Below are 72,089 nucleotides of genomic sequence, written 5' to 3'. Positions count from 1 at the left end.
CGTGGCAGCACGCCCGTGCCCGCACACACGATGCACCGCAGGATGGGCGACACGACGGTGTCCCCCCTGTAGCACCCGACGACCTACAAGACCTCCCTCATCGCCCTGTGAACCCTAGATCGGCATTTTCCTCCTCACAACCTCGCTCTCTTTGAATTGTTCGACGACTGACGCCGCCATCGCCATGGCCGCTCCCGTTCGCGCGGCCATCGCCCTCCCTGCCGATTGAGGCCTCGCCAGGCGCATCTCCTGCCTCGCTCACCGGTTTGAGCCCCCTTGGTTACATCCCCGGATCGAGCCTTCTTCCTCACCACGGTCAGCGGAGCTCCGCCGCTCGATCCACAGCCATCTTAGCATCCCCGGCCTCGCCGTCTTCTCCAGAAGGATCACTGTGAGCATACACATCTTTCCCCTCCCCTAGTTCTCTCAATTTTGTACTCTAGTTAGCACCGCTACCATGGCCGGAGTTCTGCTCCCGCACCCGCTAGCCGCTCCTATTGTCTGCGCCGGCGCCCGAAGCCTCGCTCCCCCACGCGCGCTCGCCGTTCCCTGCCTCGCGCCCTGGCTACGACCTGCGCGCGCCAGGCTGCGCGTGCCTACGCCCCGCCCCTACCCTGACCGCCGCACTCCGCCCCGCGCCCGTACGCGCTCGCGCCCGCTGTCGTTACTCTGTTGCTCTGCCTGTACTTCTTCTACTGCCACCGTCGCTCATGCACTGCTGCTGCGCTGCCGCCATTGCTGCTTTGCTCTGCTGCTACGTAGCCAGCCGCCGCGCCCTGGGCAGCCCCAACTACGCCCCCGACTCGCCTCCTGCCCTTGGCCTCGCGTGGCCGTGCCTGCCTACGCGTGGCCGCACCCGTCGTCTCCTGCGGCCGGCCACCACCGCCGCTGCCTGCCGCCCGAGTACCGCCGGCACCAGTGCCTCTGTGCGTGCGTGCACAGCCACGGTCAGAGTCGGCTGTGTCACCGCCACATGGGGCCGGCCCTAATTAGTTTAGGGGCTAATCCCCCCTTTTTAAAAAAGGAAACAAAACCCCCTTGAGTATGACTAGTGGGCCCCGCCCTATAAAAGAATAAAAAAAGGGATTAAAAAAATAATTATTTAATTAACTAATTAATTAAGTAATTAGTTAGTAGTTTAATTAAGTTAACTTAATTGACTAACAAGTTAGATTAATTAGTCCATGACACTGGGCCCTACTGCCAGCTTTGACTAGTCAACAGTCAACACTTTGACTGTTGACTGCTGAGTCAGCACCCCTCTAGTCCACATGTCATGGACTCTGGCTAGAGTAGTAATAGGTGACAAAAGTATTTTGTTTTTATTTCGAATTGTAATAATTCTATAAATTCAATAAAACTTTGACAAATCATAGAAAATAAACCGTAGCTCGGATGGAAAAACTTTGTACATGAAAGTTGCTCAGAACGACAAGACGAACCCGGATACGCAGCCCGTTCGTCCGCCAAGCATCCCTAGCATAGTTAACATGCAACTTCCCCCCTCCGGTTCCTCTATCCAGAAACGCAAAACACCGGGGATATTTTCCCGGATGTTTCCCCCCTTCATCGGTACCACCTCATACCGCGTTAGGGCACACCTAGCATCATGCCTTGCTTTGTCATGCATCGTTACGCATCTGTTTGCATTGTATTCATTGTTTCTTCCCCCTCTTCTCTTGCTAGACACCGAGACCGACGCCGCTGCTACCCAGTACGACTACGGTGTTGACGACCCCTCTCTCTTGCTAGAGCAACCAGGCAAGCCCCCCTTTGATCACCAGATATCGCCTACTCTTCTCTACTGCTTGCATTAGAGTAGTGTAGCATGTTACTGCTTTCCATTAATCCTATCCTGATGCATAGCCTATCCTTGCTACTACTGTTATTACCTTTACCTGCAATCCTAATGCTTAGTATAGATGCTATCATCAGTGGCCCTACACTCTTGTCCATCCGCCATGCTATACTACTGGGCCGTGATCACTTCGGGAGGTGATCACGGGCATATACTATATACTTTACACTGTTACATTACCGGTGATACTGTTTGGAGATGGGGGATGAAGGGGTAGGTGGCTCCATCCAGGTAGTGGTGGGCCTGAGTTCCCGACGGCCCCCGACTGTTACTTTGAGGCGGAGCGACAGGGCAGGTTGATACCACCTAGGAGAGAGGTGGGCCTGGCCCTGGTCGGCGTTCGCGGATACTTAACACGCTTAACGAGATCTTGGTATTTGATCTGAGTCTGGCTACTGGCCTATATGCACTAACCATCTACGTGGGGACAGTTATGGGCACTCGACGTCATGGTATCAGCCGAAGCCTTCGTGACGTCAGCGACTGAGCGGCGCGCACCGGGTTGGACTGGAACACCTACTCTTGTATAAGGGAGGCTAGGTATGCTCACCGGCCGCATACGCAACGTGCAGGTGTGCAATGGGCGATGGGCCCAGACCCCTGCGCCATAGGATTTAGACCGGCGTGCTGACCTCTCTGTTGTGCCTAGGTAGGGCTGCGACGTGTTGATCTTCCAAGGCCGGGCATGACCCAGAAAAGTGTGTTCGGACAAAGGGGATCGAGCATGTTGGGAAATGTGGTGCACCCCTGCAGGGAAGTTTATCTATTCGAATAGCCGTGATCTTCGGTAACAGGACGACTTGGAGTTGTACCTTGACCTTATGACAACTAGAACCGGATACTTAATGAAACACACCTTTCCAAGTGCCAGATACAACTAGTGATCGCTCTCTCATAGGGCGACGAAGGGAGGATCGTCGGTTAGGATTATTGCTATGCGATGTTACTTGGTGAACTTACCATCTGCTCTCTCCTACATGCTGCAAGATGGAGGTTACCAGAAGCGTAGTCTTCGAAAGGACTAGCTATGCCCCTCTTATTCCGGCATCCTGCAGTTCAGTCCACATATGATACCCTTATTCCATTTGATACCAATGCATACATATGTACTGTAGCTCCTTGCTTGCGAGTACTTTGGATGAGTACTCACGGTTGCTTTGTTCCCCCTTTTCCCCCTTCCTATACCCGATTGCTGTGACCAGACGATGGAGCCCAAGAGCCAGACGCCACCGTCGATGACGACTCCTACTACACTGGGGGGTGCCTACTATTACGTGCAGCCCGCTGATGACGACCAGTAGTAGTTTAGGAGGATCCCAGGCAGGAGGCCTGCGCCTCTTTCAATCTGTATCCCAGTTTGTACTAGCCTTCTTAAGGCAACTTGTTTAACTTATGTCTGTACTCAGATATTGTTGCTTCCGCTGACTCGTCTATGATCGAGTTCTTGTATTCGAGCCTTCGAGGCCCCTGGCTTGTAATATGATGCTTGTATGACTTATTTTTATTTGTAGAGTTGTGTTGTGATATCTTCCCGTGAGTCCCTGATCTTGATCATACACGTTTGCGTGTATGATTAGTGTACGGTCAAATCAGGGGCGTCACACCCCAGCCGGGGGAGACAAGAGAAGGAAGGCCGCCCCGTCAGGGGAAGCCGAAGGGTACAAGAAGGGAAGGACTCTCCTTCCGGACTGCTCCACAGCGGCCACTTTTAGCGACGAGGAGTGGTTACCTAGAGACAAGCCCCTGGCGAATTCGTAAGTATCCGGATACCGTAATAATTCTTGGTATGTTTTATTTTATTACTTCTTATCATGCCGAACATGATTATGCAGCCCCTCCAAAGCCCGTATCGACGTATCCTATTTGGATGAGTCTTTGGGCCCGTCGAAGATGAACAGCGATTCTCTCCCGACCGCCTCCTCCCCCCGCCCTACGGACGACGCCGAGGTGCTGTCTCAAAGGGTACCGAACCAAGGGGAGACAATTCCAGAAGGGCCCCAAGGCGACATTCTGGATGCTGGGCGCACGAGGGGCAAGACTCCCATGGGCTCTAATGTCGGGGGCAGCAAGTCTGTGCCGATGGCCTCTGTCCATCCAGGGGCATCGGACAATTTGCTGGAAGCGCTTCGCGGCGCTTCCATTGACGAAGAGCACCGCAATATCATGAGTGCGGTGGTCAAGAAGATTCAGTCCACCAAAAGCGGACTGACTGAAGCCTGTGCCAGCCTCCTAACAGGCTTTGAGGTAAGTAAACAAATTATGAGAAAATGTTACAGCATAGACAGTAGCCCCTGATGCTCTGTTTGGTGTTCGGAAGAAAGGACGAATAGAGGATGAAATAATAATCACAGGAGTCTAATCAGAATATTTCTATGTGAATAAGCAGGCTTCACTGCTGGCCGCTGCCGCTCACACGCGGAGGTCTCTGCACTGAAGCGGGACCTTGAGTGGTCCAAGGAAGAGCTCAGCCTTACCAAGAGGCAGCTCGAAGAGAACAAAGGTAAATGATACCTCGTCTGTTTATTGAGAAAAAAGGAAACTAGTTATTAGATCACAGGATTGTCATGAATTTTGCTAGGGGCCACGACCGAAGTGGCGACCCTGAAGAAGGCGTGTCCGAGGCCGAAGGCAAAGTGGTCGAGGAGCGCGCCGAGCACAAGAAGCAAGAGGCCCGAGTCGGCGAGGTTCAGCAAGAGCTCCAGGAGTTTGTCAAGAAGTATGAGTCCTTGGAGTGTGTCTCTAGGACACAAGAGTCTGAGCTTGCGAAGGCCCTCGAGAACTCACAAAATGCCAAGGCCAAAGCCCAAAAGGCCCTCCAGGAAATTGAGGCGGTCAGGAAGATAGCGGCGGGTAAGGCATTCATTATGCAAAGCAAGCATGTGAAGGAACTTTCCTTTTACTTACCCGAATTCGGAGCTCTCCAGGAGCGTTCGCAGATCTACCCAGCAGTGTGTCGGATGCCGCGGAGTTCTACCGGGCCGAGGAAGGGAGCTCGACGAAGAGGTTGTTCTGTTCTTAGTATACTGGGACCGAACATCCAATTCCCTTGAGCGACCAGTTGAAGCAACTGGTTGAGCTTCACAAGGCGTCTGAACTGGCCATGAAGGGCCTCATAGTCCGGATGTGGCCTGGCGAGCCCCTGCCTGGCAGCTATTTTGGCCTGGTAAGGCGGCTTGTGAACGCCTGCCCAAGGTTTGAAGTCATAAAGCGGTCCATCTGCATTGAGGGTGCGCGCATGGCTTATGCCCGGGCAAAAGTGCACTGGGCGAAGATGGACGCCGAAAAGCTGGTGAAGGAGGGGCCACCGGAGCACAAGGAGCATCGCCAACCCGAAAAGTATTATGACAGTGTCCTGAAGGGTGCTCGCCTTGTGGCAGAGGAATGTGCTAAGGATGTAATATTTGAATGAATGTACTCATGTGATTCTATAATGTGAAACAAGTTCATGTGCGCTATGTAACACGTGTTGATTTAAAATATTACCTTCTGTGCAGCCATTTATAAAATTTGAGAGTTGGCCAGTCGTCGGCTTCTGCCCCCATGTAACTAGTACTGAGGTGTTCGGGATAAACCTGATCACGCTTTATCCCAGCTTTGGGTCCTTCGAAGGAGGTGTTTAGCACAACGAACTAGGCAATCAGATTATAGAGCTTTATCACTCTCACTTAGCCATAGAAGTCTACAATTTTAAATTTTGGTGAAGCCCCTAGTATTCAGAAGGCCGAACTTGGGGTGCTATGTACGCCTAAATCGGACAAGGCCGACTCCTCGCCCGAAGCGGAAAAAATCTTTAAGGATTTGAGACCTCTCGAACAGCGACGAACTCTCGCCGCATCATGACAGTCAGTTTTCGGCTTTCTCTACTGAGGTGCTCATCTGGAAGAACCGGGACACAATCACAGTAGTTCTCCCAGTGCTACCTTAGCCGATATAGCGGAACGTAAGGTACCAAAACATGGGAGCCGGGCAAACCCAACAATTGACCCAAGACATGATTGGAGCTGATGCATATAATGCTATAAGTTCGGGGTGCCACACTATTGAAAGTGTTTGGACTTTTCATGCCGTGTTATGGGGTATGCTGAAGCCCCGGCGCACTGGTCGTATCAGAATGTACGGGTGCGACTTGTCATAAGTAAGCAGAAAGGAAAAAAGATAAAGGAATGCAATAATGAGCTGATGCTGTACATGGTTATTTAAATGATACGTCAAAGCGTATGCATACATGTAGTTTAATAAGTAAAAAATAGGACTATTTGACATGTCCTATCCAAGGTCAAGCTGCGTGTGGGTATGCAAAACAGGTATATCGATCGTTATCAGAGACCACCTGAGGATTCCCTTGTACGTCAAAGCTTCTTGCTTCCTTGGTGTTTCCTTCCCGTGACGGGTCCGATAATCAGATGATCGGAGAGGGCCTTCAGAGAATAGGGGCCTGAAAGGAAGGAAATGTTAAAGGTATACGGGCCTTGAAGTAGTTGATCCGCATTGTGGGTCGTGCGATGGTCGTGCCTCCGCCTATGCCCATGGTATCTTCAGTGCGTAATTATGTACGCGCGACGCAAATTTCGCCGCTTGACTGGGACTAGGACGAAGGCCGAATTGCTAGGCGAGCTCTAAACGTGCCTGGCGATCCTCTTGCAGGGTACTCCGGACTCGCTTGAAGGTGTCCGGGGTCTTTTTCGCCGAATTGGCGGTTTGCCTCATAAGGCTGCTTTTGGCTTCTGCTGCGAGGGCCGCAGTGTGCTCCTCCGTGCGGAGCAAGCGTTATGTGTTTCCATTAACTGTTATAACCCCGCGAGGTCCTGGCATTTTGAGCTTGAGGTATGCATATGCGGTACCACATTGAATCTAGCAAATGCAGTTCGTTCGAGCAGTGCATGATAGCCACTGCGGAAGGGGACGATATCGAAGATTAACTCCTCGCTTTGGAAGTTGTCAGGAGATCCGAAGACTACTTCCAGTGTTATTGAGCCCGTGCAACAGGCCTCTACACCTGGGATGACAACTTTAAAGGTGGTTTTGGTGGGTTTGATCCTCGAGGGGTCTATACCCATTTTGCGCACTGTATCCTGATAAAGCAAGTTCAGGTTGCTGCCACCGTCCATAAGAACTCGAGTGAGGTGAAATCCGTCAATGATGGGGTCAAGGACCAATGCGGCAGAACCGCCATGACGGATACTGGTGGGGTGGTCCCTATGATCAAAGGTGATCGGATAAGAAGACCATGGGTTGAACTTTGGGGCGACAGGCTCCATCGCGTAGAAGTCCCTCAGTGCACGCTTCCGTTCCCGCTTGGGAATATGGGTTGTGTATATCATGTTTACCGTTTTCACTTGGGGAGGAAATTTCTTTTGTCCTCCTTTGTTCGGCGGCCGGGGCTCCTCCTCATCGTCACTATGCAGCCCCTTTTCCTTGTTTTTGGCATTCAACTTCCCGGCCTATTTGAACACCCAGTATTCTCTATTGGTGTGGTTGGCTGGTTTATCGGGGGTGCCGTGAATTTGACATGAACGATCGAGTATGCGGTCCAAGCTGGACGGGCCCGGATTGCTTCTTTTGAACGCCTTTTTCCGTTGATGGATTTAGAGCCACTGAATCCGGCATTAACTGTCGTGTCTTCGGCGTTGTCGCCGTTGTTACGGTGTTTGTGTCTGTTGCAACGTGGCCTGCCGTTGCTATCTTTGCCATCTGAATTGCGAGGGTTTCTTGATGTGTTGTTGCTGCGAGCCAGTCAGCTATCCTCGCCCGCACAAAAGCGGGTCATGAGTGTCGTGAGGGCTGCCATGGGCTTCGGCTTTTATTGGCCAAGGTGTCGGGCGAGCCAGTCGTCGCGGATGTTATGCTTAAATGCCACTAAGGCCTCGTCATCCGGACAGTCGATGATTTGGTTCTTTTTAGTTAGGAACTGAGTCCAGAATTTCCTGGCTGATTCCCCTGGCTGTTGGGTTATGTGACTCAAGTCATCGGCATCCGGTAGTCGCACATAAGTGCCCTAGAAGTTGTCAAGGAATGCGTCCTCCAAGTTCTCCCAACTGCCAATGGAGTTTGCCGTCAGGCTATTGAGCCAATGCCGAGCAGGTCCTTTGAGTTTTAATGGGAGGTACTTGATGGCATGTAGATCGTCACCGCGGGCCATGTGGATGTGGATGAGGAAATCTTCGCTCCATACCGCAGGGTCTGTTGTGCCATCATATGATTCAATATTCACGGGTTTAAAACCTTCTTGGAATTCATGATCCATTACTTCATTAGTGAAGCATAGGGGGTGTGCGGCGCCTCTGTGCCGGGCTATATCACGGCGCAGTTCATATGAGTCTTGTCTGCTATATTCGGCCCAGCCGGATTTGCTTTTAGTATATCTGGCGTGATGGTCGTCGTCATGTGTTGGGGCGCGCCCCTGTGATCCGTAGATCGATCTTGTATGTCCTGCTTTGTTTTCCAATATGTCTCGCAGGTCCTGTGTGTTGCCCCGAGACTTTGTGTTTTTGTTTGACTGGCGACGGGGTGCGGGCTGGACTTCGGGCTGATACACCGCTTTGTCTCGGCCACGAGGTGGCCGGTCAACCGCATCATACACTGGAAGTGTAGGCTTTAATGCTTCCTCCTCGAGTTGAGGTAGCAACCTGTGCTTTTGGTAACTTTTGGTTGGGCGCTCGAGTTCGTATTCCTCGGCTGCCAGCACCTCGGTCCATTTATTCGCTAGCAGATGTTGATCAGCTTGAAGCTGTTGTTGCTTTTTCTTCTGGATTTTTGCTGTGACTATAAGCCGGCGCTTGAAGCGCTCCTGCTCGACGGGATCCTCAGGCATGATAAATTCTTCGTCGCGGAGGCTCACCTCGTCATCGGAGTGGGGCATGTAATTGTCATCCTCTGATTCTCTGTCTACTGCCCGCTCCTTAGGGTTAGCTTGCCCATCCTCCCACTCGAAGCCTGGCTGGAGGGGATTGTCTTCGTCTTCGGCACTGTCCGCAGAGTTATTGTCTCTTGTGTCGGTATCGCTGCTTTTGCTATGGCGGGGCTTAGAGCGGCGCCGATGACGCCGGTGCTTAAATTGCTTCTCGGGGGGATTATCCTTCATTGCCTTATTGCCATCGCTTTCTTTGGGGGTGTCCACCATGTATATATCATATGATGAGGTGGATGTCCAGCGCCCTGTGGGCGGTGGTTCTTGTTCTTCTCCTGCATCGTCGTCCATACCGTCGATGTCTTCAGAGCCGAAATCAAGCATGTCAGTTAAGTCGTCGACAGTGGCTATTAAGTGGGTGGCGGGTGGAGAATGAATTTCTTCGTCGTCCACTTCCCACTCAAGCCGGACATTGTTCGGCCAAGGGTCTCCTGACAAGGAGAGAGACCTCAATGAATTTAGCACGTCGCCCAAGGGCGAGTGCTGAAAGATATCCGCGGAGGTAAAATCCATGATCGGTGCCCAATCCGATTTGATAGGCACGGACGCAGGCGGTTCGGAGCCTGTGGCTGGGGATGAATCCAAGGGTCCGGCAGCACAGGTCTCATAGGAGGTGAAGTCAGTATTCAGCTCTATCGCCGCTGGGTGTGCGGCCTCCGTGGCCGGGTCCATCCACCCGTCCTCAGACGGCACGATCTGCTCCGGATTGAGGGTCGGAGTTGCCACAGGTGTGGTCTCCCGAACATCATCCGGTGGCAGAGCTAAGTCATGCTCGTCATGACTGTGCGGCGCACCTGACATGGGCTCGAATCCGTCGAAGATCAAGTCTCCGCAAACGTCGGTAGTCTAGTTCAAGCTTCCAAACCTGACCTGATGGCCAGCGGCGTAGCTCTCAATCTGCTCCAGATGGCCAAGCGAGTTGTCCCGTAGTACGAAGCCGCCGAATACAAAGATCTGTCCGGGGAGAAAAACCTCACCCAGGATCGCATCGTTGCCAATGATCGAAAGAGCCATCAAACCTTATGGTGACGACATAGTGGAACTCTTAATGAAAGCACCAATGTCAGTGTCGAAACCGGCGGATCTCGGGTAGGGGGTCCCGAACTGTGCGTCTAAGGCGGATGGTAACAGGAGACAGGGGACACAATGTTTACCCAGGTTCGGGCCCTCTCGATGGAGGTAATACCCTACTATCTGCTTGATTGATCTTGATGGTATGAGTATTACAAGAGTTGATCTACCACGAGATCGTAGAGGCTAAACCCTAGAGGCTAGCCTATGATTCTGATTGTTGTTGTCCTTTAGACTAAACCCTCTGGTTTATATAGACACCGGAGGGGGTTAGGGTTACACAGAGTCGGTTACAAGGGAGAAGATCTACCTATACGAATTGCCAAGCTTGCCTTCCACGCAAAGGAGAGTCCCACCCGGACACCGGACGAAGTCTTCAATCTTGTATCTTCATAATCCAACAGTTCGGCCGAAGGATATAGTCCAGCTGTCCGAGGACCCCCTAATCCAGGACTCCCTCACTCCTCCATTTGTTTCCTAGTAGTAGTACATACCTCTATAGTAGTAGTACCAGTACTAGTAAACTTTGCACTTGGCTGTTCACCTCTTCGGGAAGTCGAACAATAATAGTACTAGTATAGTGTATGGTTCTGGCAATCTGACACCGAATTAACTGTTGCACGTCCGCCGCCTGAGGGAGGGAGAGCTTGCATTAGTAAAAAGTTTCTCCTTGTCCCGCGAGCCACTGCGCGCAAGCTTCTCCCGTCCTGTAAGCTTCTCCTCGTTCGGCAAGTTGACGGGACACATGAAAGTAATGCTAGTCCATACTGCCTCCTTTCTGGTTAATATGGCTTAATTTCAAACGAGATAAATACATTGTCTGTCACTGTATATTTGTAAAAATACAATCAGTGCACTTCGTAATACGCTCATTGTGCTCAATATATACATTTTCTGGTGTCTATACGGTCACTAGCTCACCCTGGCTGAGTATGTGTGTGCATGCACGTGTAGGTTGAGCACTTGAGCGTGACCGTGTGTGTTCCGTCGTGTGCTCAGACATGCATGCATTAGGGCGCCGCGCGCATTTTTGCGTCCATGTGTACATGTGACTGTTGCATGCATGCACGAGGTTGTAGTCCCTCACATTCACATGTTCATAAGTCAATGCTTTGTCAAAACATTGCATGCAAGGTTTAATCATTTGTTGTTCACGCATGCATTCCCGATATTAATACGTTGGTAAAGACAATTTCTTGAGGAAAACGAGCCCATGAATTGAGTACAAAGGGGACCAATAAGCAAGGACGGAGGGAGTACCAGTAGTGAACGGGAAGGAGGGAGTAGGTACTAGTAGTACTGCATAACAACATGCAGTAACAAAATTCCTCTATGCGCATCCTGTCTACGTGTCATGCAAGAAAATAGAGATAAGTACAAGTGAGACTCAAGAACGGTCATACACATAGGGGGAGTACGTGTAGGGGCCACTAAGGAGCAGTCAAATCACACAGTAAGTTAGTCGGAAGAAGCAACCATCATTTCACTCTTCAATGACACGTACACAATATAAAATGGTTGATATGGAGAGAAAAAGAAAACCACTATATATACACTAGCAGGAGCCTAAGCTACAAGCCTGCTTGCTTGGGTTACTCTCTTCACAAGCATAGAATGACGGTGGCCACACCGCTAGTCACATATCCGGTCTGATCCCGCCGCTTGGGGAAGGGAACGCTGTTCTGCGTAGACGCGGTCGACATCGGCGAGGGAGAAAACCCACAATCGGTGCGTCCCCATCGGGGGTCCCCGTGGTATGGGCTGATGCCGCACCCCAATTGCCCTTCTAGCTACAGCCCAACGTCCCAGGTACATCTTCCTTTTGAAGCCGGCTTGCTCCACTGCCGCAAGTCCCCACATAGCTTCATCTCCATGTCGATCTTTCTCTACTTCTATGGGCTTCTATTTGTGATGAATTTATGTCTCATGAACTAGTGCTAGTCCTATTATTCTAATCACACTTCTTCAATATCTTTGCCATAAGGGATGCTCAGCTCGATTTTAGTGGAACTACACAAAAGCATCGTATGATCCGAGGGTGCCAGCCGTCTTTCATTCGACAGGTTCTACCTAGCCAGGAAATTAAATCCTGTTTAGGGTTTAGGGTTTAAGTTGTAGTGACCCCATCAGTAGTCTTTTGTACACTCTCTCACAAGTTTTGTCTATTTTTGTGAAGTAAATATTGGCTATGATCTGTGAATCATTGAGATGCATCAGCATGCCTGTTAGTTTTCCTTCGTATTTGATGGAATGTTGCAATGGGGAAACCTTGGAGTAGGAATGAAAATGGAGTGGAAAGTTTCCGTTTTTGTGGAGAAAAAATGGAAACGGAGAGAAATCAACATTTCGTTTCATTGGATCGCGCCATCGAGCAAAACCAACATTTAAATCACGTCTATCGCGTCCGTGTCTCACCCTCCTCCATGGCTCCACCCCACACGGTCGCTCGGCATGCCACTCACTGCAAACCGAGTATACGATAACTTTCCCGCCTGCTTGTCGATGGATCGCGCCATGGAGTACTAGCACTACTGGAAGAGAATGGAAACTTGGGGGAGGACAACTAGCTGTAGCATGGACTCCCAAGAACTTTTTACATGCATGTTGTGGATGGCTATTGTGACCTTTGAACGCGAAGCAGTCACGTGCACTGGGAAGCGGTGCGGGCGACACTCTCTTGGCCGGTGCGCCGCTTCAATGTCGGCGCTAGTGAGAGGTCGTGTCCGCTCTGGCTGGGCATGAATGCGGCACTGACCGTTTCGGGCGGGAAGCACGCGCGGGGGATGAAGAGGGTTCAGGTTGGTCAGGAGCGGGCGTGGCAGCGGTCCGGACGCCCGCAAACAAGAGATGTTGTATGTTAATATTGCTGCGTATATAATTAACAACGTAAATAATGTGCCAGTCAGAAAAATATGATTGGAGATGGAATTTTACGTAAACACGGATATGCATGTGTATGTCTATGTGTGTGTGCGCAATGACTCTCGTGACCTGGAAGTGGGGGCGTGTTTTTGATCGAGTTTTCTTTCTTGGTATGTTAAAAAATTGTCCGCCAGTTTTCGTTTCTTTTTTCCAGGAACGCGCGTATTCTATTTAAAACCATTGCTATGGAGATATTTTTTTACTCCATTGTATATAAAGCCTCTTGTTTGATAGGGTTTCTCACGTCTCGCTCTCTCATCCTCTCCATATCAAAACAAGATGACAGTGTCCACTCTATCTCTCTCCTCACCGGTGGTCATATATCCGGCCGAATCCCGTCCGCTGCGGGAGGTGAGGAGGTGCAACGTTGACATTGTCGCCGTCGACGATGGAGGAAGCCGATGCGCACCTTTCTCTCGGAGCTGGAGTTGGCGCGGAAGAAGGTCCTCTGCGCCCTTGTTTGCTGCCGTCGTGTGGGCAGATCCCGCTTGCCCGCCTAAGCGACATCTCGCCCACCTGAGGTATAACTTCTTGTATTGGTCCAACTCCCCAGGTCGCTGCATGCGGGTTTTCTTCTATGCGACTACTCCCTAGCTCCCCATGTACAGTAGCTAGGGTTCGTCGGCCGGTCCAACATCACCTACTATTATAGAGGAAATACCACTCAAAAAGTTGTCCTGGTTTATGCCTCGGTGGAGGTATAGATGTTGTTTCGACAAAAAGTACACGGTGGTTGTGTGGTCATTGTCCATATGCTCCTATTGTTGCTGCTAATCTAATACTATCACTGGTTAAATAAAGAAATGTTTTTTTCTCGGGTATCCTGGTTTAGTTCCCATCAAGATAATCATGATGCTTCTGTTTGTTGGTGTACTTGTCATTAATTCTTATTGACAATTGAGATGTCGCTATTAATCTTGTACCACTGCCAAAACAAAGTAACAACACTATATCCTTTTTTTTATATTTTTGCAAACAACGATGTGTATCTCCATACCCGGGCATGTCTTCCTCAATTTTAGTGGAACTACATAAAATTGGATGGCCATTGTTGTTCCGCCTCATTGTCCTCTAACACGTGGTTCTTCCTTCCTCGAGCTTGATTACTGAGAACAAACAGACCACAGTGAGGATTTGTCGAACTTCATAGGTGCCTCACCCAAACTTGATGCCAAATGGATGATGCATCACCACGATGACCTATCGATGCTCATGGTTGCGCCTCATGGTTGCATCGGCTGGTGAAGCTGATCGATTTTCAATGAAAAACAAGCTGTCTTCCATCAGTGCTCTTTGCTTGCTACCCATAAAGATGATATCCTTCATCAGTTCACCTTGGTTGCGTTGGAGACGTAGTCGTCTTTCACGTTGGTGCAATTTTATCACACAATTGGCTATGAACCAAATGTTTCCTCGAAGAAGGATCGACGTTGGTACTAAGAGCATAAGTTTTGTATTGATTTCTAAGCCTTCTCACAACTTTGTCTTCAGCTCCCCTATAATTTTATTTGTCCAACTATTAACTTTGATAAAAAAATGGTGTGGACAAAAAACCCAGATGGACATAGTAGCCCTCCATTTTTATTTACTCCGCATATTACATTTGACTGAAGTCAAACTTTGTAAAGTTTGACCAAGTTTAGGCCGAACACAACAAACCATAATTATTGAGAGAGGGCAAACTATACATACTCTCAAACCTTTCCAATAATTGAAATTAAAATTCTTTATTTGTACACACTCTCACACGTTTCGATAATTTGGCGCATGTGTGGTTGTTCACTTAAGGGAGGGTAGTGTACCGCACGTGAAGGAGATGAAGTGCGACCAGGACACGTGGATCGTTAGTTCATCGGAAGTAGTAGTTTTCTTCACTGGTATGTTAAATAAAGAGTGTCGTTTCATACTTACACAATTTAAAACGATTGTTATGGAGAGAATAAGAAAACCACTACACTGTATATTAGTGGTATACACGAGAACTATATGGACGCAACTTCATTAACTTAGTGCACCTGCCTTTGGGTGTATAATAGGTGGGCCCAAAATGTGGTTGGCCCACCGGTCATACAGCCAAAGGCAGGTGCAGTTAAGGCACCGGAGCGCAGTCCGTACTACAGTTGTAGCGACCCGACCTCAGACGGTCAAGTCTCTGTGCTTTAGTGTCATCCCTGGATCGGTAATGCTGACACACATAGTACTTGAAGGATTTATAACAGAGTAGCAATCGCACACTTATTACATCGAATGTCTCAAGAGAAAACTTATTACAATAAATATGGCTTAAGGCCATCTAATATGATAACAGCAGAAGGCTTGTAAGATAAAGTGAGTCCATCAACTCCAACGGCATAACTGAGTGCATGACAACGGCCTAACGAACCTTACTCCTCGTCTAAAAAGTATGCAACATGATACGTTGCAGCCCGAAAATGGGTCAGCACATGGAATATGTTGGCCATGTAACACAGTAGAGTAATGAACAAATAAATGCTATCACTACATGCATATATGGCTGGTGGAGGCTGTATGGTTAATATGTTTTGCGAAAAGCCAATTTTTCCCTACAACAAAGGAATATATTTTTATTTAACTATCATGGTAGTTGAACAACATGAGAAGGTTCCTCCAACTCAATCCCAATTAAAATTAATTATCATCCCAACAAAATTAATTTAGAGTGATGAGATCCATATGATAATCCATGAACCAGATACTCAAGATGTCCATAACCGGGGACATGGCTAACCATGATTAGTTTGTACACTCTGCAGAGGTTTGCACACTTTTCCGCACAAGACTCGATCTCCTCCGTTGGATTTCTCGCACTACATGGTGTTTGAGAAACGGATGACCGAGACACAGTCTTTCAGAAGCACTAACTCTTTACTCTGGGTGGATAGTTACACCTACTTTCCCCTACATCTGCTATCCCACCACTGAAAGAGGTCATGCAACATACTCAACTATGCTAGAGCCCATAATAGCTTGTGGCTGCACACGGAAGTTTCTAGCATGAATAATCTTATGATCCCTTTGAGCCTGGGTGGCGGGCCATAGGATGATCACACGGGTACTCCAGGATATCCTAGGACACCACTGTATTCTCCAGGTTCCCACAAGAAATCCACCCAGATGTGTATTAAAGTTGCCACCTTAAGTTGAACCATTAATTAACAACTCACATCTGTCATGGATATACTCAAACCCAATCGACGTCTACAAGCATAACATGGCAATATAAGCGTAACGTAGAAGTAGCTCCCAAGGGTTTGATAATAACCAGGTAATAGGTTCTACCTCATCATCTACTTCCCAATACCCACATGTTAAGAGATCCTACTCATGCAATGTATGAGGGTTGAAACTAATGCATAAAAACTGGGTGATAAAGGGGTATGATCAAAGTGTTACTTCCCTTGCTGACGATCCGCAAAACTAGTGACTCGTAGTAGCACGCTTCACACTCCGGGTGTTCTATCGCAAACAAAGAATAGCATACATAAGCAATCAAGCAAAGATGCACGGGTAAAACTAAAATAAAAAGATCTAACCAGAAAGTTCAACTGAAGAACTCCGGTTTGCAAAAAGAATCAAATCAAATGGAGCAACGAAACTCAAACCACGAAAGAAACAAGATCTGATTACTAATCTGAACTAAAGTCAAATTTTACAGTATCAAAATTTTGTCCAAGTTGCTTAAACAGAAAGAGGACTTCGAGACGAAGATCTAGGCGCTTGTTTCACCTGATTTGGGTAAACGAGCGAAAAGTTATACTAGATTGAAGATTAGGGCAGAAATCGCAATCGAAAATAATCGCAAAAAACCCTGGAAAAAGGAAAACTGACGAACAGGCTAACGAACGAATGTTCGTTGTCTGCGGCTAACGGATGAACGGCGTTCGTTAAAACGAACGTACGGATGAACGTCCGCTAACTAAATAAACCGACGGAAAACCGAACGAACCGATCTATTAAAAAAACTAGATCTAGGGTTTCTAAAAAAACGGACGGTTAATCGAAAAAAAATGACAACAGCGGCGGCGGCGTTGGCTACCTCCGGCGAGGCGGCGGGGCATCAGGCTTGTGGCGGGGGGGGGGGGGCGTCGACGAGCTGCGGGGCGACGACGGCTTGCGGCGGCGGGGCGCGCAGGCGGCGGTGGTGTTGGGTGGCGGGGGTGGTGGGTGGCGGGGTAGGGCGGCGGCAGGGGGGGGGGGGGGAGGGGGGTTAAGAGGGCGGGTCGGGGTCGAGGCCGACTTGGAGGAGGGGGCGGCGTGGCGCAGGCGGACTCCGGCGAGTCCTTCTCGCGCACGGGAGGGAGGCGGCGGCGCTGGCTGGGCCAGCTTGGCCTCAGCCCGGTCCGGTCTGACGAGATTTTTTTACAAGAATTCGCCCGAAAAATCGTAGAAAATAAAATAAAAATCTAAAAATACCGAAACAAATTTCCACCATCTAAATAAAATATTTAGATCAAGATGAACATTTTCTTGGCCCTAAAATGCAATTTTTAAAAAATGCATATTTTTCTAATTCAAATAAAATCGCAAATAAAATTATTTATTTGATTTTAATATTTTTCCTCCAATTTCTCATTTATTTTGGAGAAGTCAAATTATCTCCTCTCATATATTTTAATAAGAAATATTTTCGAAGAGAAATTTTTTTAAAACCAAAATGATCCCTGTTTCAATATTTGATAAAATTCAAATATGAAAAATGTGAAATACCCAACTCTCTCCGTGGGTCCTTGAGTTGCTTAGAATTTTGAGGATCGCAAAACGAAAATGCAATAAACTATGATATGCATGAATGATCTATGTATAACATTCCAAATTGAAAATTTGGGATGTTACAAACCTACCCCCCTTAAGATGAATCTCGCCCTCGAGATTCATGTTGGCTAGAAAATAGGTGTGGGTGGTCTTTGCGTAGATCATCCTCTCTTTCCCAGTTGGCTTCATCCTCGATATGGTGGCTCCATTGAACTATGCAAAACTTAATAACTTTGCTGCGATTAACTCGGCTGGCAAACTCGAGAATCTTGACAGGTTTCTCCTCATATGTCAAATCACTGTCCAACTGAATTGCTTCCAGGGGCACTGTATCTCTTAGAGGAATATCGACCATCTCTGCATGACACTTCTTCAACTGGGAAACGTGAAACACATCATGTACTCCTGACAGTCCTTCGAGTAACTCCAACTTGTAAGCAACCTCTCCCATGCGTTCCAAAACTCGGTATGGTCCTACAAATATCGGGGCTAACTTTCCCTTAACTCCAAAACGCTTAACTCCTCGCAGAGGTGACACTCGCAGATATGCTCTGTCTCTGATTTCACAGACTACCTCCTTGTGTTTCGAGTCTGCATAACTCTTCTGTCTGGACTGAGCTACCTTCAGTCTATCTCGAATTAGCTTAACCTTCTCTTCGGACTCCTTAATCAAATCCGGTCCAAACAACTAGCGGTCTCCCACTTCATCCCACATCAACGGTGTTTGGCATCTTCTTCCATACAGGGCTTCAAACGGTGCCATCTTCAAACTGGCCTGGTAGCTGTTGTTGTACGAGAACTCCGCGTAGGGCAAATTATCATCCCAACTAGATCCATAGTCTAGCGCATAAGCTCTCAACATGTCCTCCAGAATCTGATTGACTCTCTCGGTCTATCCATCTGTCTGTGGGTGAAAAGTTGTACTGAACTCCAGCCTGGTTCCCAAAGTCTGGTGCAGTTGGTGCCAAAACTTTGAAGTAAACCGTGTTCCCCTATCTGATACGATGGTCCTCGGAACTCCATGTAGACATACGATCCTGGTCATGTATATCCTGGCCAACTTCGCACTTGTATAAGTGGTTTTCACTGGGATAAAGTGAGCTACTTTGGTCAAGCGATCCACTACTACCCAGATAGAATCATATCCCGATCGGGTCCTGGGTAATTCGGTGATAAAATCCATGCCAGGGTTATCCCACTTCCATTCGGGTACCGGCATAGGCTGCAATAATCCTGCTGGTTTCTGATGTTCTGCCTTCACTCTCTGACATACATGACATACGGCTACATACTCGGCAATATCCTTCTTCACTCAAGTCCACCAGAAACGCTCCTTCAAATCCAAATACATCTTGGTGTTTCCGGGGTGTATTGAGTATGGTGAGTCATGAGCTTCCTGTAATATCAACTTCCTGATCTCTGGATTGTTGGGCACAAATATACGGTCCTCAAACCACAGGGTGTCATGCTCATCCTCACGAAAACCTTTGGCTTTGCCTTCACTCATCTTCTCCTTTATCTCGGCAATTTCTTTGTCATCCTTATGGGCTTCTCGAATATTTCCCAACAATGTCGACTGATCTTCCATGGTTGTAACAAAACCTCTAGGAACAATCTCTAAACGTAGCTCCCTGAAATCTTCTCCTAACTCCCTTGGCAAACCTCTTGTTACTAAGGTGTTGGCATAACTCTTCCGGCTCAAAGCGTCTGCTACAACATTGGCCTTCCCTGGATGATAATGCAGTCTCATATCATAATCCTTTATAAGCTCCAACCATCTCCTTTGCCTAAGGTTCAACTCCTTCTGTGTGAAAATGTACTTCAAACTCTTATGATCCGTCTACACATCACAATGGTTCCCAATAAGAAAATGTCTCTATGTCTTGAGTGCATGCACTACTGCTGCTAACTCCAAGTCATGCGTGGCATAATTCAACTCATGCAGTCGAAGTTGTCGTGAGGCATACGAAACAACTCTTCTGTCTTGCATAAGTACTCCTCCAAGTCCTAAGCGAGAGGCGTCACAATACACTTGGAAATCCTTGCGTATATCCGGCAGAATCAAAACTGGGGTTGTAGTCAAACGTTTCTTCAACTCCTGGAAACTCCTTAGGTTCCTCGTCTTCTCCTCCTGGCGTGGGGTCTCCCATGAAAACTCCTAGCTTCCTTGTCATGTTGTCATTCCTCTCCACAAGTATCATCATTTCCTCCTCATATCCACCGCGTGTAGACTTGAGTTCTTCGTCCAGCTACGTGATCCTGGTCATTACCTTCTTCAGGTCTATCATGCTTGTGCACATCTGGTTCTCCTGGCGACGAATGTGATGGTTTAATTCCTGGATGAAAGCTGCAATGGACATGTCCTTCCTGGTGCTGATCATCTCCCATTGCTCATCTTGGTGCCCACATATCTGGTAGATAGTGTCTTTAAGCTCCTTGTGGTAAATTTGCCGATGCGTCCTATAGCAATGTGGGCTGCCATACTCTTGCCTAGACTCCAGGTTGGTGCATCAAAGGAAAACTCTATGGGTTTAGTGACTGGCGTGAATGTCCTTCCTGGAAATTGAACTTGAATCATCCAATGCTCCTCTTCTGGTAATGTGGCGGTGTACGTCCCGGTGAAGCTTGGTATTCCAATGTTCAGGTACGTAGTGACTTTCTTCAAGTGTCGTACAAAAGGTGTGTCTTCACCCGGTTGTGCAAACTTGTTCCTCGAGTCCGCCATCCTAAAGAGTAGAAAATGGAGAGGAGTCAGAAATGAGTAGAGAAGAGTGGCCCATGGCTTTTCTTAGTGGTCGTGTCCTACATTCATTGTGTGCTCTGATACCATCTTGTAGCGACCCGACCTCAGACGGTTAAGTCTCTGTGCTTCAGTGTCATCCCTGGATCAGTAATGCTAACACACACAGTACTTAAAGGATTTATAACAGAGTAGCAATCACACACTTATTACATCGAATGTCTCAAGAGAGAACTTATTACAATAAATATGGCTTAAGGCCATCTAATACGATAACAGCGGAAGGCTTGGAAGATAAAGTGAGTCCATCAACTCCAACGACATAGCTGAGTGCATGACAACGGCCTAACGAACCTTACTCCTCGCCTGAAAATCTGCAACATGATAGATTGCAGCCCGAAAACGGGTCAACACATGGAATATGATGGCCATGTAACACAGTAGAGTAATGAACAAATAAATGCTATCACTACATGCATATATGGCTGGTGGAGGCTGCATGGTTAATATGTTTTGCGAAAAGCCAAATTTTCCCTACAACAAAGGAATATATTTTTATTTAGCTATCATGGTAGTTGAACAACATTGAGAAGGTTCCTCCAACTCAATCCCAATTAAAACTAATTATCAAGCCAACAAAATTAATTTAGAGTGATGAGATCCATATGATAATCCAAGAACCAGATACTCAAGATGTCCATAACCGGGGACACGACTAACCATGATTAGTTTGTACACTCTGCAGATGTTTGCACACTTTTCCCAACAAGACTCGATTTCCTACATTGGATTTCTCGCACTACATGGTGTTTGAGAAACAGATGACCGAGACACAGTCTTTCAGAAGCACCAACTCTTTACTCTGGGTGGACAGTTACACCTACTTTCCCCTACATCTGCTATCCCACCACTGAAAGAGGTCATGCAACATACTAAACTATGCTAGAGCCCATAATAGCTTGTGGCTGCACACGGAAGTTTCTAGCATGAATAACCTTATGATCCCTTTGAGCCGGGGTGGCGGACCGTAGGATGATCACACGGGTACTCCAGGATATCCTAGGGCAACACTGAATTCTCCAGGTGCCCACAAGCAATCCACCCAGATGTGTATTAAAGTTGCCACCTTAAGTTGAACCATTAATTAACAACTGACATCTGTCATGGATACACTCAAACCCAATCCACGTCTACGAGCATAGCATGGCAATATAAGCGTAACGTAGAAGTAAATCCCAAGGGTTTGATAATAAATAGGTAATAGGTTCCACCTCATCATCTACTTCCCAATACCCACATGTTAAGAGATCCTACTCATGCAACGTGTGAGGGTTGAAACTAATGCATAAAAACTGGGTGATAAAGGGGTATGATCAAAGTGTTACTTGCCTTGCTGACGATCTGCAAAACCTAGTGACTCGTAGTAGCACGCTTCGCACTCCGGGTGTTCTATCGCAAACAAACAATAGCATACATAAGCAATCAAGCAAAGATGCACGTGTAAAACTCAAATAAGAAGATCCAACCGTAAATTTCAACTGAAGAACTCTAGTTTGCAAAAAGAATCAAATCAAACGGAGCAACGAAACTCAAACCATGAAGGAAACAAGATCCGATTACTAATCTGAACTAAAGTCAAATTTTACAGTACCAAAATCTTGTTCAGGTTGGTTAAACAGAAAGAGGACTCCGAGACGAAGATCTAGGCGCTTGTTTCACCTGATTTGGATAAACGAGCGAAAATTTATGCTAGATCGAAAATTAGGGCAGAAATTGCAATCGAAAATAATTGCGAAAAAACCCTGGAAAAAGAAAAACCGACGAACAGGCTAACGAAAGAATGTTCGTTGTCTACGGCTAACGGATGAACGGCATTCGTTAAAATGAACGTACGGACGAACGTCTGCTAAATAAATAAACCGACGGAAAATCGAACGAACCGATCTATTAAAAAACTTGATCTAGGGTTTCTAAAAAAACCGAACGGTTAACCGAAAAAAATGACAACAGTGGCGGCGGCGGTGGTGTTGGGTGGCGGGGGTGGTGGGTGGCGGGGTAGGGCGGCGGGGTATTTAAGAGGGGGGGTCCGGGTCGAGGCCGACTTGGAGGAGGGGGCGGCGTGGTGGTTTGGTGCAGTCGGACTCCGACGAGTCTGTCTCGCGCACGGGTGGGAGGCGGCGGCACTGGCTGGGCCAGCTGGGCCTCGGCCCAGTCCGGTCCGGCGGGATTTTTTTTACCAGAATTCGCCCGAAAAAATTCTAGAAAATAAAATAAAAATCTAGAAGTACCAAAGAAAATTTTCACCGTCTAAATAAAATATTTAGAACAAGATGAACATTTTCTTGGCCCTAAATGCAATTTTTAAAAATGCATATTTTTTCTAATTCAAATAAAATCGCAAATAAAATTATTTATTTGATTTTAATATTTTTCCTCCAATATCTCATTTATTTTGGAGAAGTCATACTCCCTCCGTTCCTTGATATAAGGTGTATAGTTTTTGAGAAAAACAACCAAAAGATAAGGTGTATTGCGTTGCACCACTCATTTGGATATTTTTTTAGGGATTTGATTACATTTCCTTATATCAAGCAATATCCTCTATTTTCTCATGTCAATTAGTCAGGTGAAATCTCGCCCAAAACTTGTGAAATTTTCCCTCCATGTGCGTTCTTTAATTTCCGTGCCAAAAACTATACACCCTATATTTAGGAATGGAGGGAGTGTTATCTTCTCTCATATATGTTAATAAGAAATATTTTAACCAAAATGATCCCTGTTTCAATATTTGATAAAATTCAAATATGAAAAATGTGAAATCCCCAACTCTCTCCATGGGTCCTTGAGTTGCTTAGAATTTCGAGGATCGCAAAATGAAAATGCAATAAAATATGATATGCATGAATGATCTATGTATAACATTCCAAATTGAAAATTTGGGATGTTACAACAGTATATATGTAGTACTATATAAGTTAGAGCCTCAGCGCTTGTTCGCTGGGGTTTGCACTCTCCACACTCTCGCCGCACTACATATATATACACGCTGGAGGCTCAGCGTTCCTTTGCTAGGGTTTGTTATATTCACAGTCTCTCGCCCTCTTCACCAGATCTAAACAAGACTGCGTTGGCCTCTATCCCTCTCTCCCTTCTCATAGCTGGTGAAGGAGGCATTCGGATCCCGTCGCACGGGAAAGGGGAGGAGGTGCAACGTTCACTCTATCGCCTTCGGCGAGGGAGGCAATCCACTACCGGCTGCGCTGTTCTCTTTCACCCAGCGCCTGTGCGGGAGGTCCCCCGACCCCTTCTTCCTCGCCGTTGTACGTAGTGTGGGTAGATCCGGCCTCTCGCCTCCCGCCTTGCCACATCTCGATGACCCTAAGGTATACGTTTCTTTGAAACCGTCATTGCTCTAGCTACACGCGGATCTTTTTGATTCTGTAGTCGAATCTAGGTCTTGGTTCAAAGAGGAAAAAGGGTGCGGTGGGGGTGGAGAATGAATCTAGGACGTGGTTCAATGAGGAAAGGAGGGAGGGAAAGTAGTATAGACTGGCTATCCAGCCGCTTTGTTGGTCAAAAAGGGAAAAAGGGGATAACCCAGTACACACATCTGTAAGGAACCAATCTCTTTGTTGAAAAAGGAAAGAAACCAGGGGGTAGGGTAGTTTGTGCAGGACTAGATTTGCTGCCCTTACATAGGAAAAAGTTCAAAGAGAACAAATATGGGACCAACGCGGATATGCTGCCTGGCTACATACTCTGCATCACCCATTTATACGTGTGGACGCACATGGTGCTGGCATGTCCCATGTCCCATGTCCCATACAACTATTTTGCTGTTGTTAATCTAAGAATTCCGCTGGAAAATTGAAGCAATGCCACTTCTAAAAGTAAATTACATTTTTAACGAATGTTGTTTTAAGAGAATGTCTCTGTTAATATGGATCAATGCAACCGTTTTAGGAATGCTACTGTCCTACTTTGTTTTCCATCAAGATAAGTTAGATGCTTCTTTTTGTCGCCGTTTGTTTCATCCTCCTTTATTGGCCAGTAATTGTTTCCTTTTTTGCCTCTATTAAAACAGGGATATCTATTCAATTTGTTGCTATAGCGAACTTAAATGTCACACCGGCAACTTTGCTTGATTTCAATGCAACTGCACAAAATGAGATTGGATTTCCTATTCGTGTTGGTAGATTCGTAGATCTTGGTTGTCTCATGAAAGGTCAGTACAGGCCTTCATCCACATGATTGTGCAGTGTGCTTTGAGATGCTGTGCTACTTTTATTGGTACTGTTTAAATAATGTTGAATTGAAGCTATTGTATTGCTGTCTTTTCCCATTAAGTAGTGAACAAAAATGGGACCAACCCAGACATGATGCTTGTTGCCTTGTTTCAACAAACTCTGCATCACCCCCTTTATAAGTAGATGGAAGCACATGTTGTTGTTGCGCCTACTCTCCCCTAGAATTGTTTATGCTTTTTGTTGATCTAATTCCGCTGGTAAAATTAAGCAATGCCACTCTCAGAATTAACTACCGAATCTTAGTTCAAAACTGCAACACTTGTTAGGGATTGGCGGGATTACCATTTTTGTGGCTGCCTATTTCATCCTCCTTTATTGGCCAGTAATTGATTCATTTTTGGCCTATGTTAAAACAAGGATATCTATTCTACTCGTTGCTATTGCGAAATTTTGCTTCGCTACGTGAAACACTTATGTTTTAAGAGTGTTTTGTGCAGTTCAAGTTGAATGTCACACCGGCGACTTTGCTTAATTTTGGTGGAACTGCACAAAAGGAGATCGGATTTTCATATATGTGTTGGGATTTCTTTCAAGTCCTCTTCGCGAGTTGTTTCAAATCTTGGTCAAGAAAGGTCAACACCGAATTTCATCCACATGATGCTACAGTGTGCTCTGAGATGTTGTGCTACTTGTATTGGTACTGTTTTGGATAAATGTTGAACTGAAGCTATTGAACTGTTGTCTTTTACCATTAAGTGAGCAAAAATTGTTCCAACCCAGACATGATGCTTGTTTCTTTGTTACAACAAAACTCTGCATCACCCCATTTATAAGTAGATGGAAGCACATGCTGTTGTTGCACCCACTCTCCCCTGGAACTATTTATGCCTTTTGTTAATCTAATGCCGCTGGTAAAATTATGAAATGCCACTCTCAGAATTAACTAATGAATCTTAGTTCAAAACTGCGACAGTTGTTAGAGATTGGCGGGATTACCATTTTTGTGGCCGCATGTTTCATCCTCCATTATTGGCCAGTGTCGGTGTCAAAACCGGCGGATCTCGGGTAGGGGGTCCCGAACTGTGTGTCTAGGCCGGATGGTAACAGGAGACAGGGAACACTTTGTTTTACCCAGGTTCGGGCCCTCTCGATGGAGGTAATACCCTACTCCTGCTTGATTAATATTGATGATATGGGTAGTACAAGAGTAGATCTACAACAAGATCAAGGAGGCTAAACCCTAGAAGCTAGCCTATGGTATGATTGTTGTGTATGGAGTTGATTGCCTACGGACTACAACCCTCCGGTTTATATAGACATCGGATAGGGTTAGGGTTACACAGAGTCGGTTACAATGGTAGGAGATCTTGAATATCCGCATCGCCTAGCTTGCCTTCCACGCCAAGGAAAGTCCCATCCGGACACGGGACGAAGTCTTCAATCTTGTATCTTCATAGTCCAGGAGTCCGGCTGAAGGTATAGTCCGGCTACCCGAACACCCCCTAATCCAGGACTCCCTCAGTAGCCCCTGAACCAGGCTTCAATGACGACGAGTCCGGCGTGCAAATTGTCTTCGGCATTGCAAGGTGGGTTCCTCCTCCAAGTCCTTCATAGAAGATTTGTAAACACCAAGAGTAGTGTCCAGTTCTGCAAAATAAGTTTCCACATATTGCCATAGAGAGAATAATATTGACACAAATCAAATCTGCTGACGTATTCCGCAGTGCGCTATCACACCACGGCCAAGTCCTTTACTCGAATCGTTTTTACTTTTCCACCTCAGCATGTTTTGCGAGGCGGTTTCCTTGGCATGCCTTGTCAAAGCAGAGATCGTGTGCCCCCCTTTACGGGATTTCATCAATACGGACGTGGGTAACCCAATCATCCCCGTCAGCATGTTTTCTCGATTAAAGGCGAGTCCCAAAGGAAGTGAGAGCGTAGGTTGCCCGGTGAGAGCGTAGTGTTCATGTGTCACTTCCTTCGGGGGTTAGGCTTCCCAATGGATCCCTTCGTGAGGGGGCTGCTGTTTTATTACGGGCTGGAATTTCATGACTTAGCTCCGGAGTCCATCCTCCACATTTCCTCATCCATCGTTGTGTGCGAATCGTTCCTCCGTGTTACTCCTCACTTTGGTTTATGGCTCAAGACTTTTGGAGTGGAGCCAAAGATGATGGAGGGACGGCACGCAGAGTGCGGAGGCGCTGTCATAAGCAAGAATGCCGATGCTCCATGGCCCAAGGGCTCCTTTCGAGAGGAGCTCAGCTTGTGGCAACGAGAATGGTTCTATATCACCGCTCCCAAGAGCGCCAAGTGGGCGGCGCCTCCTGCCTTTCGCTCGGGTCCCCCATCACGGCTAGCGTCATGGGTCAACAAAGGATTAGATTGGGGTTTGCCCAAAGACGTGCCCCTGTTACAGGGCCGAATCAAGGATCTCTTGGAAGGAGACCTCAGCTTGGTCAAGGTGACGCAGGTCATGCTGATTCGCCAAATAATGCCCGGCAAACGTCGCCCCCTTCGCCTGTGGGGGTTTAATGCAGAGGGACCGCGAGCTCTCCAGAATTTGATGGGCGCAACGCCCGTGGAGATGTACAGACTGTTCTTCGGATCACAAGAGACATGTCCGGATTTAACCGAGGACGCAGGCCTAAGCTGCAATCGCCCGGATACTCAAGTAAGCAACCTTGTGCCCGGACCTTCTATCCGTATAATTGTCATAAACTTGCCCCTAAAAGAGTCGTACTTTTAAACAGGAGTGGATAGCGAAGGAAAAGCTGATCAGGTGTCCGGCTCCCCTTCCTGAAACCAGGCCGGATCCCGTGCTGGTCAGGATGCTGGAGATAATGCCTTTGGAGGGGGAGGACAAGGAAGCGATGGCCTCCTCGAAGGAGGCTGCTCCGAAGGGAGGAACCGATAATTCCTCTCCTAAGGGGAAGAAGAGAGATGCCTCTGACGACCCGGAAACCATGGGCTCGAAATGGGGGAGAAAATCCTCGTAAGAGGGTCCGGCGCTGGGGAGTTCCTCGGCCGGACTACGCCCTCAAGGGGATCGGCCCTCCAGCGAACCGTAAGTGGAGAAAAGATTTTCCTTTTGAGGGATGAGAGAAATCCTTGATTTATATCTAAGAAGATTAACTGAAATTTTTACCTTGTAGCTCGGACCTCAGCCCTTCTCAGCAGAGCTCGTCTTCGGGGGATCTTCTTCCGGAGATGATGGAGAGCGGGATGCCTCCCCCTGCCATACCGCCTAGCGAAGCGGGCGACCCTGAGGTGTCGTCGCGGAGGGTTTCTCTGAATCCGGCAGGGGCGGAAGATAGCTATGCGGCTCCCCGAGGCTCTCCGCGTCCGGCCTTCAAAAAAGGCCATAGGACGAGTCCGGCACCGTCTGGTGCTCGGCCGGAGGAGCTAAAGATTTTGCTGGGGCGAGCTTCTATCTCAGAGGAGCACCGTGCATTGATGGGCACGGTGATTGAATGGATTTCATCCGCAGAAAGCAGATTGCATGAGGCCGTCAGAAGTTTACTGACGGGTTTTGAGGTACGTTAGATAATGTACACTTTTGTCAGTTGCGCATAAGTAAGATGCGCCCTGTGTAGATAGTAGCCCCTGAGACTCTGCGCGTTGTCAAGAAGTGACGGCACGCGGAGGATCATAATCCCAGGTCTAAGATGTCGCCTTTTAATATAGGTGGCGAGGTGTTCGGAATCAAGCCGAACTGATGATGTGGCCGAACTAAAGCGGCAACTAGACGTGGCAGATGCCGACATCGCACTTGTCAACAAGCGGCTTGATGAGGCTCAAGGTATGTAATTCTTCGGGCGGCATCCAGTAAGAGGAGCTTTATGCTAGTGTCTTACAATGTGTGTGCTTGACGCAGATGGTATGGCCGCCATGGAGAATCTTAGGGCAGAACTTGCCCGAGCTAAGGAGCAAGCCAGAAAAAGTGATGCGGCTACCGAGAAGGCCCTTGAAGAGCTGAAAGCCGAATAGGCTGCTCATTGCCGAAGCAAAGAAGAAATGGCCGAAATGGCCGAGAAGTTAAAGAGCGCTGCAGACCATTGCAAACTTCTTGAGAAAGAAGATCGGGTGAGACAGACGGACTTAGAGAAGGCCGTTGCCGATGCCAAGGATGCTCGCTCTGCGATGAGAGCTGCGAAGGAGGAGCTGCGTCAGGCCGAATAGATTGCGGCTAGAAAGCCCTTTATGCTGCGGAGGAAGTTTTGTGATCCAAAGTTTGCTCCGTTGGACCTGATGTGGAGTGTGGAGGACACCTATCTGGATTTGGCAGCAAGTGCTGCTGATGCGACCGAACACTTTCGAGATCTAGAAGATCGCAAAGTGGAAAAGCTTTTCTGGTCACAGTTCCACAATCCAGAGCGTCCACTGGTAGTGGACGATCGCCTGGCCCAATGGGCTGAACTGAATAGATTGTCCGGACTCGCCATGAAGTACGTCATGGGTCATCTGTGGCCCGGGAGACCGGAGCCGAAGAGTTATTTCAGCTTGGTGCAGCAATTCATTGACGCGGTGCCGCGTGTAAATGCAATGAAGTGGTCAGCATGCATAGAGGGCGCTAGGATGGCTCTTGCCCGTGTTAAGACATATTGGGCAGAGATGGAGACCACCATTGTTGCATCCCGAGATTCTGACAAAAGCCGAGTACCCTCCGAGCACTATTTTCACGAAGTTCTTGAAGGCGCTCGTATAATAGAGACGAAGTGCCCGAAAGATGCTATGTTATGATAGCATATGTACTTATAAAGTAATATTTTGATAAATTTTAGTGGCCTTTTTTATACTTGTGCCTCCAAGTATTGTTAACACCTTCTATGCGGCCGTTTTAAGATATATATATATATATATATAGAATCTGAAAGATGGCAGTCGTTGGCTTCAGCCCCCACGCACATAGTGCGGGGGTGCTCGCAGAAGACGCATTTTCACACTTAACCCAATGTCTTGGTCCTACAAAGGAGGTGATAGTCAGCAGGCCAGGCAACCGAACTATAATGCTTTAACACTTTCACTTAGCCATAGGAGTTTGAAAATGAGACTCTTTAGGTAGCTCTTTGGTGGCAACTGCGCTCGTCCGAATTTGGGGCGCGTATGTGCCTGACCGGGAAGTGGCCCTTCGTTAAAGCGGAGGAATCCGATAGATTCCGATCGGTCATCGAGTGGCTGACCAGTCTCACGCTACATCATGACAGTCGGTTTTCGGCTTTCTCTACTGAGGTGCTCGCCCTGGCCGAACCGGGGGCACAATCGCAGTAGTTCTCCTGGTGCTACCTTAGCCGATAGAGCGGAACGTAAGGTAGCCGAACTCAGGAGCCGGGCAACCCAACATTTGACCAAAGACATGATTCGGAGCTGATGCATATAATGCCAAAACTCACGACGCCGAACACTCCCTAAGGTGTTCGGACTTTATGAGTGCGGGCCAAACAACACTCTTTATTAAAAAAGCCCCTAGTGTCCAGGTACGTGCAAAAATTCTGACGTGGCCATATGCCAAGACGCCAGCCTCCTCCTTGGTTATATTAGAAAGAAAAAACCAGGGGATGTGTAGCAACAAGAGATAGTAAAAAAGGTTTACGCAGGGTCTTAATCTAAAAAGAATCCTTTAAGACGGGTCCCTACTGCACGTCTGCGCCTGTGTCTCCGTTGTGCCGTATCCTGGACGGGCGCCGCACGACGTTCATCTGTAAAAGAGAGGAACTGAGTTGAAAACGGGTCGTGCCGAAAAAGTTTAAAATAAGTAAAGTATAAAGTAAGATATATAAGTTTGAGCTTTATTGTCTCTTATTGTATATGTGTGGAGCCCCTAGTGCGGGGGTATATGGCTTCTAGTCCTGCATCAATGATGGTTTTGCACCGAACTCGTCTATCCATGTTCGTGGTCTTAAATGACCTATTTTGAAGTTTTTTGGCCGGTGAGGCCATTTTGCTATGGGGCTGTCAAAGCGGCCGCACAGTCCTCCGCTTGGGGAGGCGCACTTTAGTGCTTCCCCTTCAAAGAGATGATGCCTCGTGGACCGGGCATCTTAAGCGTAAGAGATGCGTAATGCGGTATTGCGTTAAAGCGAGTGAAAGCTTCGCGTCCCAGTAGTGCTTGATAGCGACTTGAGAACGGGACGATGTGGAAGGTCAGCTTTTCGCGGTGGAGGTTATCGGCAGAGCCGAATGTGACTGTGAGCCGGAGACAACCCGTACAATGGGTGTCCGGACTAGGTATTACCCCTTGAAAGGAGGTTTTGCTGCGGCGGATTCTTGCTGGGTTTATCCCCATGTGCTGGATTGTATCCTGATATATCAGGTTTAGTCCACTGCCGTCGTCCATAAGGACATTTGAAAACTTGAGTCCGCCAATTATTGGATCGAGTATCAAGGCAGTCCAGCCTACATTCTTAATATTCCTAGAATAATCTAGCTAATCGAAGATGGTCGGTTTTGACAACCAGTGGCAGGACCCTTTGGGCCGTGTGGTGCGTACCTTTACCGGCGCCGCACGTTTTGTTATGTGAAGTGAGCTCACTATTTTTACTTCTTGTGGGAAGTTCTTTTGTTTCCTGGTGCTCTGCTTTTGGGGTTCGTCCTCGTCTTCGCTTGGTGTGTCGAGCCCCTTGTGTTCGGCATTGAGTCTGCCGGATTGTTTGAAAACCCAACAGTCCCTGTGGGTATGGTTAGCAGGCTTCCCGGGAGTACTGTGTATCTGACATATCCTGTCCAGGATTTTATTTAGGTTGGATGGATCGTCCCTGTTATCCTGGGGGGCGATTTTTCCTGATTTTGTCGTGAGCCTTTGAATCCGGCATTGACTGCCGTGCTCTTCGGACTTTTGTCCTTAGTCCAGCGACGGTCCTTATTGCGTCGCGGTTTTCCGTTTCCATCCCTGGTTTCGGATGTACTTGGGTTGCTGGGGCTGCACCTTGCCAACCAGCTGTCCTCCCCTGCACAAAAGCGGGTCATGAGGCTTGTTAGTGTGGCCATTGTTCTTGGTTTTTCTTGGCCGAGGTGTCTGGCGAGCCATTCGTCTCGGACATTATGCCTGAAAGCTACTAAGGCTTCGGCGTCCAGACAGTCGACTATCTGATTCTTTTTAGTGAGGAATCTATTCCAGAACTGCCGAGCTGATTCTGCGGGTTGTTGAGTTATGTGACTAAGATCGTCTGCGTCCGGAGGACGGACATAGGTCCCTTGAAAGTTTGCTCGGAAAGCATCCTCGAGCTCCTCCCAGCTTCCAATTGTGTTTTCTGGAAGGCTTTTAAGCCAATGCCGGGCTGGCCCTTTAAGCTTAAGGGGTAGATATTTTATGGCGTGGAGATCATCTCCTCTAGCCATGTGTATGTGGAGGATATAATCCTCGATCCAGACTCCAGGGTCTGTTGTTCCATCATATGCCTCTATGTTTAAGGGTTTGAATCCCTCTGGGAATTCATAGTCCAGGACCTCATCGGTGAAACATAGGGGGTGTGCGGCGCCCCTGTATTTGGGTATGCCGGATTCTGATGATGGCTTCATAGCGTTGCTTGTTAGAGCTTGCTTTCTTGGCCCATAAATGGACCTGACTGGGCCATGATGCGAATCCTTAAGTGGGTCGCATGCCGATTTGTGTGTGGCGCCGCTTGCCACTTTATGGGGTCGTCTATCCGACCGTGTGGCTTTTTCATTTTTTGAATGCGAGGGCTCTAGGGCATCTTCGTCGAATTCAGGCAGTAGCTTTCTTTTCGGATAGCTTTTAGTGTGGCGACTGTCGCCGTACTTATCTGTTGTATTGGTTACTTTGCTCCATCTAATCCGGAGTGCATCTTCCGCTGTTTTTAGCTTCCGCTTCTGCTTTTTAGGCTGCGTGCAGTTGCAACGAGCCTCTCGTGGAGATTCTTCTGCTCCATAGGTTTATTCGGCGTGAGGTTGTCTGGAATGCCGTTTTCGCCGGAGGCGGGATGTTCGGTTTCTCTATCCGTGTTTCCCTGTTCGGACGGTTGCTCTAGGGCCTTCTCGTCGTCTGCCGGCTCGTCCTGCTCTATGGCTGGGTTTTTGTCGAGGCGGGGCTTGTGTCGGTGTTTACGCCGACGCTTTGATTGCTTTTCGGGGGGTCGATTTCCCGTCCCATCCCCTTTTTCCTCGTTGTCGCTTCCTTTAGGGGTATCCACCATGTACACATCATGGGATGAGGTGGCTGTCCAATGCCCTATGGGCGTTGGTTCGTCGGTATCTCCTGCATCGTCATCCATGCTGTCGATGTCTCCGGAGTTGCAGTTGAGCACGTCGTTTAAATTGTCGACAGTGGCTACCAAGTGGGTGGTGGGTGGGCTTTGAATTTATTCATCGTCCGTATCCCATCCTCGCTGACCGTAATCCGGCCAGGGCTCTCCTGATAAAGAGAGAGACTTTAGAGAATTCAGGATGTCACCGAGGGGCGAGTACTGAAAGATGTCCGCGGCGGTGAACTCCATTATTGGCGCCCAATCGGGTTTGATCGGCAGGGATGCGAGGGGTTCGGAGTTCGGAGAGGAATCCGGCTCCTTGGAGTCATGGGCCGTGCAGAGTGCGGGGCTGGCGTTTGGCTCGATCACCTTTGAGGTTACAGCCCCCGAGGTGACGTCCAACCGCTCACCCTCAATTGGCGCAGCTGGCTCCGAATTAGGGGTCAGAGCCGGTGCGTTTGCGGCCTCTAGGGTACTATTCGGCGGCAGAGCTAGATCATGCCCCACGAGACAGTGCGGCGCGCTTGGCTGTGGCTCGAATCCGTCGAAGATCAAATCTCCGCGGATGTCTGTCGTGTAGTTTGGGCTTCCAAACCTGACTTGATGGACAGGGGCGTAGCTTTCGATCTGCTCCAGGTGGCCAAGTGAATTGGCCCGCAGTGCGAATCCGCCGAAGACGAAGATCTGTCCGGGGAGAAAAATCTCACCCTGGACCGCATCGTTGTTGATGATGGAAGGAGCCATCGGGCCTAAAGGCGACGACACAGAGGAACTCTCAATGAAAGCACCAATGTCGGTGTCAAAACCGGCGGATCTCGGGTAGGGGGTCCCGAACTGTGTGTCTAGGCCGGATAGTAACAGGAGACAGGGAACACTTTGTTTTACCCAGGTTCGGGCCCTCTCGATGGAGGTAATACCCTACTCCTGCTTGATTAATATTGATGATATGGGTAGTATAAGAGTAGATCTACCACGAGATCAAGGAGGCTAAACCCTAGAAGCTAGCCTATGGTATGATTGTTGTGTATGGAGTTGATTGCCTACGGACTACAACCCTCCGGTTTATATAGACACCGGATAGGGTTAGGGTTACACAGAGTCGGTTACAATGGTAGGAGATCTTGAATATCCGCATCACCAAGCTTGCCTTCCACGCCAAGTAAAGTCCCATCCGGACACGGGACGAAGTCTTCAATCTTGTATCTTCATAGTCCAGGAGTCCGGCTGAAGGTATAGTCCGGCTACCCGAACACCCCCTAATCCAGGACTCCCTCAGCCAGTAATTGATTCCTTTTTTGCCTCTGTTAAAATAGGGATATCTATTCAACTTGTTGCTATTGCGACATTTTGCTTCGCTTAATTTTTGTGGAACTGCACAAAAGGCTCGTTGCTATTACAAATGGTACTATCCGGCTTTGTAGTTCTTTCTACATGTTTAACCAAGGTATTGCTAAGATAATGTCTTTGTTAAAATGAATCAGTCGCATTGTTTTAGGAATGGTACTTTTCTGCTTTGTCATTCTTTATACATGTTGAAACAAGGAATTGTTAAGATAATGTCTCAGCTAATATGAATGAATCACACTGATTGAGAATTGCTACTCTCCTGCTTTGTTTCCCATTAAGATAAGGTAGATCTGTAGATGTTTTTCTTCTAGGAGTACAAGTCATCAACCATTATTTCTCAGTAATTGTTTCCCATATACCTATTGTTGCTTACATGGATATCAAAATTAAAGCTCGGTTTTATTCCGACTTCGATTTTAGTTGAACTGCACAAAAGGAGTCAATGTGTCTAAGGCAAACTGCTGCATTAGTGGGTCCAGTTGGTCTTACCACTTTGCGCTACATTATAGAAGGAATGATTGAGAAGCTTTACAGAGTATTAGTAGACGCTGGTGACATGACTAGTCTGTAGAGAGCATAGGCAACTCTACAACACGTGGAGTGAACTGGGCAAAAAGTGCCCAAACAAGTACAAGAAGCCAGGACATGACTCCAAGTCTGTCAATGTCATTCTAAACAACAATGATGGGGCATCTGGGTATGGTAATCTGTTTACCATACTTTCAGTTTGTTAGTCCACCGATTGGTGGGTTGGAACTGGGGCCAATATTCATGTGTGTGTTGATGTGTCTTTGTTTTATTGCAGTATATAAATACGAAATCCACAGGGATGCTTAGCTTGATTTTAGTGGAACTGCACAAAATGTTCAGATGGTTCGTGTCCTCCATAATACTTCATCATGCACAATACATCGAATGGTTCTCTAATCATTCATTGTCACCTTGAGCCACCGGACTATTAGATGACAAACTGATGACAAACCCTGCCTGTTCCACAATCATAGGCATTGCATATTTTGAATGGGAAAAGCTTGTCAAAGTTTAATCATTGATGTTAGCAAGAAGACATTAGTTTAATATATTGGAATTGGAAAACCTTGTCAAATTTTGCTCATTGATGTTAGCCAGAAGACATGCATTTGATATTTTTGAGTGGGACGCCCTTTGCTGTGAGCAACGTCAATCGTTTTTCCCATTCTTGTCTTCAGTTTTGAAGTAAATATTTACTCTGCTGAGATGCATAGTCACATGAATGTTGACTTATGTAAGGTATTTTAAGAGTTTGTTCTGAATGTTGTCTATGTAATGCCAGGCCTTGTGAGTTTGATTTCAAAGTTGAGCTTGGAATGCTGTGGCATGCGGCATCACAAGATTTTCACCATGCCTCCCGAGAATAATGCTTCATATTTTTTTGCATTTTGAGCTAATGCCTGTGATTTGCATGTTAAGAAGATCATCCTCTTCTGTTGTCTCTGTGCTTAAGAAGTTCATTGTCATATGTTTCATTCATAGCCTATACGACAACTCGGGTAGGTTAGAGGTGAAACCATATGATCTTGCGACCAACTCATCATCTTAGACCATGTTTGGATCGTCGTTTTCCAACCAAAACTGCTTGTAAATAAAAGCAGATGGTCTCGGGCGAAGCACTTGGTTGGTCGATTTCGACTAGTAAAATATACACTAGTCTCTCAAATTACACGCGTAACACGCCAGTTTTGGTTACAGACCTCGGCCCTCGGTTTCATTACGCCTGTATTTTACGCGTTATTTCCAATGAAGTAAATTACACTTGTATCTTAATACATGTGTGAAATAAATAGAGCTCCCAAGCGCGGCCTTACCGCTTCATTCCGTTTCGGTCTCTCGAAGGTGCTCATAGATGTCGTATGATCCCGACTTCCCGAATGAGGAGCGGGCGTTGTATTAGACCATCCGTAGGGCCCATGAGGCCCTCTCCATCGTCCTTCGAGTTGTTGTGCTCGCCGTGGCACCGAGCATTGTCAACATGGTCAATGAACATGAGGATTCAGGAGATGACTTTATTTTGACTGGATGACAGTAGGGACCCACTAGGGCCATAGCCGTACGTATGCAAGTTCCTCCTTATTATATACAACTATATTTTTTTTGCTTCCTCCTGGTTTCCTGACATCATGGTCCCACACCATTGTCAACCTATATAGTCAATAAACAAGAGAATTGCACAAGGAGCGGCCGACAGTTGGGACCCAACAGCTCGAGCAATATTTGTTTTTTTAGGTGTAAGCAGAGTTTTTCTTGAGCGATGTTTTTGTTGTTGTTCAGAGGAGCAGGGTATCAACTGGGCGGGCTGTGGCCCGTCTAGCCTAGGCTATTATTTTATGTCAACCAAATATCCATCCTAGATATTATTTTTTCAAGGTGGAAATGGCTAGCCCAACCATACTTTTTTGTGGAATACCCAACCCAGGTCAACTTGTTATTCTCCGCCCCGCTGGGCTGTAAATATTTACTATTGGGCCTAACAAGAAAAAAGGGCTTTAAGAAATAATAAATGAGATGTAATTATAAAAACTGGGCTGTAAATATACAAAAACACACCAAGCTGGTAATTAGTTTTAAAAATATTATTGTTTGAATTTGGAAATTTTCATTTCACTACTTATTGCACGCGCAGTAATCTGACTCAAAATTTCGGGATAATTTTTTTCAGATCCCATCAAAATGTGGGATTTTTGGTTGAATTCCATTTTGAGAGGTTGGTTTAAATTATTAATCGTTGTCCTGGATAGAAAATTGGCTATAATTTTGACAAACGATAAATGGGTTGTAGTAAATTCCATTAGAATTAAAAAATGGGCTATACACTATTACAAATCGCAAATGGGCTATATGTTCTCTGCCACAGATGTGATGCTCACTTGTGGGCCTACTATTTTTTGAGAATTATAGTCAGTGACACATACGGAAGGCTTGTGGGCCTACTAAGGTATACGGAAGGCTTTGTAAACTTATAGTCAAGACACGATTCTAGCAGTAGTGGCCGTTGGATGTCCAATGAGTGTAGTGCTTCTTCAATCTCGGATATTCTTGCTTCAGCTGCCCAAACCACCGCCTGCTATCGCCTCCCATGGACGGATGTGCTACCGCGTAGGCTTCACCGGCCCACTCTTGTCCCAAATGCCATCCAGGCCATTCCTCTACTCACCAACACCTCTTATTCTCCACTGTTGTGTCTTCGCCGGCTCCGGGTTGTTCCCTTCGTAATACTCGCCATCGTTCACTGCTTTGGTTGTCTCGGCGCGGCGTGGTCAAGTTTATCAACAAATGACAACCATCAGGGACAGAGATCCAGTGCCTTGCCCACAGCAAGGCACCGTGTAACTGGCGGTTAGCCAGCCGTTGGATCAGGGGGAGGGGGTGGCTCAGATGACGCATGTACGTGGATTGGCTGACAGTAGGGACGCACATGGCCCATGGCCGCACGCAGCAAGTGCCCCCGTATTATGTGAAAACAAATAATTTCTCCCCCTAACAGGTTTGACCCACCAGCTACATCTTCGCACGCAAGGAAGTGCTTCCTTTATTACACAGAAATAAAAAGTTTCCTCTCCATGACAGCTGGGGCCCACCAGCTTTATTATGATCCTTTTTGTGAAAATATAGATTGTACCGAATATCCTAAATTGTTTTCTTTTTATTCTAACTCAAAAAAGAAAAAAAGAAAAAAAACCAGAAAACATATTCACACGAAAGGAAGTGCCACCTTATTACGCGAAAAAAAATTGATTCCCCCTGCTAGCTGGGACCCACCAGATTTGTAGGCTGACTTGTGGGCCTACTAAGTTAATGCGTACGCAGGGCTTTGTCAACTTAGTCAATAAACGATTCTAGCTGCATTGACCGTTCGATGTTAATGCAACGGCCAAGCTGCGTCTTCAACCTCTCGTCTTGTTGCTCCAGCCGCCCAAACCTGCGCCCGCGGTACTGCCTGCTCCAGCCTCCCGTGGTCGGTTGTGCTGCCGTGCAGGCCTCACCGCCCGACCATACTACTACTGGCCATGCCTTCCCTCTACTCGCCCACACCCCCAGTTATTCTCCGGAGACGGCAGCCTTGAACCGCAGCCGAAGCAGTCAACCCTCGTACTCCCCTTTGCGTGGGCATCCACTGTTGCGTATTCCACGGCTTTGGGTCGTTCCCTTCCTAGGTTGCGCCATCGTCCACCACCTTGGTGCTCTCGGGCGCTACGGCTTCGTCAACGCGGTCAACAAACGACAGCCATCAGAAGAGGACTGTAAGTGGAGAGGCTGACAGCTGGGTCCATGGCCGCACGCAAGGAAGTGCCTCCTTATTACGCGCAAAATAATGATTCCTCCACCTGACACCTCGGACCTACCGGAAGGGCCTCTGTATTTTGCGAAAAAACGTTCGCCCTGACAACTTGGACCCACCGGCTTTATCTTCGCACGGAAGGAACTGCCTTCTTACCCCCTGACAGCTGGGACCCACCAGGTTGAATCGAAGGTAGCATTATCTGTCCGGACGCAAACATGTACGTACATAGTGGTCAATCGGTGTCTTTGCAGCGACATACCATGGCCAAGTAAGGAGCGACACGTGTTGAAGTAGAGGTGCCGGCGTAGCATGTCAAGCAGCCCCGTCTATATCGTGTACATGTACGTACGGCCACGCCGCAACATAGTAAATACGGCTACGTACGTACATACAGGCGGGGTCTCTAACGCGTACAATGACTAATCATGTTCATCAGAAGCGAACCGGCTGGGTCAGAACGGAGAAACTGTGTCGTGTTCATGGGGAGGCAACAGAATGCGGCATGTTCATCGGGAGGCAACATAATACGTCGTGTTCATCGGGAGCCAACCGGCTTGGACGGAACAACCGATCGAAACGAGGCCCGGCGTACCGCAGAACAGAGGAAACGGCCTTGTGTTCGACCGGCCACGATGGAAACGAGATCCTGTTCATCGTTAGGGGTCTGGCGTATCGCAAAACGGAGGAAACGGGCTTCTCTTGGATCTCCTACGGTCGAAACGGGGTCCTCTTGATCGGGAGGGGTGTGGCGGACCGCAATACGGAGGAAACGGACTTGTGTTGGAGTGCTACGGTCGAAATGGGGGTCCTGTTCATCGGGAGGGGTGTGGCGTACCGCAAAATGGGGATCCACGGGATACTGTTCATCTCCACCGTGGACTACCTCCACGGGCTACTGTTCATCCAGCCTCCACCGCTCCTCCACTGGCTACTGTTCAACCAGCCCTCTCCACGGGGGACTGTTCAACCACCCCTCCACGGGCTACTGTTCATCCAGCCCTCCACCGACTACTGTTTAACCAGCCCTCCACAGGGTCCCGTTCATCCACCCCCAACCGGCTCAATCAGGGTCCTGTTCATCCAGCGCAACGACCTCTACTACCACGGGGTCCTGTTCATCCAAATCCCCACCAGGAACTATTCATCCACCCCCAATAATGCTCACTATTCATCCAGAGGCAGCATCAATCGGCTTCAGTTAGCAGCAGTAGCGAAGGAATCACTCGGGTTCAGTTAACAGTGAGGGATTGATCGCTCGGGTTCAGTAACGTAGCTAGTGCAATTGCTCGGGTTCAGTTAGAGCCCAATGCCTCGCTCGGGTATAGTTAGAGCGTAACGCCTCGCACGCACACGCGTACGTGTATGAGAGAAACGTGCATCTCTTGGCCCCCGACCACCCACCGTAACTGGGAACTCCCCGATATTTTCCTTGCCCTCACTTCTACCACGGTTTTTTCTGTCATGGATGGCCTAAAGAATGTCATGCAGTTGCATCTCTGGCCCGCCCAGGATGAAAAGCCCATTTTCTATCATGATTTTTTTCATAGAAGTAGGAGCCCACCACATCTATGATGATACCGGGTTTTGTCACAGTTATCTTCATAGAAGTGTCATAAGCATGAAAAAAAATTCGTTCGGCCCAAAATGTCACGGATGTGTCTTTTTTTTGTAGTGATGATTATGATGGAAGTTGCATGGCAATATATCTTGGAATGGCTATGGAAATGCCAAAATAGGTAGCTATGCTGGCTGTTTTGAGGAAGATATAGGGAGGCTTATGTGTGATAGAGCGTATCATATCGCGGGGTTTGGATGCACCGGCAAAGTTTGTACCAACTCTCGAGGTGAGAAAGGGCAATGCACGGTACCGAAGAGGCTAGCAATGATGGAAGGGTGAGAGTGCGTATAATCGCTCGTACATACTTATTGTGAAAGTCTATTAGCTATCGAAACAAAGTACTACACGCATGCTCCTAGGGGGATAGATTGGTAGGAAAAGACCATCGCTCGTCCCCGACCGCCACTCATAAGGAAGACAATCAAAAATAAATCATGCTCCAACTTTGTCACATAACAGTTCACCATACGTGCATGCTACGGGAATCACAAAATTTAACACAAGTATTTCTACCAATCCACAATTACTCACTAGCATGACTCTAATATCACCAACTTTATATCGCAAAACTATTGCAAGGAATCAAACATATCATATTCAGTGACCTACAAGTTTTATGTAGGATTTTATGACTAACCATGTGAATGACCAATTCCTGTCAACTCTCTAAATAGATATAAGTGAAGAAAGAGAGTTTAATCCTTTCTACAAAAGATATGCCCATGCTCTAACAAATATAAGTGAAGCAAAAGATCATTCTACGAATGGTGGTTTTCTATGTGAATAGAAATAGGCAATTCAAACTTCAAATGATATAAGCGAAGCACATGAAGCATTCTATAAAGCCATACTCAAAAGATATAAGTGAAATGCATGAAGCATTCGATAAATCAACCAAGGACTATCTCATACCAGCATGGTGCATTAATACAAGAAAAATAAAAAGCACAAGATCCTCCAAGATTTACGCATATCATGAGACGAATAAAAATATAGCTCCAAGTAAAATTACCGATGATCGTTAGAATAAAGAGGGGATGCCTTCCGGGGCATCCCCAAGCTTAGTTTCTTGGGAGTCCTTGAATATTACCTTGGGGTGCCTCGGGCATCCCCAAGCTTAGGCTCTTGCCACTCCTTATTCCTTCGTCCATCATCATCTCACCACATACTTGAAAACTTCAATCACACAAAACTTAACAAAACCCTCGTGAGATCCGTTAGTATGATAAAACAAATCACCACTTTAAGTACCGTTGCAAACCCATTCATATTTTATTTTTTCATTGTAGCTAATGTATTATAACTTCTCTATGGCTTATACCACCAATAAAATTCATAGTTTCATCAAAAGTAGCAAAACAATGCATCAAAAACAGAATATGTCTTAAACAAGATAGTCTGTAGCAATCTGAACATCTACCATACTTCTGTTACTCCAAAAGTTCTGACAAATTAGGACAAAATAAAACAATTTTATAGAAGTACTCTGTAAAATGTTTCAGGAACATTCAACGTTCTAGTAAGAAGTGAAAATTCACGCACTACAACCAAAGTTTCTGTTTTTGTAATGCACACACCAAACAATCAATCTAATCATCCTAAAGGCAAATCTTGGCACATTATTTTTATAATACAATGGATTTGTACAAGGGGATAATTATTTTGTTGAAAAGTTTCTGTAATTCAAGATTTGCGAAGTTTCCATGGGCATGAACAAAGTTTAAGGAGCTCCCTCACTTCAACGGTGCTCGTCTTTCATACTTTCACCTTTCTTTTTGAAAAGTTTTAGGTTCCCAACTTTATTTTTTGTTTTTAAACCTTGTTAAAGCACTCTACAGAAATAAATTACTCTCTAAAACTTTCGGGTTGTCTCCCTGGCAGCGCTTTCTTTAAAGCCATTAAGCTAGGCATAAAGTGCCCAAGTAATGGATCCACCCGGATGCCAGGGTATATCAAAGCCAATTTTAATTAACAATGATTTGTAATTTAGTAGTGAGCACAAATTAACTTATATCATGCAACATCGAAGTCTAAATATCTTCCTATGCATCGGCATGTCATAAAAGAACAATTCATGCACACAAAGTAAAGGCCAATACATAGCATAAACAGTTTCTTGCAATTTTATTGTATTGGAAACGTAGAGAGGCGGGGATGTAGTTCCTATCTCATAATAATTGCAAGTAGGAGCAGCAAGCACATGCATATTATATCAATCAAAATCATCATGTGTAGTAGTAAAACACAATCAATCAATATAATCCTTAATAAGCGCAAACTTATCCAATATAATGTAGGGAGAATTCAAAAAGATAATAGGACTATCATGTGTGGGTGTAATAGCAACAATTTCTTTCAAAACATAAGGAACTATAGAAAGTTCATCTCCATAAGCATCATTCATATTGGTATCCTGGCCACAAGCATAGCAAGCATCTATTTCATCAAAAAGGGATGTTTTAAACAAATCAAAGGGATCATAGCAATTATCATAGCATTCATCTTTCGATAAGCACGAAGGGGAATTAAATAATGTATGAGTTGAAGAGTTACTCTCATTAGAAGGTGGGCACAGGTAGCTAATCCGCTCTTCCTCCTTTTGTTCTTCGCTCTCCTCGTCATCCTTTTCATCCAATGAGATCACAATGTCATCAATTTCTTCTTCCATAGATTCCTGCAAAATATTAGTCTCTTCTTGGACAGCGGAGACTTTCTCAATAAACGCATCAATATTGGAATTATATTCATAATTCTCATAGCAATATTTAACTATAGCATAATTTTCAGGTCTGTAAACAGCAACATCAAGATTTTCACACTTTTCAAACAAAGATTCAATTTCATAAGCACCCTTAAAAGCAACAAATTCTTCTATTCGTTCCACATCATAGTAATCATATATACCATTAGCATAAGAAGCTAAGGTTTCATTATCGTTAAATTTGCATGAAAAGGGAAGGTGTGGAGCCTTCATCCTAGAGGAAAAGTATAATCATATCTCAGGGATACTTGCCAAGCATAGCAATGCAAACATATGAATTTGATCCCATAAGAGTTTCCCTTTTTGAGTCAAGTGATAATCCCTAAAGTATTCCCGTTGATCCAACATGTCTCCCATCATATAATTGAATGGGGTTTTCTCAGGATTATTAAAGTAGTGCCTAATATCTTTCACATAATGAGCATCGAGGGTTTTAAGAGGTTTCCCATCTCCATGAGTAGCAAGTACACCTAATTTTTTTGGTATTTCGTGTTCCATATCCATAACTAAAGATATAAAAACAACTTAGAACAGCAAATAAAATCTACTTAGTGATAAAGCAAACAAGCACACACGAGAATATTCACCCCACGCTATTGCTCCCCGGCAATGGCGCCAGAAAAAGGTCTTGATAACCCACAAGTATAGGGGATCAGTTGTAGCCTCTTTCGATAAGTAAGAGTGTCGAACCCAACGAGGAGCTAAAGTTAGAACAAATATTCCCTCAAGTTCTATCGACCACCGATACAACTCTATGCACGCTTAACGTTCGCTTTACCTAGAACAAGTGTGAAACTAGATGTACTTTGTAGGTGTGAAGGGATAGGTTTGCAAGATAATAAAGAACACGTAAATAAAAACTAGGGGTTGTTTAGATAAAGAAACAACTGAGCTAGTTTTAGTAGAGAGCTTCACAAGAAAGTTATTTGTCCCTAGGCAATCGATAACTAGACCGCTAATCATTATTACAATTTTATATGTGGGAGAGACATAAGCTAACATACTTTCTCTCCTTGGATCATATGCACTTATGATTGGAACTCTAACAAACATATGTAACTACCACTATTCAAGATATCTTCCGATATTCCGATAAATCGGCTGATTTATCGCTTGCCGTTGTCTGACCGATAAGATAAATCGGTCGATAAATCAACCGATATGGCGATAAATTGGCCGATATGCTGATAAATTGGCCGATTTACCTTTTATCATGGGTCGACCAATAAGTTCCCGATAAGCGATATCCCCAACATTGGTAACTACTAAAGATCATTAAGGTAAAACCCAACCATAGCATTAAAGTATCAAGTCCTATTTACTCCCATACGCAAACAACCTACTTACTCAGGTTTGTGATTATATCACTCATGCCACCCACCATAAGCAAATCATGAACATATTTCAAACCCTACAACAGGGATATCCTCACGCTTGCGCGACACAGAGAGCACCATAGGAAAACACCAATAATAAAACATGCAACTCAAACCAATCATGATCATCAATCAACCCATAGGACAAAACAGATCTACTCAAACATCATAGGATAGCCAAACATCATTGGGAAATAATATATAGCGTTGAGCACCATGTTTAAGCAGAGATTACAGCAGGGAGAAGGTGTGTTACACCACTGCATAGAGGGGGAGAGAGTTGGTGATGACGGTGGCGAAGTTGTTGGTGTCGATCACCGTCACGATGATGCCCCGACGGCGTTCTGGCGCCACCGAGAGAGAGGGGGAGAGAGCCCCCCTTCTTCTTCTTCTTCCTTAACCTCTCCCCTAGATGGGAGAAGGGTTCCCCTCTAGTCCATCGCCTCCATGGTGGTGGAGGGGCGGGAGCCCCTACAAGATATAAGTGAAGCAAGAAGCATTCTATAAATCAACCAAGGACTATCTCATACCAGCTTGGTGCATTATTAAAATAAAAATAAAAAGCACACGACACTCCAAGATTTACGCATATCATGTGATGAATAAAAATATAGCTCCATGTAAAATTACTGATGATCGTTAGAAGAAAGAGGATGCCTTCTGGGCATCCCCAAGCTTAGTTGCTTGGGAGTCCTTGAATATTACCTTGGGGTGCCTCAGGCATCCCCAAGCCTAGGCTCTAGCCACTCCTTATTCCTTCATCCATCGTGATCTCACCCAACACTTGAAAACTTCAATCACACAAAACTTAACAAAACCCTCGTGAGATCCGTTAGTATAATAAAACAAATCACCACTTTAAGTACTGTTGCAAACCCATTCATTTCTTATTTTTGCATTGTAGCTATTGTATTATAACTTCTCTATGGCTTATACCACCGATAAAATTGATTCATCAAAACTAGCAAAACAATGCATCAAAACAGAATATGTCTTAAACAGGGCAGTCTGTAGCAATCTGAACATCTACCATACTTCTGTAACTCCAAAAATTCTGAAAAATTAGGAAAAATAAATAAATTGTATATGAGTACTATGCGGAAAGTTTCACAAGCATTCGACGTTCCAGGAAAAAAATGAAAATTCACGCACTACAGCCTAAGTTTCTGTTTTTGCACTGCACACACCAAACAATCAATCTAATCATCATAAAGGCAAATCTTGGCACAATATTTTTATAATACAATGGATTTGTACAAGGGGATAATTATTTTATTGAAAGTTTTCCGTAATTCAAGATTTGCAAAGTTTCCATGGGCATGAAGAAAGTTCAAGGAGCTACCCCACTTCAACGGCGCTCGTCTTTCTTACTTTCACTTTTCTTTTTGAAAAGTTTTAGGTTCCCCATTTTATTTTTTGTTTTTAAACTTTTTAAAAGCACTCAACAGAAATAAATGACTCTCTAAAACTTCTGGGTTGTCTCCCTAGCAGCGCTTTCTTTGAAGCCATTAAGCCAGGCATAAAGTGCTCAAGTAATGGATCCACCCGGATCCCAAGGTATATCAAAGCCAATTTTAATTAACTATGATCTGTAATTTAGTAGTGAGAACAAAGTAACTTATATCATGCAACATCGAAGTCTAACTCTCTTCCTATGCATCACATGTCATAAAAGAACAATTCATGCACACAAAGTAAAGGCCAATACATATCATAAACAGGTTTTTGCAATTTTATTGTATTGGAAACATAGAGAGGCGGAGATGTAGTTCCTCTCTCATAATAATTGCAAGTAGGAGCAACAAGCACATGCATATTATATCAATCAAAATCATCATGTGTAGTAGTAAAACACAACCCATCAATATAATCCTTAATAAGCGCAAACTTCTCCGATATAGTGTAGGGAGAATTCAAGAAGATAATAGGACTATCATGCGTGGGTGCAATAACAACAATTTCTTTCATAACATAAGGAACTATAGCAATTTCATCTCCATAAGCATCACTCATATTGGCATCATGGCCACAAGCATAGCAAGCATCAATTTCATCAAAAAGGGATGTTTCAAACAAATCAAAGGGATCATAGCAATTATCATAGCATTCATCTTTCGATAAGGACGAAGGGAAATTAAACAATATATGAGTTGAAGAGTTACTCTCATTAGAAGGTGGGCACGAGTAGCTAATCCGCTCTTCCTCCTTTTGTTCTTCGCTCTCCTCGTCATCTTTTTCATCTAATGATCTCATAATGTCATCAATTTCTTCTTCCATTGATTCCTGTAAAATATTATTCTCTTCTTGGACAGCAAAGACTTTCTCAATAAACGCATCAATATTGGAATTATATTCATAATTCTCACAACAATATTTAATTATAGCATAATTTTTAGGTCTGTAAACAGCATCATCAAGATTTTCACACTTTTCAAACAAAGATTCAATTACATGAGCATGCTTAAAAGCAACAAATTCTTCTATTCGTTCCACATCATAGTAATCATATCTACCATTAGCATAAGAAGCTAGGGTTTCATTATCGTTAAATTTGCATGAAAAGGGAAGGTGTGGATCCTTCATCCTACAAGAACAAGTATAATCATATTTCAAGGATATTTGTCGAGCATACCAATGCAACATATGAATTTGATCCCATAAGAGTTTCCCTTTTTGAGTCAAGCGATAATCCCTAAAGTATTCACGTTGATCCAACGTGTCTCCCATCATATAATTGAATGGGTTTTCTCAGGATTATTAAAGTAGTGCCTAATATCTTGCACATAATGGGCATCGAGGGTTTTAGGAGGTTCCCCATCTCCATGAGTAGCAAGTACACCTAATTTTTTTTGGTATTTTATGTTCCATATCCATAAATAAAGATATAAAACAACTTAGAGCATCAAATAAAATCTACTTAGTGATAAAGCAAACAAGCACACATGAGAATATTCACCCCACGCTATTGCTCCCTGGCAACGGTGCCAGAAAAAGTTCTTAATAACCCACAAGTATAGGGGATCAGTTGTAGCCTCTTTCGATAAGTAAGAGTGTCAAACCCAACGAAGAGCTAAAGTTAGAACAAATATTCCGTCAAGTTCTATCGACCACCAATACAACTCTACGCACGCTTAACGTTCGCTTTACCTAGAACAAGTATGAAACTAGATGTACTTTGTAGGTGTGAAAGGATAGGTTTTCAAGATAATAAAGAACACGTAAATAAAACTAGGGGTTGTTTACATAAAGAAACAACTAAGTTAGTTTTAGTAGAGAGCTTCACAAGAAAGTTATTTGTCCCTAGGCAATCGATAACTAGACCGGTAATCATTATTGCAATTTTATACGAGGGAGAGGCATAAGCTAACATACTTTCTCTCCTTGGATCATATGCACTTATGATTGTAACTCTAGAAAACATTCGTAAAACTAAAGATCATTAAGGTAAGACCCAACCATAGCATTAAAGTATCATGTCCTCTTTACTCCCATACGCAAACAACCTACTTACTCGAGTATTTTCTTCTGTCACTCACGTCACCCACCATAAGAAAATCATGAACATATTGCAAACCCTGCAGCGGGGATCCCTCATGCTTGCGCGACATGGAGAGCACCATACGACAACACCAATAATAAAGCATGCAACTCAAACCAATCATGATCATCAATCAACCCATAGGACAAAATGGATCTACTAAAACATCATAGGATAGCCATACATCATCGGGAAATAATATATAGCATTGAGCACCGTGTTTAAGTAGAGATTACAGCGGGGAGAAGGGGTGTTACACCACTGCATAGAGGGGGAGAGAGTTGGTGATGATGGCGGCGAAGTTGTTGGTGTAGATCGCCGTCACGATGATGCCCCGACGGCGTTCTGGCGCCACCAGGAGAGAGGGGGAGAGAGCCCCCCTCCTTGTTCTTCTTCCTTGACCTCCCCTCTAGATGGGGGAAGGGTTTCCCCTCTGGTCCATGGCCTCCATGGCGGCGGAGGGGCGGGAGCCCCTACGAGATTGGATCTCTCTCTCTCTCTCTCTCTCTCTCTCTCTCTCTCTTTGTTTCCTTCTTTTCTGTGCTTGCAGATTCTGGCCTTTCATCGTTTCTTAAATTCTCGGAGATCCGTAACTCCGATTGGGCTGAAATTTTAACACGTTTTATCTAGATATTAGCTTTCTTGCGCCAGAAGAAGGGCACCGACCGCCTTATGGGGTGAACACAAGGGCCTAGGGCGCACCCCTCAGCCTTGTGGGCCCCTCAGGCATCGTCTTGCGTTGGTTCCACTTCCCAAAATTCACATATATTCCAAAAAAATCTCTGTAAGTTTTTATCTCGTTTGGACTCCATTTGATATGGATTTTCTGCGAAACAGAAAACATGCAACAAACTGGAACTGACACTGGGCAATGGATCAATATGTTAGTCCAAGAAATAATATAAAAAGTTGCCAAAAGTATATGAAATTTGTAGAATATTGGCATGAAACAATCAAAAATCATAGATACGACGGAGACGTATCAAACGCCTCTGATCTTTGGGGAATATTTGAGAATATATAGAAGTGGAATTATGGTTAGAGGACCTCCGAGGGGCCCACAAGCCCTTAGGGCGCCCCCCTGGTCGCGCCCTAGAGGCTTGTGGCCTCCTAGGGACTCTTCTAGCCCTCTCTCCAAGTCACGTAGGTGTCTTCTGGTCCAAGAAAAATCATCGTAAAGTTTTATTCTGTTTGGAATCCATTTGATATTCCTTTTCTGTAAAAGTTAAAAACAAGGAAAAACAAAAACTGGCACTAGGCTCTAGGTTAATAGGTTAGTCCCAGAAATAATATAAAATAGCATATTAATGGATATAAAACATCCAAGGCAGATAATATCATAACATGGAACTATCAAAAATTATAGATATGTTGGAGACATATCACCACCTCACTATCATCCATACAATCCAACAAAGGAGTAGTGGTAATGGTGGTTTTGATGTTGGGGGTTACCTTGTTGATACCTTTGGCCATGAGACACTTGGCGAAGAAGTTCTCATTTGGGGCGCCGAAGAGAGACACCTTGGTCAGGGAAGAGGTAGCAATGGCCACAGTTGTCGTTGCCATTCCTCCACCACTTGTATCTTCATCTTCATCATCGGAGATGTACTCTTCTTGTTCCACGAAGCGCTTTTGAGGTATCTTCTTGATGAAGTTGTTCTTGTTTGGGAAGGACTTGGCCTTGTCTTTGTGAATGAGTTTGTCACCATTGCCCCCCTCTTCTCATAAGGACAATCCACCACAAAGTGAATCACATTGCCACAATTGTAGGAAGTCCTCACTCTTTGCTTGTTCTTTGGACCACTTGAGTTGTTCTTGGAGAAGTTAGGCCCTGAGCTTCTCTTGTTGCCCCAAAATTGCCTTGAAGCAAGAGCCATGTGCTCAGGGTAAGCATATTTGGTGTCTTCAGGGAAACACTCTTCTTCTTCCTCCTCTTCTTCGTTCGGGATAGCCTTGGCCTTCAAGGCAAGGTTGGGAGAGGCTTTCTTTAACCGTACACGAGCTAGTGCATTGTCGGCGGTCTTGTTCATGATGTTCATGGCTATAATCTCATCCAACACTTCACTTGAAGACAAGGTGTGGAAATCCGGCCTTTCACGAATCACGGAGGACATGGCCTTGTTGACTAGCATGATGGCCTTGAGAAATTTGCGCTTGATCCAGTTGTCATTTGTATCCTTGCTCTCATGATCTTGGAGAGCGACCACAATAGTTTTCAACCTTCGGTAGAGATCATGAGAGTCCTCATCTTCATTCATCATGAACTCATCGGCCTCATCAAGAACCACCTCAAGGTTGGACCGTTGAATGCTTGAGCTCACCTTGTACAAAGATATGATGTGTTCCCAACAATCCTTTGCATGGGAGAAAGGACACAAGTGAGATAGATCTTCAGGAGGCACCGCGGATTGAAGGATGAACAATGCGGAGTGATTGTATTAATTGTATGCTTCTTCTCTTGGAGTAAGATTTTTTGGATCATGCGGGTAGAAACCTTGCTCGATGATTCTCCAAAGTTTTGTTGGGCTGTGATTCAAATGAGACTTGATACGGAAAAGCCAATTAGTGAAATCACCCTTCACAACCTTAGTAGGAGGACCAATGTTGTTAATATACGGTGTAGGGACCGGTCCCCCATGGAGCGGGGGAGGGGGAACGAGGCAAAGGTTCCCATCCCATTCTTGTTTTGAGGGGTGAAGGTTTGAGTACCTTTACCCGCTTCCTTGTCGGAATTGGCCTCTGACTCCGATGCGGTGGGATTAACCACAAGCAACGGATCAGGAGTAGTTTTCAACCCCTCAAGTAATTGTTTAAGCATGGACTTGACCTCATCCATCATAGATGTCTTAAGTGAGGCCATAGCTTCATTTAGGTCATATTGGGTGGTCGAGTTCATCTCCACAACCTCAGGCACTTCCTCCTCTCTGTCAACCATACTCTTCGGGTGGTGAAACCCTTAAGAAAGAGACGAGGCTCTGATACAAATTGAAAGGATCGATATGGTTCACTAAAGGGGTGAATAGGAAACTACCATTTTTTATCTTTTCTTAACAAATTGGAGTGAGCAACAAATGGGTTGACTACATATGCAACTAGGTGAAAAACCTATATGATGCTAACAAGCAAGAAAGCAAGAAAGCAACCGAGGGATACAACACAAGTAAAATCTTGCACAAAGTAAAGGTAAGAGATACCCACAAGTGTAGCTGGAGGAGATGTGGATGTGTTACAGAAGTTCCTTCCCTTTGAGAGGAAGTATGTCTCCGTTGGAGCTGTGTGGAGGCACAATGCTCCCCAAGAAGCCACTAGGGCCACTGTATTCTCCTCATGCCCTCACACAATGCGAGATGTCGTGATTCCACTAGTGGTGCACTTGAAGGCAGCAACCAGACCTTTAGAAACAAGGTTGGGGCTCTCTCCACAATACAACACCATGAAGCTTCACAACAATGGAATGCGGCTCTGAGGTGACCTCAACTATCTAGGGTTCTCAAACACCCGAGAGTAACAAGATCCTCAAGGGATTAGTGGGGGGAATCAAATTCTCTAGGTGGAAGTGTAGATCTAGGCCTTCTCAACCAACCCCTAAAGAATCAACAAGTTTGATTGGCTAGGGAGAGAGATCTGGCAACAATGAGCTTGTGAGCAACAATGGAGCTTGGGGGAGGAAGAGGTCAGTCAACTTGGGGAAGATGACTCCCTTGTATAGTGGGGGATTAAATCCAACCGTTATACACTCATAGCCCGTGCACAAGCGGTAGTACCGCTCAAGCGAGCGGTACTTTCGCTGACATGGAAGATTTCAGCTACTATGTTCAAACGAGCAAGTCAAGGAGGCGGTAGTGCCACCTGAGCTATACTACCGCTCCCATCAGCGGTACTACCTTATGGTGTTGAACAACACCCATAACCCGTGGTAGTAGAGGAAGGTAGGGAGGTAGTGCCTCCCTAGGCGGTACTACCGTGCTCCACTGCCGCTCTACTTTCGCCCGTGTAACAGAGACTTCCAGAAGGCACAACACATACGATACTCCGTCTAGAAGGAGATCGCGGTAGTTCCGCCGAAGCATTAGTTCTGCTTGTCTGGTCCGAGACTAGTAAATCTACGACAATTGAGTGGTAGTCAGAGCCGCAGTACCGCTGGAGTGGTAATACCGCGCTGAACTGCCGCTCTACTACCACGCATTTACAGAACACACAGAACAGGCGGAAGTGAGGGAAGTGCTATTCTGCGGTAGTACCGCTGGAGTGGTACTACCGCTGAGCTGAGAGGCACTACTACCGCTTATGTTGTTCTAAAAATCTCAAGCATAGGGTTGGACAAGCTCAATTGACGAGAAAGATCGAGGGTGCAAAGAGATAGTGTACGTGTTGATTCCACCCAAACCTTTCTGAAGCGGACCCCCTCTTAATAGTAAAGTGTTCCTATGACTCAAGTCCACCAAAAAAGAAACGCAAGAAAAACACTGTCTTCATAAATATCCACATGGGTTCAAATCGTCTTATGCCATAAGGTAGATTATCTAAAATGCTCAATGCACACGATTAGTCCGCAAAAGCATTGTCATCAATCACCAAAACCACTAAGGTAGAAATATGCCCTAACACATAACCTATTGGAGTTGCAGTTTTACATCTCCGTTTTGCATCATTTGTTGGAGTTGGGCCTTTTTTGAAGACGCCAAAAGCACTATTTGGATATGTAACTGTTTTACATCTCCAAATTTGCATCTTTTATTGGAGTTTCTCTAAGGAAATTTATTTTCAATCGTGACATAACTTCAAATAGGGCAGAGTGTCAACGGGACAAACCTGGGTCCTGCAAAAGGATTTGATGCAAAGAAAACCAAATGGTCGCACATACAACTATGGGTACTATCTTGTAGATGGGATCTACTCGAGGTGGAGTACTTTTGTCAAGCCAATTGCAAAACCCCATGGTAAGAAAGAACTCATCTTTCACAGTGCACAAGTGGCTGCTAGGAAAGATGTTGAGAGGGCTTTTGGAATTTTGCAATCCCAATTTGCTGTTGTGTGAGGACCATCTAGATTTTGGTATCAAAAAACCCTTTGGTATATCATGACTGCTTGAGTGATCATGCATAACATGATCATTGAGAATGAGCATGGACAACGTTTAGATAACACGTTCTATCACTTGATGGACATACACGTTATGCCGATGAGAAGAGAGTAGAGAATCAAACACTTCATGAAGGTGTGCAATGAAATTAGATACTATGATGTGCACGATCAACTTGATTTGTTGGAGGAGTATTGAAAATATCATGGCGAAAAAGCCGCCTAGTTTCATTTATTTGTTTGTTGTATTGTGCAAAAACTATGTTGTATGTATGCTGCATTTGATCTTGTGGATTTGATGAATTATGTAATAATTTGATATTGGGGACATGTGAAATTTTTAAGTTGATTTTCAGATGTTTTATTTAAACATGCTCGGTTGTACAACAACTGCACTGCAGCTACAACGACCGCATGGCTGGCTGGCGGTTTTGCATCTCCAGTTTACATCACCTATTGGAGTTGCTATTTTACATCTATGTTTTGCATCATCGGTTGGAGTTAGGCCTTTTTTGAAGACGCAAAAAGCACTTTTTGGAGATGTAACTGTTTTACATCTCCAAATTTGCATCTTCTATTGGAGATGCTCTAAGGAAATTTATTTTCAATCGTGACATAACTTCAAACAGGGGCAGAGCATCGGCGGGACAATCCCGGGTCCTGCAAAAGGATTTGATGCAAAGAAAAGTAAATGGCCGCACACACAACTATGGGTACTATCTTATGGATGGGATCTACCCGAGGTCTTTTGTCAAGCCAATTGCAAAATCCCAATGTAAGAAAGAACTCATCTTTCACAATGCACAAGCGGTGACTAGGAAAGATGTTGAGAGGTCTTTTGTGATTTTGCAATCCCAATTTGCTATTGTGCGAGGATCATCTTTCTATTTCTTGAGCTTGCATTGATTTTTCCCTTGGAGAGGAAAGGGTGATGCAGCAAATTAGAGATAAGTATTTCCCTCAGTTAAGAACCAATGTATCAATTGTCGGATGTGGGGCTGCGGCTAACCCTTAAGGTTCGAACACTAGGGTGTGCGCGAAGTCTTTCCCTCCTACCGATCTACGCTCTAGCTCGCTAAGATCTTGCGGACAAACTCGACGAACTCGCAACACAGAAAGACACGAGATTTATACTGGTTCGGGCCACCGTTGTGGTGTAATAACCTACTCTAGTGTGGTGGTGGTGGATTGCCTCTTGGGCTGATGATGAATAGTACAAGGGAAGAACAACCTCCTGAGGTTGAGGTGTTCTTGAGATTTCGGACTTGTGTCTATCTCTGGGTCTCTCTTCGAGCTCAGATCCCCTCCATCCACTGTGGTGGCTAGTCCTATTTATAGAGGCCCTGGTCCTCTTTCCAAATATCGAGCGAGAAGGGAGCAAACAATGGCGGGCTAATTTGAAGGGGGACAGCTAGTACGAGCCATGCTGACAAAAGTAGTCTTCGCCTGCACAAAGCTCTGGTGGTGACGCTGTCTTGGGCTCCATGATGACCTCCGTCTTGAAGTCCATGGTCTTGGTCTTGTTGCACCGAAATGGCAACCTTTGCCTGAGGCCTCGGTACTCCGCGGCTGCGCTTGCCTCCTTTCACCAAAGAGGAAACAAGGACGCTGCGCGCGCTGGCACCCGCCTGGTGCCCGCCTAGTGTCGATCGTCATGGCTCACGTCACGAGAGCCTCATGAGGTTCGCCTTGCCTTGATATCTTTGCTCCTCGTGAGCCTGCCTGACCAGGCCGCTCCATAGGAGGTCTTGCATCGTCCGCCTCGTGAGGCTTGGACCCTCGCGAGTGTCTTGGATGCTTTGTTGATGAAGATGGGCCGTACGGCCTGCTGGCTCAGCCACGCCGTGGGCCGCAGGCAGGCAAGTCTGGGGACCCCCGTTCCTAGAACGCCGACAGTAGCCCCTGGGCCCAAGGTGCGCGCGGGCTTGGCTTCGCGGCGAAGCCAAGGGTCAAGTTCGGAGCACCACGGGCCCTAGAATCCTGCGGCCTCGGTTGACGCGTGGTGGTTGATTGGACGTGGGCGTCTCCGCTTCCCCACGCTGCCTCGACGACTGCACAACTTGGCAAGTCCCTGCGACATGTAAGGAAAACCATCATTACCTGTGATCGTGGGAGACGCCGGTTGGCCTTCTCTTGCTATAAATGGGGAGGGGGCGGAGCCCCCATTGCCCATCTCTTCCTCGCTTGCTCGCTTCTTCCTCCTTGCTCTACTGCTTGCTCCAATGGCGCCCATCAGAAGGTTCTCCACCGAAGAAAAGGGGAAAGCCCCCCGGGATGTCTCGGAGCCACTCCCACCGAAGAAGAGGTCGATCCATCACCGTGACAAAGCGGCAACGCAGGTGGTGGCGAGGCCTTTGTGCGAGCGGCCTCCGCCGGGGTACTGATGTCTACTACACAACTTTGTTCTTGTAGACGTTGTTGGGCCTCCAAGTGCAGAGGTTTGTAGGACAGTAGCAAATTTCCCTCAAGTGGATGACCTAAGGTTTATCAATCCGTAGGAGGCGTAGGATGAAGATGGTCTCTCTCAAGCAACCCTGTAACCAAATAACAAAGAGTCTCTTGTGTCCCCAACACACCCAATACAATGGTAAATTGTATAGGTGCACTAGTTCGGCGAAGATATGGTGATACAAGTGGTATATGGGTAGTAGATAATAGTTTTTGTAATCTGAAAATATAAAAACAGCAAGGTAATTAATGATAAAAGTGAGCGTAAACGGTATTGCAATGTGTCGAAACAAGGCCTAGGGTTCATACTTTCACTAGTGCAAGTTCCCTCAATAATAATAACATAATTGGATCACATAACTATCCCTCAACATGCAACAAAGAGTCACTCCAAAGTCACTAATAGTGGAGAACAAACGAAGAGATTATGGTAGGGTACGAAACCACCTCAAAGTTATTATTTCCAATCAATCCGCTGGGCTATTCCTATAAGTGTCACAAACAGCCCTAGAGTTCGTACTAGAATAACACCTTAAGACACAAATCAACCAAAACCCTAATGTCACCTAGATACTCCAATGTCACCTCAAGTATCCGTGGGTATGATTATACGATATGCATCACACAATCTCATATTCATCTATTCAACCAACACAAAGGACCTCAAAGAGTGCCCTAAAGTTCTACCAGAGAACCATGACGAAAACGTGTGCCAACCCCTATGCATAGGTTCATGGGCGGAACCTGCAAGTTGATCACCAAAACATGCATCAAGTGAATCATGTGGTATCCCATTGTCACCACAGATATGCACGGCAAGACATACATCAAGTGTTCTCAAATCTTTAAAGACTCAATCCGATAAGATAACTTCAAAGGGGAACCTCAATTCATTACAAGAGAGTAGAGGGGGGAGAAAACATCATAGGATCCAACTATAATAGCAAAGATCGCGATACATCAAGATCGTATCACCTCAAGAACACGAGAGAGAGAGAGAGATCAAACACATAGCTACTGGTACATACCCTCAGCCCCGAGGGAGAACTACCCCCTCCTCGTCATGGAGAGCACCGGGATGATGAAGATGGCCACCGGAGAGGGATTCCCCCTCCGGCAGTGTGCCGCAACGGGTCTAGATTGGCTATCGGTGTCTACGGAGGCTTCTGGCGGCGGAACTCCCGATCTATTGTGCTCTGTGATGTCTTTAGGGTATATGGAGATATATATAGGCGGAAGAAGTACGTCAGGGGGCCACGAGGGGCCCACGAGGGTGGAGGGGGCGCCCTAGGGGGGTGGGCGCGCCCCCTACCTCGTGGCCTCCTTGAAGCTTCCCTTACGTGCACTTCAAGTCTTCTGGGCTTCTTTCCTTCCAAAAATGAGTTCCGTGAAGTTTCAGGTCAATTGGACTCCGTTTGATTTTCCTTTTCCTTGAAACCCTAAAACAAGGTAAAAACAAAAACTGGCATTGGGCTCTGGGTTAATAGGTTAGTCCCAAAAATGATATAAAAGTGTATAATAAATCCCATAAACATCCAAAACAGTAGATAATATAGCATGGAGCAATCAAAAATTATAGATACATTGGAGACGTATCAGCATCCCCAAGCTTAATTCCTGCTCGTCCTTGAGTCGGTAAATGATAAAAAACAGAATTTTTGATGTGGAATGCTACCTGACATATTTATCTAAGTAATTATCTTCATTTTGGCAAGAATATTCAGATCCATAAGATTCAAGACAAAAGTTTAATATTGATATAATAATACTTCAAGCATACTAACCAAGCAATTATGTCTCTTTGAAATAACATGGCCAAAGAAAGTTATCCCTACAAAATCATATAGTCTGGCTATGCTCCATCTTCACCACACAAAATATTTAAATCATGCACAACCCCGATGACAAGCCAAGCAATTGTTTCATACTTTTGACATTCTCAAAAAAATCAATCTTCACGCAATACATGAGCGTGAGCCATGGACATAGCACTATAGGTGGAATAGAATGGTGGTTGTGGAGGAGACAAAAAGGAGAAGATAGTCTCACATCAACTAGGCTTATCAATGGGCTATGAAGATGCCCATCAATAGATATCAATGTGAGTGAGTAGGGATTGCCATGCAACGGATGCACTAGAGCTATAAGTGTATGAAAGCTCAACAAAAGAAACTAGTGGGTGTGCATCCAACTTGCTTGCTCACGAAGACCTAGGGCATTTTGAGGAAGCCCATCACTGGAATATACAAGCCAAGTTCTATAATGAAAGATTCCCACTAGTATATGAAAGTGACAACATAGGAGACTCTCTATCATGAAGATCATGGTGCTACTTTGAAGCACAAGTATGGTAAAAGGATAGTAACATTGTCCCTTCTCTCTTTTTCTCTCATTTTTTTCATTTTTTTTATTGTTTTTATTTGGGCCTTTTCTCTTTTTTTATGGCCTCTTTTCTCTTTTTTTTATTTGGGCTTCTTTGGCCTCTTTTATTTTTTTTATTTTCGTTCGGAGTCTCATCCCGACTTGTGGGGGAATCATAGTCTCCATCATCCTTTCGTCACTGGGACAATGCTCTAATAATGATGATCATCACACTTTTATTTACTTACAACTCAAGAATTACAACTCGATACTTAGAACAAGATATGACTCTATATGAATGCCTCCGGCGGTGTACCGGGATGTGCAATGATTCATGACTGACATGTATGAAAGAATTATGAATGGTGGCTTTGCCACAAATAAGATGTCAACTACATGATCATGCAAAGCAATATGACAATGATGGAGCGTGTCATAATAAACGGAACGGTGGAAAGTTGCATGGAAACATATCTCGGAATGGCTATGGAAACGCCATGATAGGTAGGTATGGTGTCTGTTTTGAGGAAGGTATATGGTGGGTTTATGATACCGGCGAAAGTTGCACGGTACTAGAGAGGCTAGCAATGGTGGAAGGGTGAGAGTGCGTATAATCCATGGACTCAACATTAGTGATAAAGAACTCACATACTTATTGCAAAAATCTATTAGTTATCGAAACAAAGTACTATGTGCATGCTCCTAGGGTGATAGATTGGTAGGAAAAGACCATCGCTCGTCCCCGACCGCCACTCATAAGGAAAGCAATCAATAAATAAATCATGCTCTGACTTCATCACATAACGGTTGACCATACGTGCATGCTGCGGGAATCACAAACTTGAACACAAGTATTTCTCAAATTCACAACTACTCAACTAGCATGACTCTAATATCAACATCTCCATATCTCAAAACAATTATCAAGTATCAAACTTCTCTTAGTATTCAATGCACTCTATATGAAAGTTTTTATTATATCCCTCTTGGATGCCCATCATATTAGGACTAGTTTCATAACCAAAGCAAATTACCATGCTGTTTAGGACTCTCAAAATAATATAAGTGAAGCATGAGAGATCACATATTTCTTCAAAATAAAACTACCACCATGCTCTAAAAGATATAAGTGAAGTACTAGAGCAAACAACAAACTACTCTGAAAGATATAAGTGAGGATCAATGAGTAGTTGAATAATTGTGCAACTATATGAAGACTCTCTAACATTTAATAATTTAAGATCTTGATACTTTATTCAAACAGCAAGCAAAACAAAATAAAATGATATATGAGAATAGCAAACATCATGTGAAGAAGCAAAAACTTAGGATCAACCGAATCTAACCGATAGTTGTTTAAGAAGAAAGGTGGGATGCCAACCGGGGCATCCCCAAGCTTAGACGCTTGAGACATCTTGAAATATTATCTTGGGATGCCTTGGGCATCCCCAAGCTTGAGCTTTTGTGTCTCCTTAATTCCTCTCATATCACGGTCTCCCTAAATCTCAAAAGCTTCATCCACACAAAACTCAACAAGGACTCGTGAGATAAATTAGTATAAACCATTGCAAAAACCTTATCATAATCTACTGTAGAAAATCACTAAAATTATTATTCAACATTTCATACTAAATGCCTCTGCATATTTAATAGTCCTATCCTCAAATAGAATCATTAACGAAGCAAACATATGCAAACAACGCAAACATAACAGCAATCTGCCTAAACAGGACAGTCTGTAAAGAATGCAGCAACATCCACACTTACCTAGCTCCAAAAATTATGAAAGAAAATTCACACTGTAGTAAATTTATCAGAGCTTAATATGCAAAAGTTTTCAACATTTTATGACATTCTGACTTTTCTAGGGAATTATTGCAACAACGGTAAACTTTCTGTTTTCAAACAGCAACATGTGGACTTCTAAAATAGGCATAGTAAAGGCTATCAATGCCACTTTTATTGAAATAAAAGATGCAAAACATTTTTATAAATAACAGCAAGAAAATCTTAACAAAATAAATTGACGCTCCAAGCAAAACACATATCATGTGGTAAATAAAAATATAGCTCCAAGTAAAGTTACCGATGAACGAAGACGAAAGAGGGGATGCCTTTCGGGGCATCCCCAAGCTTAGGCTCTTGGTTGTCCTTGAATATTACCTTGGGGTGCCTTGGGCATCCCCAAGATTAGGATCTTGCCATTCCTTATTCCATAGTCCATTGAATCCTTACCCAAAACTTGAAAACTTCACAACACAAAGCTTAATAGAAAACTCGTAAGCTCTGTTAGTATAAGAAAATAAATCACCACATCAAGGTACTGTAATCAACTCATTCTTTATTTATATTGGTGTTAAACCTACTGTATTCCAACTTCTCTATGGTTTATAAACTATTTTGCTAGCCATAGATTCATCAAAATAAGTAAACAACACATGAAAAACAGAATCTGTCAAAAACAGAACAGTCTGTAGTAATCTGAATCAAACGTATACTTCTGGAACTCATAAAATTTTCAAATAAATTGCTGGAAGTGAGGAATTTATCTATTAATCATCTGCAAAAAGAATTAACTAAATAGCACTCTCCAATAAAAATGGCAGCAATTCTCGTGAGCGCTAAAGTTTCTGTTTTTTACAGCAAGATTAAAAAGACTTTCCCCATGTCTTCCCAATGGTTCTACTTGGCACAAACACTAATTAAAAGCATAAAACCACATATAAACAGAGGCTAGATGAATTATTTATTACTAAACAGGAACAAAAATCAAGGAACAAAAATAAAATTGGGTTGCCTCCCAACAAGCGCTAGCATTTAACGCCCCTAGCTAGGCATGATGATTTCAATGATGCTCACATAAAGGATAAGAGTTGAAACATAATGAGAGCATCATGAAGAATATGACTAGTACATTTAAGCCTAAACCACCTCTATGCATAGGGATTCTGTGAGCAAACAACTTATGGGAACAAGAATCAACTTGCATAGGAAAGGAAAACATGCATAACTTCAAAATTTTAAGCACATAGAGAGGAAACTTGATATTATTGCAATTCCTACAAGCATATGTTCCTCCCTCATAATAATTTTCAGTAGCATAATGAATGAATTCAACAATATAATCAGCACCTAAAGCATTCTTTTCATGATCTACAAGCATAGAAATTTTATTACTCTCCACATAAGCAAAATTCTTCTCATTCAGAATAGTGGGAGTATCATAAGAAACTCGAATACTATAAATTGTTTCCACATTAAAAGAGTAATGTTCAGAAAAGGGGTAACCATAATCATGACAATTTTTATAAATATAATCACTACTTCTTATAGCATAAGTATCATCACAATAATCATCATAAGTAGGAGGCATGCTATCATCATTATAAATTTGCATATCAAAACTTGGGAGACTAAAAATATCATCTTCATTAAATGTAGCACCCCAAGCTTAGGACAAACATTAATTGCAGCAAATATATTCTCAAAAACATCAGCTTCATCAAACATAGAATCCCCAAGCTTGGGCCTTTTCATATCATAAGCATAATCACTCTCATAATTAATAGTATGGATAGCACCAATAGTATAGCAATTATCATATTCTTCCAAGCAAGTGCCAAAAAGATTTTCAAGATCATAAGAAGTATCATTATCTTCCACAATTATATTTTCATGAGGCACAATAGTAATAGGAGTAGCATTATTTGGGAGAGATATCTTCTTACCTCTCTTCCTTTTTCTTTTCTTTTTCTTCACCACATCATGTGTGGGTTCAATCCTCTTTATGGAGCTCCTTATTAATGAGATTGGTTGAATAGGAGGATCCTCCTCGTTACCTGATTCATCATAAGAAATAATAGGAGGATATTGGGAAATCTCTTCCCTTTCATTAGTATTCTCTTCATCTTCTATTTCTTTTCTTTTCTTTATGTAGTTGGCAATATAAGGATTTTCAATACAATTCACCGCACAATACATACAAATTTCCTCTAGATCAAATCCAAGAAGTTTATAACGGGCAAATTATGGAAGATAATTAGTTATACGTTTCATTTCTTTGTAACTCATAAGCAAACTAAGTTCATTATGATGTGCAAGGGAAATCAAGTCATCACAAATTTTGGACATGATACGATCATGAAACAATTTGCATTGGGTATTGAAATGATCATGTTCATTACAAAGCTCACAAGTATGGCCAATACAATTTAAATTTTCAGCACATTCATCTAACCTTTCTTGCAACAATTTAGTTTCTAAGTACTTATGCCTCTTGCAATATCTATCTTCCCTATTTGGTGTGTACTTACAAACCCAATGTACTCCACAAAAATTGACATGTTTATAGGAGACATTTTCATCATAACTAGTGCAATCATCATTAGTATCATGGATATTAAAAGAATTCGTACTAACAACATTGCAATCATGCTCATCATTCAAATATTTAGTGCCAAAATTTTTATAGATTTCTTCTTCTAGCACTTGAGCACAATTATCCTTTCCATCATACTCACGAAAGATATTAAAAAGGTGAAGCGTATGAGAGAAACTCAATTCCATTTTTTTGTAGTTTTCTTTTATAAACTAAACTAGTGATAAAACAAGAAACTAAAAGACTCGATTGCAAGATCTAAAGATATACCTTCAAGCACTCACCTCCCCGGCAACGGCGCCAGAAAAGAGCTTGATGTCTACTACACAACCTTCTTCTTGTAGACGTTGTTGGGCCTCCAAGTGCAGAGGTTTGTAGGACAGTAGCAAATTTCCCTCAAGTGGATGACCTAAGGATTATCAATCCGTAGGAGGCGTAGGATGAAGATGGTCTCTCTCAAGCAACCCTGCAACCAAATAACAAAGAGTCTCTTGTGTCCCCAACACACCCAATACAATGGTAAATTGTATAGGTGCACTAGTTCGGCGAAGAGATGGTGATACAAGTGGTATATGGATAGTAGATAATAGTTTTTGTAATCCGAAAATATAAAAACAGCAAGGTAACTAATGATAAAGGTGAGCGTAAACGGTATTGCAATGCGTCGAAACAAGGCCTAGGGTTCATACTTTTCACTAGTGCAAGTTACCTCAACAATAATAACATAATTGGATCACATAACTATCCCTCAACATGCAACAAAGAGTCACTACAAAGTCACTAATAGCGGAGAACAAACGAAGAGATTATGGTAGGGTACGAAACCACCTTAAAGTTATTCTTACCAATCAATCCGTTGGGCTATTCCTATAAGTGTCACAAACAGCCCTAGAGTTCATACTAGAATAACACCTTAAGACACAAATCAACCAAAACCCTAATGTCACCTAGATACTCCAATGTCACCTCAAGTATCCGTGGGTATGATTATACGATATGCATCACACAATCTCAGATTCATCTATTCAACCAACACAAAGGACCTCAAAGAGTGCCCTAAAGTTCTATCAGAGAATCACGACGAAAACGTATGCCAACCCCTATGAATAGGTTCATGGGCGGAACCCGCAAGTTGATCACCAAAACATACATCAAGTGAATCACGTGGTATCCCATTGTCACCACAAATACACACGGCAAGACATACATCAAGTGTTCTCAAATCTTTAAAGACTCAATCCGATAAGATAACTTCAAAGGGGAACCTCAATTCATTACAAGAGAGTACAGGGGGGAGAAAACATCATCGGATCCAACTATAATAGCAAAGCTCGCGATACATCAAGATCGTATCACCTCAAGAACACGAGAGAGAGAGAGAGAGAGAGATCAAACACATAGCTACTGGTACATACCCTCAGCCCCGAGGGAGAACTACTCCCTCCTCGTCATGGAGAGCACCGGGATGATGAAGATGGACACCGGAGAGGGATTCCCCCTCCGGCAGGGTGCCGCAATGGGTCTAGATTGGCTTTCGGTGGCTACGGAGGCTTGTGGCGGCAGAACTCCCGATCTATTATGCTCTCTGATGTCTTTAGGGTATATTGAGATATATAGGCGGAAGAAGTACGTCAGGGGGGACATGAGGGCCCCACGAGGGTGGAGGGCGCGCCCTAGGGGGTGGGCGTGCCCCCTACCTCGTGGCCTCCTCGAAGCTTCCCTTATGTGCACTTCAAGTCTTCTGGGCTTCTTTCCTTCCAAAAATGAGTTCTGTGAAGTTTCAGGTCAATTGGACTCCGTTTGATTTTCCTTTTCTTCGAAACCCTAAAACAAGGTAAAAATAGAAACTGGCACTGGGCTCTGGGTTAATAGGTTAGTCCCAAAAATAATATAAAAGTGTATAATAAAGCCCATAAACATCCAAAACAGTAGATAATATAGCATGGAGCAATAAAAATTTATAGATACGTTGGAGACGTATCAGGTACCCGCTACCCCTGTATGCCCAAGCCAAGGGCTCGGGAGGACGAAGTGACGAGAAGCGCCACCCACGCTGCATCCGGGGTCACCGCGCCACGACGACGCGTGCCGTCCACGCCGCGGACTCCTCGCGCGAGTTGGTGTTGTGGGCGCCGACGCCTCCGAGCTCCTGGATCCGCTTCCCACGGTTCTTCTCCAACGTGATGCCGCCGAGGGAGCCTCTCGAACTCTGGCTCCAGCATGCCGATTGCAGCACTCCGGTGATCAGAGCGAAGATCAAAGTGGTCCCCACTAGCAAGATCTTCATGACTTGCGGCTGGGGCGAGGTCGCATGGGTCCGTCGTGTGAGGGGCGCCCTCGCGATCCACTTAGAGTACGACGACACCCCCATGCTTTTCTTCAAGGTCTTCGACGCCGAGGGCCACCGCCTGGAGTGCTGCTCCGGAGAAGAACACGAGGCTGGTGCGCACTCCGCTCGCGTCCACTTCAGCAACAGCAGCCCTTGGGAGTACAGCAGTTCTCCTGAGCTCTACGAGACTCCGGAGACGAGCGACGACAGCTACGTCCCCCGAGCTCCCGCTGTGCTCGGCGCAGGGCTGCGGCGTCCGGCCACCGCTGCCGCTGATCTGGATGGGGTTGACGCTGGCCTCCCGTGGCCCACTGTTGATGATGGCGTCCGCCACAGGAGGATGTAGATAGGATCCCCCTTAGCATCAGCTTTTGTTTCCTGCGAAGAATCATGAATCACCCCGTGGGGGCATGTAAGGATCTGTAATGCCTTTGTACCTATCTTCCTTATTATGAAGATTTGATGAACACGTGTCCCGTTAAGGCTCGGTTTCCCCTTTCTTTCCTCGCGATAGCTTGTTGCTCTACGCTGAAAGGTCCCGATCCCAAGGCGGCTATAGCCGTCGTTGGTATGCCAGGTCGCGATGTCATGGTCAAGGCTAGGAGGGGCGCGGCCCGAGGTCCAGTAAGAGCCCCTGAGGCACGATGCTCAGGAGGTCCCCCTTAGCGCCCAAGCGGCCATGGTAAGGAAAGAAACACTGGTAGAAAAAGGGCCTATAGTCCCGGTTCGTAAGGGCCTTTAGTCCCGGTTCCAGAACCGGGACTAAAGTGTCGGTACTAATACCTCCCCCCTTTAGTCCCGGTTCAATCCAGAACCGGGACTAAAGGCCCTCCACGTGGGCAGTGCGCAGAGCCCAGTCAGGAGACCCTTTGGTCCCAGTTGGTGGCACCAACCGGGACCAATAGGCATCCACGTGTCAGCACTTCTGTGGCTGGGGTTTTTGTTTTTTTTAAAGGGGGGGGGGTTGGGAGTTTTGGGGGGTTAATTTAGGTGTTTCATATATTGTGTTAGCTACCTATAATTAATAGAGAGAAGTGTCCTCTGTTATGTCCGTGCTTGGTCGACGCTACGTACTATACATACGTATAGAGAGGACTAGACACGCTAGCTAGCTAGTAAGCAAACGAAGGAAACAGAAGATCGTCATGAAGATATATGCATACAGAGAGAAGTGATATCGACCACCTCTCCTTCTCCGAGAGATTGGTCGAACAACAAGTTCTCGTATATCTATCTGACACTACCGGCTACATATATACAATAATTATCTCTTACAAATATAATCATACGGACTCAGGGTCCACATAGAATTCTCCGTCTTTAGGGATCACGTGGTCAAGAAAGAATGCCGCCAATTCCTCTTGAATTGCTCGCATGCGAGCTGGTGCTAGGAGTTCATCCTGCTTCCGAAACATCTAATTTGAAGAAGGGGGTCAATACATATATATATATATATAAATGAATGAAACTCAATACAAATGATGGTAATAAAATAAAATTGTGAATGTTGTTATTTACGTACTTCATATTGTTCGTTAGAGTACCCTCCCCGCTCACAGGTCGTGTGGCGGATGGACTAGTATCCACAGAAATCATTCCCTTGTTCCTGCCACAACGACTTTACAAGAAATAGAGGTCAATCAAACTGATAAGCAAGAATGCTAAATGGTATTGATGAAACTAGCGCTTGAATCACTAGGAGATGCGCGGAACATGCTACTATAGTACTTACTTTCGGGTGTCTAAATTCCAGCTCCTTCGGCAGTCCCGGAACTGTTTTGGTGAATTTTCTCCAAACCGTGCCGGACAAAGAAAACAATTACTTGATATCAGGAAATGAACAAAGTTGCTGATATGGTGGATAATGATCGATTTAACTTACTTCTTGAGGATTTCAGTCATGTCCGCATACTCATGGGGATCTTTTCGTTTAGAGTCCAAGACGGTTACTACTCCCTGCTCAAGCTTAATCTCTAGGAGAATATAGTGGAAACTGCACACACATGCATAACTCATGAATTACATTACTATAACCTTGACTAATATATAAGGGAAACCAAATACGCACAAGACAGTAACACTCACCTGAAGTTGTAAGGAAAGAGTATTATATCTTTGTTTTGATTTATTACGAACGATCGTAGCAAGTTGGCCTCGGTAGCTGCGGCATGAAGTTTAACCTGAGTTGCATCTATGAGATATGTGTTAATGAACCCAATATCACCGACTTGTCTTTTCTTCAATTCGGCGATCTTCAATCTGCATAATATAGTGAGGATGATTATAAATACATGCAATGAAAGAGCTAAGCTATATAGAGAAACTTAATGACAGAAGTAGTACTACTTACAGACAGTAGTAGGCGACCGTTGTTTTATCGAGGGCCAATTGATTGAAAAACTGATAGAACTCCTCAAATGGAACAGGAAACAGATCAATTCCAACGAGGTCATGCTCCTTTTTAACTTTCACATACAAAGTACTCCTCCCCCAGAGTCTCTACAGATTTTCAAGTACCAATCATGCAATCTTCGCATCATCGTTGATAGAGATCTTTCATCTTTGACGAGAGGCTTCCCGTACTCGTATCTTTGTATATGCACGTCTATGGGTTCATAATGTACTTTGTCGGGTAGGTAATCTGCAAGATTGCTATAACCGGGCACCATCCTCGGATCATTAGCGACGTTGTGGCTAGGCACCTTGAGCGGGGGGCACGATTGCTTCGCTTGTTCGCTGAGCTGGGCAATTTGTTTCCTAGCTCGTCGTTCTTTCAGGCTTTGATCACTGACAGTACTTCCCGACCGCTCCGCTTCGGCAAATTCCTTTCCAATAATGCGGTCATAGTTTCCTTTCGGCGGATCAGACTTCGGTGGTTTTGTCAGGGCAGCCAGAGTGCGCTTCACTTTCACCCGATCTACCTTCTCCTCCGGAGGTGGATGTTTCTTTGCTTTCACCCCTTCAAAGAAGTTCCTCACTTCTTCTCGCGCGATCTCGGCGTTCTCCTCGAGGGTCCTCTCATATGGTAACTTCTCTGGAGTCTTCAGAGAAGGACCGAATCTGTATGTCCTCCCGCCTCTGGTTGTACTGCTAGACGCCGGCCGAGTAGACGGAGCGGTTGTCTTCTTTACTTGCTTAAGAGGTGGAGGAGAAGGACTACGACGCGCTGGAGCAGCTGGAGCAGCGGCAGGTCTCTTCCGCCCTTGCTGACGAGGCGGAGAAGGAGGAGGCTGGCTGCTCGGGCGCGTCGGCGCAGGCGGAGAAGGAGGCGGAGTGCCGCCACGCGCCGGAGAAGGAGCCGGCCGAGGGCCCTGATCGTCACTCGCCGGAGGAGGAGGCGGTGGAGGCGGAGTGCCCTGACTCGCCGGAGGAGGAGGAGGAGGCGGTGGCGTCCAGTTCGGAAGGTTGATGAGCTCCTTCCGCCATAGGCATGGAGTCTTCAGAGCAGACCCCAGTCGATTCTCCCCTTCACCGGTAGGGTGGTCAAGCTGGAGGTCCACAAATCCCTCCGTTATCTCATCCACCATCACCCTAGCATATCCTTCTGGAATCGGCCGGCAGTGAAAAGTTGCGCCGGGTTCAGTAGGATAAACAGAGCCAACAGCTGCCTTGACCTTCAAATTCATCCATTGCGTCATAAGGTGGCAATTTTGAGAGTCCGTTATAGCATCCACGGGATAGCTAGCAGGAGCCGTCAAGGCATGCTCCAGCTGAAGCAGCTCGGTGGAAGCCACGCTACTTCTGCGCTGAGATGGCGGGGTAGCTTTGGGGGAGGCTTCGGCAGTACGTTTGCTGCGATTTGCTTCTCGTTCCTCTATCACGTCTACCCTTGGTTGCAGCGCCTGTATTTGGGTCTGCTGCACTTTTTTCTCCTATCATGGGATTTGTAACCGCCTGTGTCCGGAAACCCAACCTTCCACGGAATGGAGCCTGGCGTGCCTCCTGTCCGTCCAGGGTGCTCAGGATTCCTGAGGGCCATTGTGAGCTCGTCATTCTCTCTGTCTGGAAAGAACGTCCCTTCCTGCGCTGCTTCGATATACTGCTTAAGCTTACTGACTGGTATGTCCATTTGATCGTTCGTCCAAATGCACTTCCCTGTTACAGGGTCCAGGGTTCCGCCAGCCCCGAAGAACCAAGTCCGGCAACGGTCTGGCCAGTTAATTGTCTCTGGTTTGATCCCTTTATGAACCAGATCATTCTCAGTCTTGGACCACTTAGGTCGGGCTACGAGGTAGCCACCTGACCCCGTGCGATGGTGAAGCTTCTTCTTCGCAGCATTTTGCTTGTTTGTCCCCGACATCTTCTTACTCTTTTCTGATGTCTTGTGGGCCACAAATGCGAGCCAGTGATCTCTGATCTTCTCATATCTGCCCTTGAATTCTGGTGTCTCATTATTTTCGACAAACTTATTCAGCTCTTTCTTCCACCTCCTGAATAGTTCTGCCATCCTCTTCACAGCAAAAGACTTGATTAATTTCTCTTTAACTGGGTTCTCTAGATTATCCTCAGGCGGTAGGGCGAAATTTGACTTCAGCTCAGTCCAAAGATCATTTTTCTGCATATCATTGACATAAGACACCTCAGGGTCTTCTGTAGCCGGCTTAAACCATTGCTGGATGCTTATCGGGATCTTGTCCCTAACCAGAACCCTGCACTGAGCAAAAAATGCGCTCTTTGTCCGGAGGGGTTCAATAGGTTGGCCGTCGGGCGCGATTGCTATGATCTCAAACTTTTCATCCGAGCTCAACTTTTTCTTCGGGCCTCGTCTCTTTACCGAAGTTGTGCTCGATCCGGAGGGCTAGAAAAAAGAACAAAGACTTAATTAATATGTGTACATACCAAAACAATGAATGCATCAATCAGCTAGTCAGCATAGGCTTAACTAATATATATACCTAGCCGGACTCGGTTCGGTCACCGGACCGTCATCACGGTCTCCTTCTTGCACCGACATTGGGTCACCGGAGCCGTCCTCATGTTCTTCTTCTTGCACCGGCATTAGGTCACCGTAGCCAGCTTGTTCACCCTCTCCTTCCAGACCATCGGTTTCATTGAGAAACAACGAGATGGCATCACTTCCTTCTGCGATTATGTCCCTCAACAACGCTTCTTTTGTTGCTTCGTCTAGGGCGGCGTCCATAGTTTCTACAAATATTTACAACATGGCAATTATTATTCAAACATGACAGATAGATATATTAGTGCCAAATGTAGAACTAGCTACCTAATCATAGTAAGCTATTGGGAGGGGGTATATATCGACAACGACGACACTACATCTATGTCCCTCGACGACCCTCGTTTTCGATAAAAAAAAGAGGAACAAGAAGAAAAAAAAGAGGAGAAGAAAGAATAGAGGAGAAGAACTCCTCTATTCTTTCTTCTCCTCTTTTTTTTCTTCTTCCTCTCATGTTCGAGAGGATCGCCGAGGGGTCGGGAGGTTGCCTAGTGTCAAAGGATTCAACAAAACCATGTCTTCATCATTAGGCGAAAGTAACATGTGCATGATGGCATGAAGCTCTTCAAAGTTGTTCTGGAACGGAGTCCCAGATAGGATAATTCGCTTTTTGGTACAAAGTTCAGAAAGAGCCTTCCGAATATCGCTATTTGGAAGGCCTTTGCTGAATTCGTACCAAAAGGCGGATTATTCTATCCGGGACTCCATTCCAGAACAAATTTGCAGAACTTTGTACCAACATGCCCTGGTTACTTTCGGCTAGTGATGAAGGCATGGATTTCTTCAATACTTTGACACTAGGAAACCTCTCTCGACCCCTCGGCGATCCTCGACCCCTCGAACCCTCGACGACCCTGGAACCCTCGACCCCTAGACGACCCTCTTCTTCCTCTCATGTTCGAGAGGATCGCCGAGGGGTCGGGAGGTTGCGTAGTGTCAAAGGATTCAACAAAACCATGTCTTCATCATTAGGCTAAAGTAACATGTGCATGATGGTACGAAGCTCTTCAAAGTTGTTCTGGAACGGAGTCTCAGATAGGATAATTCGCTTTTTGGTACAAAGTTTAGCAAGAGCCTTCCGAATATCGCTATTTGGAAGGCCTTTGCTGAATTCGTAACAAAAGGCGGATTATTCTATCCGGGACTCCATTCCAGAACAACTTTGCAGAACTTCGTACCAACATGCCCTGGTTACTTCCGGCTAATGATGAAGGCATGGATTTCTTCAATACTTTGACACTACGAAACCTCTCTCGACCCCTCGGCGATCCTCGACCCCTCGAACCCTCGACGACCCTGGAACCCTCGACCCCTAGACGACCCTCTTCTTCCTCTCATGTTCGAGAGGATCGTCGAGGTGTCGGGAGGTTGCCTAGTGTCAAAGGATTCAACAAAACCATGTTTTTATCATTAGGCGAAAGTAACATGTGCATGATGGTATGGAGGTCTTCAAAGTTGTTCTGGAACGGAGTCCCAGATAGGATAATTCGCTTTTTGGTACAAAGTTCAGAAGGAGCCTTCCGAATATCGCTATTTGGAAGGCCTTTGCTGAATTCGTACCAAAAGGCGGATTATTCTATCCGGGACTCCATTCCAGAACAAATATGCAGAACTTCGTACCAACATGCCCTAGTTACTTTCGGCTAATGATGAAGGCATGGATTTCTTCAATACTTTGACACTAGGAAACCTCTCTCGACCCCTCGGCGATCCTCGACCCCTAGAACCCTCAACGACCCTGGAACCCTCGACCCCTAGATGACCCTCTTCTTCCTCTCATGTTCGAGAGGATCGCCGAGGGGTCGGGAGGTTGCGTAGTGTCAAAGGATTCAACAAAACCATGTCTTCATCATTAGGCTAAAGTAACATGTGCATGATGGTACGAAGCTCTTCAAAGTTGTTCAGGAACGGAGTCCCAGATAGGATAATTCGCTTTTTGGTACAAAGTTTAGCAAGAGCCTTCCGAATATCGCTATTTGGAAGGCCTTTGCTGAATTCGTAACAAAAGGCGGATTATTCTATCCGGGACTCCATTCCAGAACAACTTTGCAGAACTTCGTACCAACATGCCCTGGTTACTTCCGGCTAATGATGAAGGCATGGATTTCTTCAATACTTTGACACTACGAAACCTCTCTCGACCCCTCGGCGATCCTCGACCCCTCGAACCCTCGACGACCCTGGAACCCTCGACCCCTAGACGACCCTCTTCTTCCGCTCATGTTCGAGAGGATCGCCGAGGGGTCGGGAGGTTGCCTACTGTCAAAGGATTCAAAAAAACCTTGTATTCATCATTATGCGAAAGTAACATGTGCATGATGGTCCGAAGCTCTTCAAAGTTGTTCTGGAACGGAGTCCCAGATAGGATAATTCGCTTTTTGGTACAAAGTTTAGCAAGAGCCTTCCGAATATCGCTATTTGGAAGGCCTTTGCTGAATTCGTAACAAAAGGAGGATTATTCTATCCGGGACTCTATTCCAGAACAACTTTGCAGAACTTCGTACCAACATGCCCTGGTTACTTCCGGCTAATGATGAAGGCATGGATTTCTTCAATACTTTGACACTACGAAACCTCTCTCGACCACTCGGCGATCCTCGACCCCTCGAACCCTCGACGACCCTGGAACCCTCGACCCCTAGATGACCCTCTTCTTCCTCTCATGTTCGATTGGATCGTCGAGGGGTCGGGAGGTTGCCTAGTGTCAAAGGATTCAACAAAACCATGTCTTCATCATTAGGCGAAAGTAACATGTGCATGATGGTATGAAGGTCTTCAAAGTTGTTCTGGAACGGAGTCCCAGATAGGATAATTCGCTTTTTGGTACAGAGTTCAGAAAGAGCCTTCCGAATAT

Source organism: Triticum urartu, chromosome 6A (assembly GCF_056163025.1).
Source record: "Triticum urartu cultivar PI428250 chromosome 6A, HENAU_Tu73, whole genome shotgun sequence".
Taxonomy (NCBI): domain Eukaryota; kingdom Viridiplantae; phylum Streptophyta; class Magnoliopsida; order Poales; family Poaceae; genus Triticum; species Triticum urartu.
This window is presented reverse-complemented; position numbering follows the sequence as displayed.